Source organism: Schistocerca piceifrons, chromosome 3 (assembly GCF_021461385.2).
Source record: "Schistocerca piceifrons isolate TAMUIC-IGC-003096 chromosome 3, iqSchPice1.1, whole genome shotgun sequence".
In the NCBI taxonomy this organism is placed as follows: Eukaryota; Metazoa; Arthropoda; class Insecta; order Orthoptera; family Acrididae; genus Schistocerca; species Schistocerca piceifrons.
In genome coordinates, this window is record NC_060140.1 from 785,004,796 (window position 1) to 785,076,884 (window position 72,089).

The window sequence follows — 72,089 nt, forward strand, 5'->3', positions numbered from 1 at the left end:
TTTAGTATAAGGAAAGGTTAAAAAGGAAAATAGTAGCCTCTGCCACGCAATCGACCTAAATTGGCTCAACACCTGTGTTGTTTGTATATTACAGCGACTATCGCAAGCAGTCTTCACTGCTTTAATAAACGTTTCTGATTTCGGACAAGTGCAAACACTACCCTGACAGCAAACACGTGTAGCAGACATGCTGCTGAGGTTGCACCCAACAAATGAAAACAAAGGCCACGCTGTGCAGTACCGTGCTTATCAGCCGCTGCCGCCGCAGCGTAGCACAGTGCCAGCACGCGTCACCGCGACTGATTGCCGACTCGCGTGTGCTCCCTGCTCCTACCTGCTTCCCCCGCACCCCCCCGCACACAAGCGCCTGCCACGGTGGTGTTATCGCGCGCTCGCTCCGCCGCAAGAGCGCCGCGGCAGCCAATTTACCAAATCGCTGGCTCCCGCCGCCTGGCTTCATTCGAGCTCACCTCTGACCACTGGTACGTGAAATTTCATCAGCCGCCTTTGTTCGCCGACCGCGGCTACCACTGACGATAAAATGCAACCCGACTTCGTCCAGGAAGATTCCACGTAAATGAAATCTCCTAATACACGCAACCTTGGGTGAGGTATTTCATCTTTTCTTAAATCACTATGAGCGAAGCTGTGGATTATCCAGATTAATTTGTAAGTAGGCTGTTTAGGTTTTTATGTTGGTAACACCACGTGGCGCTCTGTATGAAAATCACTGACTGTGCTATGTGCAGTATGTGGCTGGTTAACATTGTTGGAATATTCGCTATTATGGTGTTGGGCAGTTGGATGTGAACAGCGCGTAACGTTTCGCAGTTGGAGGTGAGCCGCCAGCAGTGGTGGATGTGGGGAGAGAGATGGCGGAGATTTGAGAGCGAATGATCTGGACGTGTGTCCATCAGAGACAGTAAATTTGTAAGACTGGATGTCATGAACTGATATATATTTTCAAGACTATGAAGGTAAATACATTGTTTGTGCTCTATCAAAATCTTTCATTTGCTAACTATGCCTATCAGTAGTTAGTGCCTTCAGTAGTTAGAATCTTTTATTTAGCCGGCAGTATTGGAGCTCGCTGTATTGCAGTAGTTCGAGTAACGAAGATTTTTGTGAGGTAAGTGATTCGTGAAAGGTATAGGTCATTGTTAGTCATGGCCATTCCTTTGTAGTAATTATTAAAAGTCAGATTGCGTTGCGCTAAAAATATTGTGTGTCAGTTTAGTGTTGATCAGGATAAGTAAAGAGCGAAATGTCGGAGTACGTTCAGTTCTACTCAGCTGTTTGAAAATCTAATAACGTAAGGGGTATCCAAGCACAGTAATTCATAAATTTTTCTAAGGGGATGTTTCAAATTATTTACTTCTGTGGCTACATTTACATACACACTCAGCAAGCCACCACACGGTGCATCGCCGTTTCCTCTCTTTTTCTACTCACAAATGGAGCAAGGGACAAACGACCCTCTATATGTCTACATACGAGCCCTAATTTCTCTTGTCTCCATGGTTCGTATTCTAAATGTACGTTAGTGGTAGTAGAGTCGATCTACTGCCTGTCTCAACTGCCTATTTTCAAAATTATGTCAGCAATGCCTCACGAAAAGATCGTTATCTTACCTCCGAGGATTCCCATCTGATTTCACGAAGCATCTTCGTAATAAGTGCGTCGATGATCGACTTACCTGTTACAAATTTAGCAGCAAGCCATTCAATTTCTTCGATGTCTTCCTTCATCCTACCTTGCGGAGATCTCACACATTCTATCACTTCTCAACGATTTGTCGTTTTAGTGTTCTATACGCAGTATCCCTTTTAGATAAGCTACAATTTCCTACAATTCTGCCGCTGAACCGAAGTGACCATTCCCCACTACCATCCTTACGAGCTTGTTCCATTTCACGTTACTCTGTAAAGTTACTCATGGATAATTAATCGACGGGACTGTGTCAAGCGGCGCATTAATAACGCTCTATTCGAACAAAAAATGGTTCAAATGGCTCTGAGCACTATGGGACTCAACTGCTGTGGTCATAAGTCCCCTAGAACTTAGAACTACTGAAACCTAACTAACCTAAGGACATCACACACGTCCATGCCCGAGGCAGGATTCGAACCTGCGACCGTAGTGGTCGTGCGGTTCCAGACTGTAGCGCCTTTAACCGCTCGGCCACTCCGGCCGGCTCTGTTCGAACATTACGAGATTATTTTTCCTACTCGTTTTCTACATTTCGAGCAAATTGGTGTTCATCACACCAATAGGAAATTTTTCTAAGCCACCTTGTATCCTCCATCACTCACTCACCACTGCATCTTCAGCAAACACCAGAAGACTGCTGCTCACTCTGCCGTCAGATCATTTACGTGTACAGAAAATAAGAACGGTCTATCTCACTTCCTGGGGCACTGCCAACGACTCCCTTGTCTCTGATGAACATTGGACCATGAGGGCAGTGTACCGTGCTGTGGTACTTAAGAAGTATTCAAGTCAGTCACATACTTCGGAACCTAATCAGTATGCTTGTAAGGCTTACGGATTTTACGGAGCTTACATGAGCTTGATCCATAACGACAGGACAATACAGTATCAGATCGTCAGAAAATAATAATTACATTATATCAACAAAAGGCAAATGCAGTTAATCTCAAGTACAGAAAACTAACAAAACAATATCTACCAATATCTACCACTGACATAAACAAACAAGTTAAAGTGAAACGCATTTTGGAGACGAACCAAGCAGATGGTTAATGTTATCGTAAAACTCCAATTTAGCTACAGCGCAGAAAGGAATTAGGCCAGAACAGTATGTTATTCCTTTTGACGTAAATAAGGCCAGGATCGAGGGTAAGTGGCAGCACGTCATCAACAGGGCTAGGCTGCGACCAAGCAAGATAAATAAAAATGTTTATTCACCTCCAGCGAGATGGTGATTGACTGAAGTCATACTTGGCGACGCAGACACGACACGGTGGAAAGATCCCAATTACATAAAAGCATCTTAAGACCGAAGAATTGCCATCTCTCTCTCTCGTCTTGTGGCGGACTGGACAAGTGTGTGGAAAAGAGGAAGTTGACAGCTTTACTTTCTGCAAAGTGAGGACGATTACACTCTATGTATCGTGGTGACAGATACCAAAGCCATATTTAATTATTCCTCCGGGAATTTTTGCGGGTAAAGAAATTGTGCACGTCGCTCCATCTATAGCGAGTGTGCAATATTGTTTCGACTAGAGAAAGATTAACGTTCTACGGAACGCTGGAATGTTGTGACTGAGTGAATTCAGTGAAGGCCAGAGTAGGGAATTAGCATTTCAGATCCAGCGCAGAGACAACACGATTGCAGATGCCACTTGGTAAAGTACCATCACGCATTAGGCCACTGCAAATGTTGAGTCTAGATTTTGCTGCCTCCAACTTACGTACACTTTGGCCACTGAATATCAACAGCTCGGATACTAACCTATCCTTACATTGTGAACACGAGAGTTTTTTCATTGGTTCAAAAATCAAATTTATTCTCTACCAAATCAATGCATTGACCAGCTATGACAACGTATATTTAAATGAGCTGATGAGGATTTTTAATAATCATTCTTTCCTGTGATAAAAAATTTTCATGTATAGACAACAATTTTAATAATCATCATTTCAAAATGTGCAAGAATTAAATATTTTGTTATTTTCAGAACTAATTGAACATGATTGTTGTTTATCATTTGACCCTCAAAGCAGAAGTTGATAAAGTATATGCAGAATAAAAAAGGAAATGGCTGTGTGGTCTTCCTAGAATAGACCCCTAACTTTCACCATTATTAATTCATGCGTTCTAGGTACATGAAAGCAGCATTTCTAATGATTTTTGTTACGATCTGCAGCTGATATTACCTGCCTTACAGGGTCCGGGTCATATTTATTTAGAATGTCTGAAACTCTGGGCTTGAGAAGACAGTTAAGATCTTTTGTACATTTGCACGCTAAGTGGTAAGCTACGTTTGAACTTATTAATACACTCACTGTGCAGATACAAAGGTTGGACGTACAACATACTCATAACTTTATTAACTGCCCGTAGTGGAGTAACATGTCAACTGCTTTCCGGAAATCTTGGAATATGGGAGCTGCCAGATGCCCTTACACGCTGGCGTTTTTGTAATGGCAGTGTATGTGGTATAAGTGGGGTTCACACCCTATCCTGTCATTATGATTTATGTTTGTTTGGTTTCAAAAGACCGATGAAGGTGAATTCCACAATGATAACCTAGAATCTTCCCCGGCCTTCCAGAACTGTGCTCTGCCTGTAGAGACCTCATCATCAAGGGGGCATTTAGCCTTGAAATCGTTTTCTTTTGGTATCAACGTCGACCAGCTCTTAGATTGAATGCCTCAATCTTACTACGACATGCAACTCAACGGAGCTATATTCATCACGCATCATTGTATAAAACATTCTGGGTTTACTTGACATATCAAATCTGGGCACCGACTCCAGTTTTCGACGATATCCTTGACATCTGTGGCTTTAGAAGCCATAATATTCTAGGGCAAGTTTCATTTCATAGTTTTGCTCAGATGGATTAGCCGAGGTGTGACATAAGGAGTGAAAGACGGGCAAAGACTGTACTGTGTGTACCTGTGATGTAAGAAATTGCTCAAATAATCTGATTGATTGACACCACAAGAGCCAACGCGCCAAAAGTTCATTTATTGATAATTTCATAGAGCATTTCTCAGATTCAATTGTCTGTCATGCTAAGAACCCCCTCAATAGCAAGAGATCTTCCAATCACTTCAGATATTATTTTAATAATAAATTTCATTAACTTCAGAATAATGATCCACTAAGCACTTTGCTCCCATCAAAAGTGCATGCGAAGCTAAGTGAATCATGCTGAGACGCACGGTCCTGAGACGGACAGACAACTTTGTTTGTGACGGTGGGTGTGGGGGGTACACATGTACAGTTCGATTTATGGGCTGCACGATTAAGACGTAGTGGCCCAGCTTTTTGCATGATCTTATTTAATCGCGACTCGACATGGGAAGCAGAGAAGAACAGATTAGAAATGTTACATTCTTCTAACAATTTCCGGGTATGCAGCCGGATCCCGTCGACATTCTGCCACGATATTTCGGCCCAGAGACGTCCGGCCATCATCAGGTGAGTACACAACTACTGAAGAGCCCAGGTGCAGTCGCGGTATTTATGCCGAATCTCGCGCATGTGAAATGTACTGGCATCCTACAGCGCATGCGTCAGGTGTTGACATGCGCAGCATAGCCGAGTTGTACGTGCTGCCCTCGGTGGTGGAAATAAAGGTTCATCTAGTCATTGAGTATCGAATGACTAGATGAACTGCCCGCAGCTCGTGGTCGTGCGGTAGCGTTCTCGCTTCCCACGCCCGGGTTCCCGGGTTCGATTCCCGGCGGGGTCGGGATTTTCTCTGCCTCGTGATGGCTGGGTGTTGTGTGATGTCCTCAGGTTAGTTAGGTTTAAGTAGTTCTAAGTTCTAGGGGACTGATGACCATAGATGTTAAGTCCCATAGTGCTCAGAGCCATTTGAACCATTTTTTTTTTTGACTAGATGAACCTTTATTTCCACCACCGAGGGCAGCACGTACAACTCGGCTATGCTGCGCATGTCAACACCTGACGCATGCGCTGTAGGATGCCAGTACATTTCACATGCGCGAGATTCGGCATAAATACCGCGACTGCACCTGGGCTCTTCAGTAGTTGTGTACTCACCTGAAGATGGCCGGACGCCTCTGGGCCGAAATATCGTGGCAGAATGTCGACGGGATCCGGCTGCATACCCGGAAATTGTTAGAAGAAGAAATACGCCGGGAAAATTTCAGAAATGTAACTTTCGTTTTTGATTGTAATTTCTCCAATTTACTTGGCGGTAAAGACTTGTTAGTGGCTCTAACATTGATATGTGAGACTTTGTAGGCTTCTTTGTCTGTGATGTGATTTGTGTGATAAATAAAAAAGCGTCTACCATCCAGAATTGAAATTTGACAGATTAATTCGTAGCTTTGAGAGTCCTAGCCATCTCACTAGTATCTTAGGGCCTCCTCGAGTGCTAGATACGTGCCGAGACAGTTTTAGAAGATACCAAGCTGAAGGTCACTGCAGAATCTCAGTGTTCTGCTCTGATGCGGTAGAATACACATAGGTCCCTCGCTTGTCACGCATTTTCAGAACAAATGGGAACATTTAGTGTTACGTTTGGTAAGACATAGCAGGGAATGGGTGAACGAATGAGGAGGGCGTGTACTGCATTGGACACTGCATCCTTCACATTCTGCTGTTAGTTCAATTACAATCACTCTGAGCCCCGTGTTTAATTCTTTCTTTCTTTGTACCGCCGTATCTTCTATCGTCAACTGATTGCCGTGGCTGCTGTTGTGGTGGCTTTGGATTTATTGGCGTGCATCGTTTATAAGATCCCTTGTGAATGCGGAAGAAACTACATCTGTCATTCCAACTACGCTGTTACCGAATGCTAAGGCACATTAAAATCGAGAACTTGGAAGGTAATAAGTTCTTGAACCCAGTATCGTGAATCATTATCATCAGTGTAATGCCCAAAGGCAAGTTCTCTGTGGTAACTCTCCGTGCTCTCCTGTCTTCTGCCATCCCCTTCAGATCTGCGTAATTTCCGCTCCTTACCTTGTTTCTGTAAACAGGCACTTCCATCTCAAAAAATATTCAGTCTAGTTCTTCTTCCTTTCTCTAATAACTTGTAGCAGTCTTCTCTTCTCACAATTTCAAATGTTCAAATGGCTGTAAGCACTGTGTGACTTAACATCTGAGGTCATTAGTCCCCTAGACTTAGAACTACTTAAACGTAACTAACCTACGGACATCATACACATCCATGCCCGAGGCAGGATTCGAACCTGCGACCATAGCAGCAGCGCGGTCCCGTTCTGAAGCGCCTAGAACCGCTCGGTCACAGCGGCCGGCTCTCACATTTTCCACTACTCTTTCAATACGTACTCTTCCTATTCAGATGATCCTCTACATGGCCCGCGCAGTTAGCCGTGTGGTCTCACGCACTGCTTTCCGGGCGGAAAGGCGTGCCAGTCCCCGGCACTAATCCTCCCGGCAGATTAATGTCGAGGCCCGGTGTGCCGGGCAGTCTATGGATGGTTTTTAAGGTGGTTTTCCATCGGCCTCGGCTAATGATGTCCAGTTCCCTTTATTCCGCCTCAGTTACACTATGTCGGCGATTGCTGCTCAAACACTGTATCCAATTACGCGTACACACAATTCCTCTACCACGCAAACATTTGGGGTTACACTCGTCTGGCGAGAGACGTTCCCAGGGGGCCGAACCGCACAATAACCCTGGTTCGGTGTGGGGCGGCGGTGGGGTGAGTGGACTGCTGTAGCCTGTTGGAGGCTTGTGAACCACTGAGGGCTACGGTGGGGAGGAAGCCTGTCCGTCTTTTCTAGGTTCCCAGTTCACTACAATACAATACAATACAATACAATCTTCTCCATTCTTCTCCACATTTATATCTGAAATGCTTCTAGGCTTTTCTCATCCTCTAGCCTCAGTGCCATGTTCCTGCCCCATAGAATGCCTCACTCCAGACAAATCACTAGCCAAGTCTTTTCTCAAACCTTTATCTAGTTTGCTACCTAATAATCTTTCTATCGAATGCCTTCTTCGCTATAGCAGTGCGAGTTTTCACCTCCTGCTAGAATCTCTTGTGATCGTAATCGTACTACCAAGATATTTAAATTCTTTCTCTTGGCTGGTAACTTGTTCTGTCTTAATATGTGTGCCGGCCGTGGTGGTCTCGTGGTTCTAGGCGCGCAGTCCGGAACCGTGCGACTGCTACGGTCGCAGGTTCGGGCATGGATGTCCTTAGGTTAGTTAAGTTTAAGTAGTTCTAAGTTCTAGGGGACTGCTGACCACAGCAGTTGAGTCCCATAGTGCTCAGAGCCATTTGACCCATTTTTGTCTTAATATGTGTCAGTCTCCTCTCTTTGCTGACGACCTTTTTCTTTGCTTCTCCTGTATTGATTCTCATCTCATATTCCGCTCATGCAATGTTCAGATCTTTTAACATTTATTTACAGTTCGTTCACTTTCTGCCACTAATACCACGTCGTTAGTCAATCATATACATTACTTTTTTATTCTCTTTTTCAATCTAAGCCTTTCGCAACACTCTCTTTGAGGTATACGCTGATCAATAAATGGGAGATGCAACAACTTTGTCTAACGCCCCTTCCAATGCTACGTTCTCCAGATATGGCATCTGCAGTGCTTATTCCTACTTTCTGTTGTAAATATTGGTTCTGTACCAATCGTCTCTAGCTATAATCTACTCCTTTCCTCTTCAAAATATCCATCATCTTGTTCCATTGTACTCTCTCGAAAGCTTTTTCCAAACCAATAAAAAAAGCACGAATTTCTCTCTCTTTCTCAACGTAGCATTCCCCTAGGATTCTTAACAGGCAAGTAGCATCTATTGTTCCTTTTATTCTTCTAAATCCGAATGATGCCTCCCAAACAATATTTCAAACATGCCATATAGTCCTCCAATCAGCAGTCTGAGCAATACTTTAGAATGAGAAATAATACTGATACTACTCTTTGATAAAACTAAAATGGTATCGCACACCTCTACATTACTAAGCTGAGCATTTTGGCCTCGAGGAGTCAATAGGGACCGAACAACGACCGTGTCATCCTCTGCCAATGGCGTTACTTGGATGTGGTATGGAGAGGCACCGCCCTCTCAGCCGCTGTTGGTTTTCTAGATCTTGGAGTCGCTACTTCTCTCTCAGGTAGCTCCTCAGTTGGTATTACGAGTCGTAGTGCACTCCTGTGAGCTTGTATATCCTTGGGCGAAATCACACATTTTCGCGTGAAATAGTAGCTAGTCTGCCCTCTGGAGACAGTGGAATTTATGCATACGGACTTCCAAATCACATTAAATAGGCGATTTAACCGTGCAATACTACCACTCTTGTTTTTCGAACAGTGTTTGTTTCGCATATGACGTCACTGTACCAGCGTAGGCGTGTGCCTATGATCGTTACGTGAAAACGTCGTAAGCTGGAGAAATGACCCGGGCGTCTTTGTGAAGAGCTTACAGAGCACTACTGGGACCCAAAACAGAGTATAATCGTATTTTCTGTAACATGGTCGTTCTATACTTGTCACTTTTGCTATAACTCATTGATTCTGAGAATGTATAGTGACTCTAAAGTCCGTCAAAATCTATATTTCATAGGACTTACACAAAACTTTTTGTCTGTGAAATAACTCACGTGCGCTTTGACTATACTACTTTGATACCGAAATGGAATGCATATTTCGTTATAAAAATATGTACTTTTTAGATTGTTAGGATGAATATGGATGAAAATATTTTGATTAAAAGATCAAAAATTACGGCTTCACTCTGATTAAATACATGGTCCTCAACGAATTATACATGAAAAATGTTGTTCTTCTGTCAAAACCGAAGGCTAAGGCTAAGAACCTCAGACAGAAAAAAGTAATCATAACAATCGAGGAAAAATGTTGAATAGCAACAAACAGAAGCAGGAGAAAATTCTAAATTATTATTTCAAACTGTAGGAACAATGTTTAAATATCAATATTTCCCATCGCTCTCATCAATGCTACATGTGCGGAATCGCAGGAAATGATTGCTACGAATGAAAGTTTTGTAATAAGTACCTTCTAGGTCAGTATCGTGAAATTACAGGAGCGGGCGAGTGCCCACTCTCGCTAAATAAATAATGAAAGCTGTTGTGTGACATGAGTCGTAAACATGCTCGAAGTTACAGAAAGCGAAAGTCACAGGTGCTTCGAAAATAATCCAACGAACTTAAAAAGATTAGTGTTTAGCAAATACGTGAGCAAATACGCGTCACAAAGGAAATGAAGTAAAAGGCGCGAAGAGTATTAGGTCCATGGAGCATTTTTTTTTTTTTTTTTTTTTGGTCGTCAGTCTACTGACTGGTTTGATGCGGCCCGCCACGAATTCCTCTCCTGTGCCAACCTCTTCATCTCAGAGTAGCACTTGCAACCTACGTCGTCAATTATTTGCTTCACGTATTCCAATCTCTGTCTTCCTCTACAGTTTTTGCCTCCTACAGCTCCCTCTGGTACCATGGAAGTCATTCCCTCATGTCTTAGCAGATGACCTATCATCCTGTCCCTTCTCCTTATCAGTGAGTGTTTTCCATATTCCTTTCCTCTCCGATTCTGCGTAGAACCTCCTCATTCCTTACCTTATCAGTCCACCTAATTTTCAACATTCGTCTATAGCACCACATCTCAAATGCTTCGATTCTCTTCTGTTCCGGTTTTCCCACAGTCCATGTTTCACTACCATACAATGCTGTACTCTAGACGTACATCCTCCGAAATTTCTTCCTCAAATTAAGGCCGGTATTTGATATTAGTAGACTTCTCTTAGCCAGAAATGCCTATTTTGCCATAGCTAGTCTGCTTTTGATCTCCTACTTGCTCCGTCCGTCATTAGTTATTTTACTGCTTAGGTAGCAGAATTCCTGAACTTCATTGACTTCGTGACCATCAATCCTGATGTTAAGTTTCTCGCTGTTCTCGTTTCTACTACTTCTCATTACCTTCATCTTTCTCCGATTTACTCTCAAACCGTACTGTGTACTCATTAGACTGCTCATTCCGTTCAGCAGATCATTTAATTCTTCTTCACTTTCACTCAGGATAGCAATGTCATCAGCGAATCGTATCATTGATATCCTTTCACCTTGTATTTTAATTCCACTCCTGAACCTTTCTTTTATTTCCATCATTGCTTCCTCGATGTACTGATTGAAGAGTAGGGGCGAAAGGCTACACCCTTATCTTACACCCTTCTTAATACGAGCACTTCGTTCTTGAACGTCCACTCTTATTATTCCCTCTTGGTTGTTGTACATATTGCATATGACCCGTCTCTCCCTATAGCTTACCCCTACTTTTTTCCAGAATCTCGAACAGCTTGCACCATTTTATATTGTCGAACGCTTTTTCCAGGTCGACAAATCCTATGAAAGTGTCCTGATTTTTCTTTAGCCTTGCTTCCATTATTAGCCGTAACGTCAGAATTGCCTCTCCTGTCCCTTTACTTTTCCTAAAGCCAAACTGATCGTCACCTAGTGCATTCTCAATTTTCTTTTCCATTCTTCTGTATATTATTCTTGCAAGCAGCTTCGATGCATGAGCTGTTAAGTTGATTGTGCGATAATTCTCGCACTTGTCAGCTCTTGCCGTCTTCGGAATTGTGTGGATGATGCTTTTCCGAAAGTCAGATGGTATGTCGCCAGACTCATATATTCTACACACCAACGTGAATAGTCGTTTTGTTGCCACTTCCCCCAATGATTTTAGAAATTCTGATGGTATGTTATCTATCCCTTCTGCCTTATTTGACCGTAAGTCCTCCAAAGCTCTTTTAAATTCCGATTCTAATACTGGATCCCCTATCTCTTCTAAATCGACTCCTGTTTCTTCATCTATCACATCAGACAAATCTTCACCCTCATATAGGCTTTCAATGTATTCTTTCCACCTATCTGCTCTCTCCTCTGCATTTAACAGTGGAATTCCCGTTGCACTCTTAATGTTACCACCCTTGCTTTTAATGTCACTAAAGGTTGTTTTGACTTTCCTGTATGCTGAATCTGTCCTTCCAACAATGATATCTATTTCGATGTCTTCACATTTTTCCTGCAGCCATTTCGTCTTAGCTATCCCTGCACTTCCTATTTATTTCATTCCTCAGAGACCTGTATTTCTGTATTCCTGATTTTCCCGGAACACGTTTGTACTTCCTCCTTTCATCAATCAACTGAAGTATTTCTTCTGTTACCCATGGTTTCTTCGCAGCTACCTTCTTTGTACCTATGTTTTCCTTCCCAGCTTCTGTGATGGCCCTTTTTAGAGATGTCCATTTCTCTTCAACTGTACTGCCTACTGCGCTATTCCTTATTGCTGTATCTATAGCGTTAGGGAACTTCAAACGTATCTCGTCATTCGTTAGTACTTCCGTATCCAACTTCTTTGCGTATTGATTCTTCCTGACTAATGTCTTGACCTTCAGCCTACTCTTCATCACTACTATATTGTGATCTGAGTCTATATCTGCTCCTGGGTACGCCTTACAATCCAGTATCTGATTTCGGAATCTCTGTCTGACCATGATGTAATCTAATTGAAATCTTCCCGTATCTCCCGGCCTTTTCCAAGTATACCTCGTCTTCTTGTGATTCTTGAACAGGGTATTCGCTATTACTAGCTGAAACTTGTTACAGAACTCAATTAGTCTTTCTCCTCTTTCATTCCTTTTCCCAAGCCCATATTCTCCTGTAACGTTTTCTTCTACTCCTTCCCCTACAACTGCATTCCAGTCGCCCATGACTATTAAATTTTCGTCCCACTTTACATACTGCATTACCCTTTAAATATCCTCATACACTTTCTCTGTCTGTTAATCTTCATCTTGCGACGTCGGCATGTATACCTGAACTATCGTTGTCGGTGTTGGTCTGCTGTCGATTCTGATTAGAACAACCCGGTTACTGAACTGTACACAGTAACACACCTTCTGCCCTACCTTCCTATTCATAACGAATCCTAAACCTGTTATACCATTTTCTGCTGCTGTTGATATTACCCGATACTCATCTGACCAGAAATCCTTGTCTTCCTTCCACTTCACTTCACTGACCCCTACTATATCTAGATTGAGCCTTTGCATTTTCCTTTTCAGATTTTCTGGTTTCCCTACCACGTTCAAGCTTCTGACATTCCACGCCCCGACTAGTAGAACATTATCCTTTCGTTGATTATTCAATCTTTCTCTCATGGTGACCTCCCCCTTGGCAGTCCCCTCCCGGAGATCCGAATGGGGGACTATTCCGGAATCTTTTGCCAATGGAGGGATCATCATGACACTTCTTCAATTACAGGCCACATGTCATGTGGATGCACATTACGTGTCTTTAATGCAGTGGTTTCCATTGCCTTCTGCATCCTCATGTCGTTGATCATTGCTGATTCTTCCGCCTTTAGGGGCAATTTCCCACCCCTAGGACAAGAGAGTGCCGTGAACCTATATCCGCTCTTCCGCCCTCTTTGACAAGGCCGTTGGCAGAATGAGGCTGACTTCTTATGCCGGAAGTCTTCGGCCGCCAATGCCGATTACTTATCAAAATTTAGGCAGTGGCGGGGATCGAACCCGGGACTGAAGAGATTTTTGATTATGAATCAAAGACGCTACCGCTAGACACGGGTACAAACCTATGATTAATTTGTTATGTAACCGTTGCAATAGTGTAATTATTCAATTACAAGGCAATGATAATTGAATTACATGTTAGTAGGAGTCATTTGTCATGATTTTATCCCGACGTTTTCACGAAATATCTAGGCTGCGGACCCCAAACTGCCCGGAGGAGTGTTCTTTATTTTTTCTTTACCTCATTGATACGAGTCGGGACATCAACCTGCTTCTCTCTCGGGGCGCTGCAGCCTCTTTACTGTAACTCATCTCTCTGGTTCAGTCGCATACGTCAGAAATAATTGCCGTTGTCCTGTAACGGGGACGCCTCTGAATTACGATAGTAGCTGTCGGTCCCGAAAATCTGGAACCCGGAGAGCGTTCGACAGTCTAAGCGAGGAAATGTTTGCGGCTTTGCCATAAAAACAAACGACGCGCGCGTCGGCGAGCGAAAGTGGCCCGGGGCGTTGTGAGCGCGGAATGCCACACAGTGGCCGCTTTCAGCGCCCCCTCAGAAGGCGGGTAAACACTTTTACAGGAGACCGCATCGCCCCCCCCCCCCCCCCCCCGCCTGTTTCCGCGTCGCTCCTCTGCCGTAACTACAGCACACCGCAGCAGAGCAACGCGCTGCTGCGCCGGCCTACACGTCACAGCTCTCTGCAGACGGGACGTCGTTTTGTAAGACGGCCTTTACCTCGCCCGCCAGACGCGAGGGCGGTCTTATTTCTAGACGACCGCTGTTGCTCTCACCACCCTCTCTGCTCCGGCATTAGCAGCTTGTCTTCTTTCCAGCACTGCTTAGCAGCCGTCGCCTTTGTTTGCCAGCGGCTCTAAATGCGAAGAGGCTGCAAAAAAAGAGAGACACAGACAGAAAGACAGGCACAAAAAGAAAACGAAAAAAATTTTAACTTGAGGGGTGGGTGGGGGGGTGGGGGGGGGGAGGAGGGAAGGTGCCTGGGAACAAGGAAACACAATGGTGGAACGAGTTGCTGCTTGAGACACTTTGTTTCGCAAGTTCGGTGTCTGTGAAAGGACAGATACGCCCTTTTGACACATGCGCATTACCCATCAAGTTTGTAGCTGGCGTAAGTATATCTCCAACTGCACTGGTGAAAAAAAAAAAATCGCAAAACCAAAAAATTATTAATGTAGGCTAATGGAAATTCGGGAATAGATTTGTCCAGGTAAAATATTTAAATAAATGATGACTAAGTGACAACCTCAGCTGCCGACAGGTGTTGTTGTTATACCTCGATATGGACAGCTGAAAATGTGTGCCCCGACCGGGACTCGAACCCGGAATCTCCTACTTTAATGGCAGACGCTCTATCCATCTGGGCCACCGAGGACACAGATGAATAGCTTGACTGCAGGGACTTACCCCTTGCACGCTTCCCGTGAGACTCACATTCCCAACTGTCCACAATTCTACATATGTATTGTACCTTATGGACATTTGCCCACCCATTCATTACTCGCGCACAGGATGCCCAAACTCTTACGGGAATCGCCAAAGCGTGCGCGAGTAATGAGTGGGTGGGCAAACGTCCATAAGGTACAATATAGCCGGCCGAAGTGGCCGCGCGGTTCTGGCGCTGCAGTCCGGAACCGCGAGACCGCTACGGTCGCAGGTTCGAATCCTGCCTCGGGCATGGATGTGTGTGATGTCCTTAGGTTAGTTAGGTTTAACTACTTCTAAGTTCTAGGGGACTAATGACCTCAGCAGTTGAGTCCCATAGTGCTCAGAGCCATTTTTTTGGTACAAAATATATGTAGAATTGTGGACAGTTGGGAATGTGAGTCTCACGGGAAGCGTGCAAGGGATAAGTCCCTGCAGTCGCGCTATTCATCTGTGCCCTCGGTGGCTCAGATGGATAGAGCGTCTGCCATGTAAGCAGGAGATCCCGGGTTCGAGTCCCGGTCGGGGCACACATTTTCAGCTGTCCACATCGAGGTATAATAACAACACCTGTCGGCAGCTGAGGTTGTCACTTAGTTATCATTTATTCCAGGGAAAAGCTGCACAGTCATCAACAGTAACTGTTCTTTCGAGAACAAGTTACTGTCTTCATACGTACACATTTAAATGATGAACAGTGCAAGATCACAGGCTACGTAATTGCGAGGTTTCTAAAATAAGAAGAGATGAGTATGTCGGAAATCACTTCGTGCGTTGTCATGTTGTCGATGACAATGCCCCAGGAAGTGAACGCGCATGCATTGTGTTCTACAGGTGCCGGATGACAGTTTGTGGGATGGAGTTCGGTGCCTGTTGTACTTGGTCGGTCAATATGGGGACGGTTAATGCTGTTTGTGGATGGCGCTGGTGTTGTCGTCCGATGACGTCCCGTGTGTGCTCAACTGGAGACCAGTCTGGTGATGGAGCAAGCCAAGGTAACATGTCGACATTCTGTAGAGCATCTTGAGTTTCATCGCTGTCCTGTTGGAAAAGACTCCCTAGAATGCTGTTCGTGAATGGCAGCGCAACAGGTCGAATCATCAGGTGGACGTACAATTTTACAGTAAGGGTGTTGTGACATAACCACGAGAGACCCCTTGCGGCCATATGAAATAGTACCCCAGACGGTAACTCCAGCTGTAGGTACAGTGTGTCTAGCAAGCAGCCGCGCGTGGTAGCCGCGTGGTCTTGGGCGTCTTGTCACGGTTCGCGCGGCTCCCTCCGTCGGAGGTTCGAGTCCTCCCTCGGGCATGGGTGAGTGTGTTGTCCTTAGTGTAAGTTAGGTTAAGTTAGATTAATTAGTGTGCAGGCCTAGGGACGGATGACCTCTGCAATTTGGTCCCACAGTCCTTATCACAAATTCCCAAATTTCTAGCAAGCAGACAGGTTGGGTGGCAGTCCTCAACTGGCCTCTTCCTAACCAACACACGGACCTCATTGGTAACGAGGCAGAACTATCTTTCCCCAGAACACACAACAGACCTCCACTCCGCTCTCCCATGAGCTTCCGCTTGACGCTACTTAAGTCGCAGCTTGTGTAGTTCGGGGTCAGAGGAATGTACGTTACAGCGCTTCTGTCTCGGAGCTGTCCTTCAAGTACCCGATTTACATATCGCTGTGTTACTGTGCTGCCAGGTTGCTGCTGCAGATGCAGTACGGTGCTACAGAGCCATGCGCCAAACACTATGGTCTTCTTAAAAGACATCATAGACGCCGTTGACTGTATAAAATATTTATTGTTACTATTGCAATTTCGGCCTTATGGCCATTTTCAAGTAACTCTGCAAAGTTACATTCTGTCAGAGTATAAAACTATCTGACATGAGTACATGTCGTCGTCAAAATGCAGCCTTTTCACTGTGAGAGTCGCACAAGATCTGATCTTAGTTAATTATCTCAATTTTTACCACAGAGTGTAATAGATTTGGAAAATTCTAGAGTTTCATACACCTGTAAGTCATTGGCGACAATGTTCACTTTATGTTTCTGTTTCTATTAGAAAATTGGCAAATTGAATACCTAGGCAGAGCAGGCTTTGTCATTTAGTATTTTTATATAGTAATACCGGCTGGCTATAATTAAACTGTAGCTACTCACAGAGGTCCACCATAGGCTGCTGCTATCGTATGGCAGCGAAACTTGGTAGATGCTCTAACGCGTTAATGCGGAACCGATTTACGGTGGAGAACAATTAGTTCCCATTTTGGCCTCCAGGTGCAAATCTGGCTCTGTGATTGCAAGAAAGATGAATAGAAATGTTACCGCATGTAATGAATTAGGAATAGGACGTGGTCAGAAAAAGTCAAATAATTGATGAAAGCATAATGTTGATGTTGTATCCACGGACCCAACCAACCAACCAACTCGTGCACGCGCGCCCTGACCTTGACCTCGCTGGCCACAGCTCCCGTCGCGGCCGTCGGCATTTCAGGGCGTTACCGCCGACGGAAGAGGTCGCGCCATGGCTGAGCTCGGGTCCGCAGCGCCCTCTGCCTTTTGCATATAAGGAGGAGGGCTGGCCCCGAGACGGACAGTCTATTGTCGATTGTGTATTGCTAGCCTTTCGTGGAGTTTATAGCGGAGCCCTTGCAGTGTGATATTTGCTATTGTATTCGACTAGGCTCAGTACACGGATAACTCTTGGATATTACTTGGACTTGTATTGCTGGTGCACGTTTCGTCAGAAATAAAGATAAGTTATCTCTTCATTCTAGCTGGCGCAATTCTTGTCATTAATTATTTTTCGGCCAACAGACATTCAAAGGGAGTCTACGTTCTGTATCGCAATAGTACCCAGATAATGCTATATTAGTCGGAGGGGACTTAACCTACCTAGTATAGACTGGCATGTCTATGGATTCATTACAGGTGGTACAGACAAGCCGTCGTGTGAATTACTTTTGAACACATTATCCGAAAACTGTCTTGAGCAGATAAACCGACAGCCAACGCGCAATGGAAATATTTTAGATCTGGTAGCCACGAACAGACCAGACCTCATCGACGGTGTCGGTGTTGAGACAGGGGTTAGTGATCATGATGTTCTCATTACGACTATGGTTACGAAAGTAAAAAAGTCGGTCAAGAAGGCTAGGAGAGTATTCTTACTAGAAAGAGCAGATAAGCAGTTGATAGCATCCCACTTAGTAAATGAATCGACTTCATTTACTTCCGGTACGATGGACGTGGAAGAATTATGGTCAAATTTTAAACACATTGTAAATTACGAATTGGACAAGTATGTGCAGAAAAAGTGGGTTACGGGCGGAAAAGACCCAAATGGTTCAAATGCCTCTGAGCACTATGGGACTTAATTTCTGAGGTCATCAGTCCCCTAGAACGTAGAACTACTTAAGCCTAACTAACCTAAGGAAACCACACACTTCCATGCCCGAGGCAGGATTCGAACCTGCGACCGTAGCGGTCGCGCGGTTCCAAACTGTAGCGCCTAGAAACGCTCGGCCACTTCGGCCGGCGGAAAAGACCTACCGTGGTTTAACAGCGCAATTCGAAGAATGCTAAGGAAGCAAAGGCAGCTGTACTTGCGGTACAAGAAAGATCGGGAGAATGAGGACAGGCAAAAGTTAATAGAGATTCGTGCTGCTGTAAAAAGAGCAATGCGCGAAGCACTCAACCACTACCACCGTCATACCTTAGCAAAAGATCTTGCTGAAAACCCAAGGAAATTCTGGTCTTACGTAAAATCGGTAAGCGGGTCGAAGGATTCAATCTAGTCACTCAGTGATCAGTCTGGCCTGGCAACGGAAGACAGCAAAACGAAAGCTGGAATTTTAAATTTAACATTTGAGAAATCTTTCACGCAGGAGGATCGTACAAACATACCGCCGTTTGAGTCTCGTACAGATTCCCGTATGGAGGACATAGTGATAGACATCCGTGGGGTTGTGAAGCAGCTGAATGGGTTTAAAATAATTAAATCGCCAGGTCCTGATGGGATTCCAATTCGGTTTTAGAGAGAGTACTCTACTGCACTGGCCCCTTACTTAGCTTGCATTTATCGCGAATCTCTTGTACAACGTAAAGTCCCGAGCGACTGGAAAAAAGCGCAGGTGACGTCTGTATATAAGAAGGGTAGAAGGACGGATCCTCAAAATTACAGACCAGTATCCTTAACATCGGTTCGTTGCAGGATTCTCGAACATATTCTCAGTTCGACTATAATGAATTTCCTTGAGACAGAGAAGTTGCTGTCCACGAATCAGCACGGCTTTAGAAAGCATCGCTCCTGCTAGACGCATCTCGCCCTTTTTTCACATGATATCTTGCGAACCATGGATGCAGGGTATCAGATGGATGCCGTATTCCTTGACTTCCGGAAAGCGTTTGACTCGGTGCCCCACTGCAGACTCCTAACTAAGGTACGAGCATATGGGATTGGTTCCCAAGTATGTGAGTGGCTCGAAGACTTCTTAAGTAATAGAACCCAGTACGTTGTCCTCGATGGCGAGTCTTCATCGGAGGTGAGGGTATCATCTGGAGTGCCCCCGGGAAGTGTGGTAGGTCCGCTTTTGTTTTCTATCTACATAAATGATCTTTTGGATAGGGTGGATAGCAATGTGCGGCTGTGTGCTGATGATGCTGTGGTGTACGGGAAGGTGTCATCGTTGAGTGACTGTAGGAGGCTACAAGATGACCTGGACAGGATTTGTGATTGGTGTGAAGAATGGCAGCCAACTCTAAATATAGATAAATGTAAAATGATGCAGATGAATAGGAAAAAGAACCCTCTAATGTTTGAATACTCCATTATTAGTGTAGCGCTCGACACAGTCACCTCAATTAAATAGTTGGGCGTAACATTGCGGAGCGATATGAAGTGAGACAAGGATGTAATGGCAGTTGTGGGGAAGGCAGATAGTCGTCTTCGGTTAGTTGGTAGAATTTTGGGAAGATGTGGTTCATCTATAAAGGAGACCGCTTATAAAACACTAATACGGCCTATTCTTGAGTGCTGCTCGAGCGTTTGGGATCCCCATCAGGTCGGATTGAGGGAGGACATAGATGCAATTCAGAGGCGGGCTGCTAGATTTGTTAATGGTAGGTTTGATAATCACGCGAATGTTACGGAAATGCTTCAGGAACTCGGGTGGGAGTCTCTAGAGGAAAGGAGGCGTTCCTTTCGTGAATCGCTACTGAGGAAATTTAGAGAACCAGCATCTGAGGCTGACTGAAGTACAATTTTACTGCCGCCAACTTACATTTCGCGGAAAGACCACAAAGATAAGATAGATTAGGGCTCCACGCTTTATACAATTTGTGGTGGCTGCCCCAAAAGTACCGCCGAGGACCTTGGGTTTGGGAGCCGTCACAAAAGTTGATTTCATTGTTAACCACCGCTTACCCAATTTGTTCGGTATGGGCACCAGAGACTTCGACCACAAATTACGCTGTACAGCACCACATTTGCACTTGGCGGCCAAAATTGGAAATCATTTTTTTCCAACGTAAGTAGGTCCCCCATTAACGCTTTGGTGTATCTACCAAGTTTCGCAGCCATAAAATAATTATATTACGTGGAGGAGCTGTACCTTAATCATGATCACCAATTATATCCTAATTAATGTCGTTACTGTTTCTTATTACAAGGAGCGCTAGCTGGGGTCTCCGCAATCGCTCAGGGAGTTGATATGGAATGAAAGGAAACACTTTAAAGTATAAGAGCTAAAACTTTTATTGAAAACGCATTCTAACTATTTACAATTTTTTTGAAGTATAAGAGATAATTATTTTATTGAAAACATATTCTGACTATTTCCAATACTTGTTGATAAGCAACACTTATCATTTTGAAATCCGTTGTATTTATGTACAAATTTTTCGAATTTCGTACTCGAGAGCAAGGTATGTGTAGTTGACCGTTACAGGAGCAGGATTCTTTGCGGCTGATGTCGCAATATTTTATTGTCCTTGCGCTTTGTTAATTGTAAAACTATAGGCTAATTTGATTGGAAATTGCAGTCTTTTAAACTAGAGTGGCTGTCAGTAGAGATCAGTGGTATTCTGCGGATAAATAGTGTGTGTCCTTTGTGTTTTCCAGCCGTCATTTTGGTTTCAATGATGTACTTCGACAGCCATCGACAATCATCCTTCCATTACATAGTTTTGGTGAGTTGAGATTTCGGAGTAGTGTGATCGGGGGTTCAATTTCAAGTCAAAGATAGTGTAAAGGCTTTTCTAGTACTTGCAAAAGAGTGTCGAAATTCTGTAAGGAAAATCACACTTTTTTCAATGTTTACCATCGTGTGAATCAATTTGTGTACTCTCTCTTCACCGGGAATTTTCGTTTGAATGTTCGAACTAATATTGTCGACAATATTATTTTTAATTGGCAAAATTTCCCTTTCAAACAGCCAATCTATATTCTTGTATTTGTGAACAATGTTTGGATAAATTTGGTTGATGAGTTCGTTTTCTGCAATGGCTATGTTGCAGAAGTCACTGTCGAGTTTAGTGAGGCCGCTCGCCTGATCAGCAGGATATGTGCCTTCGCCTCTTTGTAAAAGTGTTTGAGCAAAATGTGCTGTTGTTTTGTCTTTCCGTAGTTCAACTCTCATATTTTTTGTTAGTCGCAGTATTTGCATATATGGGCAGAGATGTGATTTGTTAACGCTAAGCCGGCCGGTTCTAGGCGCTACAGTTTGGAACTGCGCGACCGCTGCGGTCGCAGGTTCGAATCCTGCCTCGCGCATGGATGTGTGTGATGTCCTTAGGTTAGTTAGGTTTAATTAGTTATATGTTCTAGATGACTGATGACCTTAGAAGTTAAGTCCCATAGTGCTCAGAGCCATTTGAACCATTTGTTAACGCTAGCATTAATCTCTTGAGCTGGTGGTGCCTTGAGGAAAACTGTAAGGGTTTGCCGAATATGTCTTGAGAGCATAACTATAGCTGCTCGCGTCACTTCAGAGTTTCTCGTAAGTCTTGTAATGTCATGTCCACGGCTTCGAGAGACTTTTTATGTGCCTCTGTGCATTCATCCCAGAAGTAATTTTAGCTGCTGATATTTTGCATGCTGGGAATTTTCTCCGGCTATATTGAACGGTAGTCGGAGGTCGGAATGGGCAGTTCGTCCTCCTTCCGTAACTGTGGCTGTAATGCCGGATGATTCCAGTGCACGTGCGATGTATTGTTTAGCACGTATTTCCGTCAGCAATAAATTTGAAACTTCCTGGCAGATTAAAACTGTGTGCCCGACCGAGACTCGAACTCGGGACCTTTGCCTTTCGCGGGCAAGTGGTTTATTGTTAGCAAAGTGCAGAAGTAGTTCGTTGATCTTGTAGCTTGTTTCCTTTGTAATTTGTAAGTTTGGCACACTGATAGCGTCTTTTCGTGGTGCTTGCATCCATGTTGTGCTAAGGTCTGGTTGTTTATAGCTAAAGATATATCTTCTATGGGAATGAGTGTTTCATTGAAGATATCGTCGCCGAATTCGATTGTCAGTTCAGGATGAGCTTGTCAGATTTGGTACAAAACATCATCACTCATATTCTCTTTGAAGGGGTCCCGTAGCCGTTTTGGATCTGATAGGTTACATGTTATTAGAATTATGGCTAATAAGTCTCTCCTTTGTTCAACTTAGACTGTGAGTGAGGTTTGTTCTAGTGTTACTTTCCTACTGCAATAAAGCAGAGGATGGGCCCTTGTTAGGCAGGAAGCTGATGAGACGACTGTGTGTTTCTGCGAATTTCTGTGGGACAGGTCAGTGGCGATCCGACGCCCAGACTCTGCTACAAAACGTTTTTGTGAAGGCACAAGGCTTTTAGCGAGTTTATGGCCGTTCTTTGGAAAGTTCAAAAAAATGGTTCTGAGCACTATGGGACTTAACCTCTGAGGTCATCAGTCCCCTAGAACTTAGAACTACTTAAACCTAACTAACCTAAAGACATTACACACATCCATGCACAAGGCAGGATTCGAACCTGCGATGGTAGCGGTTCCAGACTGTAGCGCCTAGAACTGCTCGGCCACACCGGCCGGCGTACGGGTTTGTAGGTTAATGTATCGTTTGTAGGTGAATATCGATGGTAGGTGTATCAAATCACCACCAGTAACATCCTATGTAAACACGCCTTGCACAAAAGTATCTCCATCACCACCATCACTGTTTCCTGGAGATCCTCACTGGTTCTCGATGGATTTGTGGCCGGGATTCGACATGTACGAAAATATATCGTTATTCATCAGTCCAGAAATTTTTTACCAAGCTTCGACCATCGTGTTGTGGTGGTCTTGCGCCCATTCAAATATCCGCTCCGTGCGGAGACCGATGGAGCATGCGTGAGACAGTGGCTTCTGTATCGCCTAGCGACGGTGTAGTTTTCTGTGACATGGCTGTTGCTGTTGTTCATTTTATAATCGTCAACTAATTTTGTGATCTGCGGCTCTTGCAGCTCAGCAGCAATCTGTTATTAATATTGGGCGCCCGAAAGAAATACAAGTACGCGGTCAGACGTTCGGCTAATTCGAAAATCAGGTACTTCCCTATGAGCCTCTGAAACCCCAGTGAATTCCAGTGTGTAGGTGGACCCGTTTGCTGGTCTGCCAAACCGTCTCCCTGTCACCACTAGGCGTGACGGAGTATGTCAAATGTTTAGACGGCCGACTCAACACAAATAAGTACACCCACACATCACTCGTTGTGTGCATGATTCTAGAAGCAGTACCTCTGACGCTTCAGATGGTGAATGGCACAGGCCCTAAGTGGCACACTAGCAAAGGGCACAAGTCTCACCATTTAGGTAAAGACGTACAGTTCCTTACCAGCAAAGTGCCAGTACGAGAGTCCGCTCATCTCTTTCTCTCAGCGTTCCTCGCCAGCTCGCTAACATAGCACATTTACATCTTAGACTACTCTCACGTTAGACCAAGCCAATCACGAGCTGGAACCCGGCACCCGAAGCTGGGAGATCGCCCCTTGCTGTACATACGCAGATTTGACCAATCAGCGACTTTAAAAGTTATTTGGGAGAAAAGGACAAAAGATTCAGCTTCGTGGCCTTTTCCCACACGTGTACGCCGTGTCTTTTGCTAAAATCATGACCTGGATGGAACCACAGCCCTCCATAAAGATATCATTATCTCCCCTGTTGTGTCCATTTCGATCTTTCCAAAGAACAGCCATAAACTCGCTAAAAGCCTTGTGCCTTCACAAATATGTTTTGTAGCAGAGTCTGGGCGTCGGAGCGCCACTGACCTGTCCCACAGAAATTCGCAGAAACACCCAGTCGTCTAATCAGCTTCCCACCTGACAAGGGCCCATCCTCTGCTTTATTGCCGGTCATCAATGCTCTGCCCATACCTGCAGCAACTCCTTGGCGCTAGTCAGCCTACCTGGACGTGACCGCCGACCGACCGGCGCCGTCCAAAGTGTCTGCACAATGAGACCAAGGGACTAGACAGTCCTCAAATGTTTCCACACAGGTTCCCCCGAAAAAACGCTCCCATCGGCCCTCAACCGCCGTACACTTTTCTGCAGTCGTTTAAATCGGCACCCTCTTCCTTTGAACGCAGGTAAAGCTTACCACTATTCCTTCAGTAGAGCACACAAGCAACAGCATTAACTACTGTCAATCATTTCATCATATGAATGAAGTCCGATCGTATCCAGGCTTAGCAACCAAGTAATAAAGACCAATTTCCCAGAGTACATTACGCACCATACCACCGTATGAGAAGTGAGAGTGCCCGGTAATCTCTCAAAGTACAAATCTCAAAGGGAACCTTGTACCATTCCTTCTGTAAAGCGATTGCACGTGCAGGTAACAATGGTAGTGTTGCATAGCCATGATTCACCTGTTTCTCCAAAGCAGAACACAAGGGCTCAAAATATTGAGACCTTCTGATTCTGGTGGCCAGGGAAAATGCGACATTTCATCCTCATTCTCACAACACGTGTGGCAAATTCAGGCCATTAGAACAGAGACTCTGTCTTCTTAGAACACAGCGTCACGATTAGAGGACGAATACTGCAATATGGGATAGAACTGATCAGCCAAAATGGTCACGTAATCGTTGACAGTAAAGTGACCTATCACAGTAACCATGGGGCTATGGAATGCGACCATAAGGCTGTCCACATTATCACCGAATCCCCACCCTATTTTACTATGGGTTTGCAAACTCAGCCAGACGTTGGAAACAATGTGAAACAGGACTGATCCTCCCGAATGACTTCCCTCCACTCCTCATACTCCATGTTTTATGGCCTCTGCGATACGGTTTGTTATTACGGCATTTTGGTATTCCTGCTCCCACTGCTATTTTCTGCTTATGGACTCCCTTCGCACTGTTTTTGTGCTGAGTGCGACATTCAGTTCCGAAGTGACTTTTGCAGCTGTCGTCCTGTAAGTTTTCGTCACAGTTCTCTTCAGCGACCTCCGTCACGATCACTCCATACACTTTTTAGTCCGCGATGTATACAGGGTGTTACAAAAAAAGGTACGGCAAAACATTCAGGAAACATCTCTCACACACAAAGAAAGAAAATATGTTATGTGGACATGTGTCCGGAAACGCTTACTTTCCATGTTAGAGCTCATTTTATTACTTCTCTTCAAATTACATTAATCATAGAATGGAAACACACAGCAACAGAACGTACCAGCATGACTTCAAACACTTTGTTACAGGAAATGTTCAAAATGTCCTCCGTTAGCGAGGATACATGCATCCACCCTCCGTCGCATGGAATCCCTGATGCGCTGATGCAGTCCTGGAGAATGGCGTATTGTATCACAGCCGTCCACTATACGAGCACGAAGAGTCTCTACATTTGGTACCGGGGTTGCGTAGACAAGAGCTTTCAAATGCCCCCATAAATGAAAGTCAAGAGGGTTGAGGTCACGAGACCGTGGAGGCCAATCCATCGGTCACCGAATCTGTTGTTGAGAAGCGTACGAACACTTCGACTGAAATGTGCAGGAGCTCCATCGTGCATGAACCACATGTTGTGTCGTACTTGTAAAGGCACATGTTCTAGCAGCACAGGTAGAGTATCCCGTATGATATCATGATAACGTGCTCCATTGAGCGTAGGTGGAAGAACATGGGGTCCAATCAAGACATCACCAACAATGCCTGCCCAAACGTTCACAAAAAATCTGGGTTGATGGCGTGATTGCACAATTGCGTGCCGATTCGCGTCAGCCCACACATGTTGATTGTGAAAATTTACAATTTGATCACGTTGGAATGAAGGCTCATCCGTAAAGAGAATATTTGCACTGAAATGAGGATTGACACATTGTTGGATGAACCATTCGCAGAAGTGTAACCGTGGAGGCCAATCAGCTGCTGATAGTGCCTGTACACGCTGTACATGGTACGGAAACAACAGGTTCTGCCGTAGCACTCTCCATACAGTGACGTGGTCAACGTTACCTTGTACAGCAGCAACTTCTCTGACGTTGACATTAGGGTTATCGTCAACTGCACGAAGAATTACCTCGTCCATTGCAGGTGTCCTCGTCGTTCTAGGTCTTCCCCAGTCGCGAGTCATAGGCTGGAATGTTCCGTGCTCCCTAAGACGCCGATCAACTGCTTCGACCGTCTTCCTGTCGGGACACCTTCGTTCTGGAAATCTGTCTCGATAGAAACGTACCGCGCCACGGCTATTGCTCCGTGCTAATCCATACATCAAATGGGCATCTGCCAACTCCGCATTTGTAAACATTGCACTGACTGCAAAACCACGTTCGTGATGAACACTAACCTGTTGATGCTACGTACTGATGTGCTTGATGCTAGTACTGTAGAGCAATGAGTCGCATGTCAACACAAGCACCGAAGTCAACATTACCTTCCTTCAATTGGGCCAACTGGCGGTGAATCGAGGAAGTACAGTACATATTGACGAAACTAAAATGAGCTCTAACATGGGAATTAAGCGTTTCCGGACACCTGTCCACATAACATCTTTTCTTTATTTGTGTCTGAGGAATGTTTCCTGAAAGTTTGGCCGTACCTCTTTGTAACACCCTGTATGAGAGGGTGGTATAATTTTTTCCATGAGCAGTATAAATCCTAATGTGGTGTCTCTTGAAACACTAAATACTTTGGCTACCCTGGTTACGGAAGTACGCACCATATGAGCATCAACAAGCTGCCCACGTTCGAATTCACTTAGCTCCAACATAATGTACTCACAACTGTACAGAATACTTTTGTGACCACAATAGACACTCTAAACGGATTGAGGGCATTGCACAGGTGCTGTTCGTGATCAGATACAATAGTGCCACGTACAGGCTTGGCTAGTACTTGCTTTTATGTTGACACATTCATTTCTCGTGATGTTTCCAAATTTTTGTCCAATCCCTGTTAAAGGAACACAGTTCGAAACGGAGTTGCAATGACGCGCCATACAACTGGTTTTCATATACACAAAATGCGAAGATCATATCAAGAAAGCGAAGGCCTGCTGCTGAAAAGTCCTTCATCCGTTTTAACGGACTTGCGTGAAACCATTGGAGTGGAAGGAGGACTACCTGAGTGCATTATTTATTTCAAAACAGGTGACAGGAATGGACTATATACTGTGATTGTGTCCGTTTAAAGAAGTTCACTTAGAATATCCAGGAAATTACGTGCTGTCGGGTACTTACTTTGATGTTCAGTAATTGCCCAGATTTCACATGTCAATAAAATTACTCAGAAGTTTCCGTCTATTTGACAACAAGTTATTGGAGAAGAATTTACACTAGATGACTCGAATTCCTGCAAGCAAAGCAATCTGAATGTTTGCGACGCTGTTACATCTATATCCAGTAAGTGAAGACAAATGTAAACGTACGCTTCTGCGGCAGTTGTCACAGTCAATAAAATTCTTCTGGGTTTGAGGCCGCATTGTCATCTATAACATTCCGACGAAAAAATGCCTCTGAGCACTGTGGGACTTATCATCTGAGGTCATCAGTCCTCTAGAACTTAGAACTACTTAAACCTAACTAACCTAAGGACATCACACACATCCATGCCCGAGGCAGGATTCGAACCTGCGATTGTAGCAGTCGCGCGGTTCCGGACTGAAGCACCTAGAACTACTCGGCCACCGCGGCCGGCAAAATTTCCGACGTTTCGGCGACTGTTGCAAAGCTCCTTCTTGAGGAAGAAGCTTTGCAACGGTCGCCGAAACGTCTGAATTTTATAGATAACAATGCGGCCTCAAACCCAGAAAAATTTTAGTGACCACTCAAGACAACATTCGGGATACAAGTGTGTTGAAGTTGTCCCCTTGAGTGATTGCCAGCCAGTACTGCAAATTGAATCCGTATAAGCAGCGAAGTGGCTGTTGTTAGTGTTGGTTTTTCTACACTACGCGTTGTGTAATGCTTACCTGAAAACTCGCAGATCAGTTGCCAACGAACGGTGTGGGAGAACTTTGTTCCGTACGGTACATTCCAGTGGAAGTTTGGTCATGAATTTTTCGTTGCTCTATGAGAGACCTCTGGAAACAGTGTAGCAGCTTTTAGTCCCAGGACAGAAAGAGGGAAGGAGAGAGAGAGAGAGAGTGAGAGAGAGAGAGAGAGAGGGAGAGAGAGCGAGGGAGAGAGAATTGGAGCGCTGCTGTAAAGGTTATACAAGAACAACCTCTGTCCAGGTCAACTATTCTATTCTGGTCTATTTGAAGCATTATAAAATTAGAACATTTGGAAGCAAAAGAAAACAGGAGCAGGTATCTAACTGAATGAGAGGGAAGGAGTGTTTATATTTCCAGAAGTAGTAATGCTAATCAAGTGACGATATAACGATTTGGACACTAGTTCTAATGCAAATTAGTGGTTTTATTTCTAGTGTGTAGAGAGCTCTTAAAAATTCTTTCACCCTTATAGGCTATCATGAGGGCGTGCTGAAAAGTAATGCCTCCAAAATTTTTGTGTGAAAACTCTTAAAGCTTTTTAAATAAACCAGATGTTAACGACAGCCTACATCTTTGTTCTTCACATGCACATTTTTGCAACCCTCTGCAGCTCAAGCGCACCGAATTGTAGCGTTTAGCTATAGTCTATAACTAAAAAGTAATCTTAGGATCAACTGTACGATCTTTCAGACAGTTCTTCACTAATAGACTCTGCTTCACGACGAAGGTTTGTGTAAATAATATACTACAGCTAAGCATGATATATGGAGCGGCCGTAGACACTTTAGTGCTACGCCTGCGAACCCGAGAGCCAAGTTTGTTAATACCGTCACTGAACAATGTCTGACATTGTTCATGGAGTCACAGCCTCACGTTTTACTGGGCCGCTTTTTCGCTGTCGAAATGGAGTCCTCAAAGGTGTTCGTTAAGGTTTGGAAACAGATGAAAGTCGGATAGGGCCAGGCCGGGACTTTGGAGGATGATCGATACCAGTGAACACTGCTAGATAATGTACACAATGAATGTACGAATGCGGGGTGAAGAGACTTGGTTAACGACGTACGGAAGTTTGGGTCTGGCCGTAGAGCATGCAACAGTAGTATTCGAACCGGTTTCCTCCGAGTCAAGGGCTAACACACATGCATGTATTAATGATCACCACTAACGACATGGGTCTCGCTATAGACAGACGTCGATAAACTAGAAAATTGTAAATTAACCGGCCATGAATTACGTCAATGTCTAGGAGGAAACGAGGCGAAGGGCTAGAGTTAATGTGGTAAGGCATAGCGGAGGTGGAGGGCAGGTTTAGTTAAAAATTTACAAGGCTTTCGTAGAAATATATTATACGCCTATATATCAGATATCAGCTTCACACTTCTTATAACAGAAAGAATATATTTCGGAATATTAAGCCGGTTAAACTGTGGCAGTGGTTTGTTATCTGCGAAAGAGTGCCACTAGCTTATTGAAAACTAATATTTGCAGTTCACATGTCAAGAATGTTTCTTTTCCTGCAGAATACACCCATTTCGATAAGTAAATTTTTTTCTGAATTACCGGTGTTTTAAGGAGCATGTACACCTGTACCATGCGAGCCGTGTTTAATTTAAAGTTGTTCAGATACAGTGCATCAGGTTTCTTGACTAATTCCTATGTAACCTGAAATTACCAAGTAAGTCAACTTTTAATTGGCTAAATGTTTAATGCTTAAGGTTTAAACTATCTCTCTTTAAAGTCAATTTTAGCGCCTTCATCCTTTTTTTTATTATTTTACAAGAAACAAGCTATTTTTGTCCACTATTTCTCAAAGAAATATTATTACAGGGAAATCGTATCTCGAAATATAACAGTACTGCATTCCCTGAAGCTTCCCGTTACAATTCTAAGCTCTGCTTTTCTCCTGAACAAACGTCGGTATATTCCCCGTAGGTATTTTTAAAGACATGTTAATTCATGCTATCATGCAGTCCTACTACAACATGGCAGTGCTCTATAATGCTATAGACCTAGAAAAACCCTCTACAGATATGGTTCCCTCACTGTATATATCACGTTAGGTATTGTTGCATACCTAAGATGTGTAAGGACGTTTCTGAGGAAAATCATTGACTCATATCTAGCGCGTAATTTCGAACACATGCAATCATAAGTCGGTAGTAGTCGTTGTCTGTGGGCTCTGGCTAATATTGCACTGCTGGTCAGGAAGTTGTAATCGTGTCGTTACTCTATCCTCCAAAATATGACGAAACGAGAGAAATTCTCAGTACAGAATGCAGATGTAACTTATAATAAAGTTATAGCAGGCTAGCGAACGTCAAACTGAGCAAAATTTGGCAAATACGTATTGATGGAATACACAGTCCGCATCTCGTGGTCTCGTGGTCGCGTTCTCCTTCCTGAGCACAGGGTCCCAGGTTCGATTCCCGGCGGGGTCATGGGTTTTCACCTGCATCGAGATGATTGGGTGTTTGTGTTGTAATCATTTCTTCATCAGTTATGAAAGTGGCGAGATTGGACTGAGGAAGGTTGGGAATTTGTACGGGCGCTGAAAACCGCGCAGTTAAGCGCCCCACGAACCAAACATCATCATCTACATCTACATCTACATCCATACTCCGCAAGCCACCTGTCGGTGTGGTGCATATCATCGGATATGCCTCGCTGTGAAGCTACGAAAATTCAGCACACTTCGCTGAAGTTAGCAGTTAAACTAGCTGTAAGTAACTAATATGAAAACCAAATTTAGAACAGCTTTAAACTGCTACCCACTGTCTGTTTTGTTAGACGAGCACTTCTGTGGCGATACTGGGAAAATCTTGATTGTATCAGTTACTGCACAAGCACCGTTATTCTATAAATCAGTTAAAATAGTAGGCTGCACTGTAGTAGTACCATGCTGTGCTGTAAGGTGCAGTGTTAGAGGTAACGAATATTCGGCTACATGTAATTGAGGTTTTAGTAACGTACAAGGAGCATGTGGTACGCACTACTGGCGTGAGGTTGTCTGGGAGTGGAAGGACCGGGCCAAATAAGGACTGAACATTGTTCGTATCAAGATATTTATTAACACTTTTTAGGAAAAATAACTGTACCAATTACGTCAACAGGACCTTGATTTGTTAACAAAAACTGTTGAATTACATAAAAGAAAATTGAGAACCATCACTGATAATCGATCAGCAATGTTATCAAATATTTCGGTGAGATCAAATAACAAAAGATGATAGTGTTGATTCAAATACTTGCTCTCAGCTCCCCAAACGCCATTCAAGGTAACATGGTGTATGAAAGTTTAAATTTACAAAAAATTTTATTGTCTTTCCGAAAGTGTATAAATCTTGTGTGCCATTGGTTACTATTGTTGAAAAATTTACTGCAAATTTCAGTAAAAGAAACAAGACAATATTTCAGCGATTGAAGTTACCGAAAAATCTCTTTAAAAATTCTAGGGGAACAATTTTCGAATAGGTGGGCCACGAAGCTATTTAGAATGTGTTTGGCTAAAATACAACATATAACCCACATTTACTTAAAAACTAGTTCCTTAAAATAAAACAAAAAACAATTAAACCTGCTTGATACAAACCAGCCATCCGTTGGATAGAGTCATCCGGACGAACGGACACGAAATTACTGACGGAAGTCCTGACACGCTGCTCACCACACTCCTCCTTTTTTAAAGAACAAGTGGGCACACGCCCCAAGGCAGAAATGTACAGTGACAGCCTGATAAACAGAGAAGTAATATTTAAGCGAAACGAGTAACTCATCAGATTGCAAGCTGACAGCGTAGACAAAACAAAACTGTGAAATGTCTCTACAAGATAATAAGTTAACTGGCAAAGGCAAGCGTCCCCACTTACGCCTGATATTAAAGAAGTTCAGCAGCCAACGGAGATTCTGCTTCAAATCGCGTTACGAGGCGGAAACGGTAAATACTTACCCATCGTGAGGGCTGGAAGACGTAGGTGGAAGCAAGGTGCGAACGGTTGGCTGATGAACCTCACCTATGTAAATACGATCTTGGGTTGGAATGTAACAGGCAAAAATACAATCAACAAGATCTACCTCGGGGAGGTGCATAAGTTTGCGGCTTCAAAACCACTAAAGAAAGCGACTTGGCGATTTAGTACAAAACTTACTGGGCATGAAAAATGTTTTGGACGTCATGATTAATGACACTGAACATAGAAGAAATTTACAAAACTCCAATAATTTAAAACAGACAATCAAATCAGAACTCTATGTTAATTACCAAACGTATGCTGTTATGTTCTGATACGAGCTATACGCTCTTCAGATCGCCTAGCCAGACACAGGAACAAGAAATAAAAACAATAAGAGGCTGCACCGAGTTCGACATTGAAGCAGCACGCCGGCCGGTGTGGCCGTGCGGCTCTAGGCGCTTCAGTTTGGAACCGCGTGACCGCTACGGTCGCAGGTTCGAATCCTGCCTCGGGCATGGATGTGTGTGATGTCCTTAAGTTAGTTAGGTTTAAGTAGTTCTAAGTTCTAGGGGACTAATGACCACAGATGTTAAGTCCCATAGTGCTCAGAGCCCAGAAGCAGCACGATACAAACACGCGCAGGAAGCGAACCAGTCACACTTATAACGCTCACAGCTGGGAGGAAGAACAGTCGTTGCGAATGTCGCGTCGTCTCGGCACCGAAGCGACTAACTAAAAGTGGCACACTGAGCAAAGGAAGCAGCTGTGCGATGCCAAACAGTGGAAAACTTAGAGCGCCAGGAAACAATTGGATGAGGACGACCCACCGCTCGCCTCTAGACCTGGTCGACGAAACGAATAATGTATGTATATAAAGATTAGGGAAAGGCAAACCTACGTTTGTAGCATTTGTAGACTTAGAGAAAGCTTTTGACAATGTTGACTGGAATACTCTCTTTCAAATTGTGAAGGTAGCAGGGGTAAAATACAGGGAGCGAAAGGCTATTTACAATTTGTATAGAAACCAAATTGCAGTTATAGGAGTTGAGGGGCATGAAAGGGAAACAGTGGTTGGGAAGGGAGTGAGAGAGGGTTGTAGCCTCTCCCCGATGTTATTCAATCTGTATATTGAGCAAGCAGTGAAGGAAAGTAAAGAAAAATTTGGAGTAGATATTAAAATCCATGGAGAAGAAATAAAAACTTTGAGGTTCGCCGATGACATTGTAATTCTGTCAGAGACAGCAAGGACTTGGAAGAGCAGTTGAACGGAATGGATAGTGTCTTGAAGGGAGGATATAAGATGACCATCAACAAAAGCAAAACGAGGATAATCGAATGTAGTCGAATTAAATCGGGTGATGTTGAGGGTATCAGATTAGCAAACGAGACACTTAATGTAGTAAAGGAGTTTTGCTATTTGGGGAGCAAAGTAACTGATGATGGTCGAAGTAGAGAGGATATAAAATGTAGACTGGCAATGGCAAGGAAAGCGTTTTTGAAGAAGAGAAATTTGTTAACATCGAGTATAGATATAAGTGTCAGGAAGTCGTTTCTGAAAGTATTTGTATGGAGGTAGCCAAGTATGGAAGTGAAACATGGACGATAAATGGTTTAGACAAGAAGATAATAGAAGCTTTCGAAATGTGGTGCTACAGAAGAATGCCGAAGATTAGATGGGTAGATCACATAAGTAATGAGGAGGTGTTGAATCGGATTGGGGAGAAGAGAAGTTTGTGGCACAACTTGACTGGAAGAAGGGATCGGTTGGTAGGACATGTTCTGAGGCAGCAAGGTATCACCAATTTGGTATTGGAGGGCAGCGTGGAGGGTAAAAATCGTAGAGGGAAAGCAAGAGATGAATACACCAAGCAGATTCAGAAGGATGTAGGTTGCAGTAGGTACTGGGAGATGAAGAAGCTTGCGCAGGATAGAGTAGCATGGAGGGGTGCATCAAACCAGTCTCAGGACTGAAGACCACAACAACAACAACGCATAAAGATGGTATCTGTTCTACCGGACATGTCCGAAAGAACAGACAATTGGTGATCTTGCAGCTCTCTAAGAATGAAATTGCAATGATAGCTGCTTACAGGCGTTGAGAAGTATCAACAGGGACAGTTGAAAATGTTGCCCCGACCGAGACTTCAACCTGGGATCTCCCGCTTACATGGCAGACGCTCTATCCGTCTGAGCCATCGAGGCCCCACTATACTCATTAGTCGCGACTGTCAATCTATGGATTCCCGTAAGAGTTCGGGCAATATGAGTGCACCCGCACTGAAGTAGATCATTGGCCGGTAAGCCTTATCTATGATATGCCCGAAAGAACAGATACCATCTTTATGTAGATAAAGCTTATCGGTCAATGATCGTCTTCAGTGCGGATGCACTCACATTAGCCGAACTCTTACGGGACTCGGGAGATGACTGCCGCGAGTAATGAGTAATGAGTATAGTGGGCAGGGGCACTACATAATATGTAGTGAGTGTACAGTAAGTTGGGAATGTGGGTCTCACGGGGAGCGTTACAGAGATAACTCCCTGCTGTCGCACTATCCTCTATGTCCTCGGTGACCCAGACGAATAGAGCGTCTGCCATGTAAGCACGAGATCCCGGTTTGACTCTCGGTTGGTGCACACATTTTCAACTGTTCCCGTTGATATTTATCAACACTTGCAAGCAGCTAAAGATGTGGATTTCATTCTAATTTCAAGAGAATAATGTGTCCAGTGTACGTCTCTCGTTCCTGGAACATGCCCAGCCAGACCAACATGGAAGTCACACGGACGGCAGAACGAACAGTCGTCTCGTTGGCCCACGGATCTGCGCTATCCATGCTGCTTCAAGGCCTGCCTCAACGGCACTCGCGGCAAACATGCCACGCTCCCTTCACGCCAGCGGGTTCTATGGGACTCCGACCTCTGAACAAACCCAAAAAGCCATTTATTAAAAAAATATTATCAAATTACGTTCGATACAGCAATACAGAATTAATTACAAACTACGGGGTTGTTATGTTTAAAGTTAAACTTTCAAATCGCGGTAGAAATAACACCATTGTTCAGAATGACGTCAAATTGCAACGAAATATTATCGGAGGAGGGGGTAAACGTATGGCAGAAGAAAAATAAATAGTTACAAAATGTAGCAATAGATGGCGCTGTAACCGTCATAATTTAATAACAGTGGTCGACTACAAATAACAAATGAATCATAAACAATGCGTAAGGTGTACGTTTGACGTTAAACAAACTGCACTACTCGGTGTGCATGGGTGCTTACGTAAGCCCATCCACCACGGCAAGGTCATATCAAATTGTTCAAATGGCTCTAGGCACTATGGGACTTAACATCTGAGGTCATCAGTCCCCTAGACATAGGGGACTGATGACCAACCTAAGGACATCACACACATCCATACCCGATGCAGAATTCGAACCTGCGACGGTAGCAGCCTCGTGAATCCTGACTTAAGTGCCCGCTCGGTCACAGCAGCCGGCAAGGTCATGTCACATCGGATGGGAAACATCGGTTTCTAATTTTCCTGAGGCCAAAAACCGCATAGAAAGCATCATTCACACCGGCTTTTAATTGACCTGAGGCCGAAAACCGCATAAAGCATCAGTCAAAACAATATTGGGGTATTAACTGGCGTGCGGCTGGCGCAAAACATGTTCAATATGCTGTCGACCGTTTCTGCAACAAGTTAAAATCGAGAAACAACATGATCCACAACTGATCGAAGTATTTCTGGGGTCACGTTCAGAATATGTTGGGAAATGCGTGCCTTCAATGCAGCTAAGTATCTTTCAGATAGCTCCAGAGCCAGAAGTCACACGGTTTAACATCAAGTGACAAGGCCGGCCAGGCTGTAGGGAAATGACAGCTGATAATTCTAGCATTTCCGAAATGGAGCTCCAGCAGCTGCTTAACTGGATTTGCCATGTGCGGAGATGCGCCATTTTGCATAAAAATGATCCCATCCACACATCCAAGCTGTTGGAGAGCTGAAATGACGTGGTTGCGCAAAAGACATTCGTAGCACTTACCAGTGACGGTATAGGAAACAGGACCGGAAGCACCTGTCTCTTCGAAAAAATATGGCACTTTGATAAATGATGCAGTAAACCCGCACCACAGAGTGACTATCTCAGGATGAAGTGGTACTGGTTGATTTGCGCGTGGATTTTCCATTGCCCATATTGGACAGTTCTGTGTACTGACATATCCTGTCACATGGAAGTGGGCTTCGTCTGTCTACTAAATCTTCAGTAGGTTTGTTTATAAATAACTCATCTGCTACCTGTCATGATTTTCTTTATTTTATTTTTCGCACGACACGTTTCGGGAAATGATTCCCATTTTCAAGTGCGTTTTTTGTGTTTGTTATGGCGTTTCTATGATGTGTTGTCGATGTGTGAGAGTCTGTTCCATTTCACTGACTTTACTGCAATATATAAGAAAGCACGTGATTTTTGGTTGGTTGTCGATCTTTTTGTGAAGTTTAGGCCCACTAACTTCACGAAAGATCGACAACCAACTAAAAATCCCAGAAGAAAAAAAAGTGTGAAAATTGATCAATAGATGGCGCTGTATCTGTAAGAATATGTAAATAAAAACACCAGTAATGCGCACGACCCGTTGAAGTTGGTTAGTGGCCACTAACTTCACAAAAAGGTAGATAACCAACAAAAAGCGCGTTTTTTTCTCATATATTGCAGTAAACGAAATGAAACAGACTCTCACACATCGACAAAATCACATAGAAATGGCATAACAAACACAAAAAACTCACTTGAAAATGGGAATCATTTCCCGAAAAGCGGCGTGCGAAAAATAAAATAACGTTAATCGTGACCGGTAGCAGAAGAGTTATAAACAAACGTATTGTTTTCAGAGTCGCAGGTTTTCAGAACCATTTATAATGGATCAAATCAGGTAACTAAATCTTCCATGGCCAATCATTGTCCACTTCCATGCGAGCAAGAAATTCAAAGCAAAGGTCTCTCTTGCTTGCAGGGCAACTCGTGTGCTTTGGTAATTTTGAATGGATGGCAAAAAAGGATGTCTCATAGGATTTTACGCACCGTGCTCACGGTTATGTCCAATGTTCGAGCAATTCTCCGCTCACTAAACCTTTGCACACCACCACTTGTCTCCTCCTGCATTGTTGTAACCACTGCTTTCACTGACGTTGAATCAATTCGTTTCCTCCCTCTACCCAGTTGCACACCAAATGAACCCTTCTTTTCGAATTTCTGAATCATTTTCTCCAGACCCAAGGCAGTCATCGGACCAACGCCTTTTTTCAAACCCTTCAGTGCCCGGAATTTCTACAGAGCGATACGTGCGCAGTCACCATTCTTGTAATACAGCTTTACAAGCAGAACGCGATCCTGCATTAGACAGTCACGGCGAACGTAGCAGACGCGAAAGAAAGAAAAGCCGTGTACTCGGAATGTTTATAAGGACTTCAGTGGGTCTTACGCATTACAGGTGTTTTCCTTTACATGTTCTGACACATACAGCGCCATCTATTGATCAATTTTCACACCTCTTTTGCTTCTCCCATACGTTTTTCCGTAGCAATTAGACGTCATTCTGACCAGTGGTATTATTTCTAGTGTGTTTTGAAAGTTTAATTATAATCAACCTGTACTAGCTGTGTTGCCTTGGTACTTACTTATTCCAATCTTCTGTTCGCCCATCTCTTTCTCCCTCCCATCTCCGTCGTCCTCCCCTCTCTCTCTGTACTTCCTCCTCCCTCTCCCAGTCCATGTCCTCCCCTCTTTCTAGTCATCTCCTACTCAGCCCTGTATCGATCCAACACGTCTCTGTCTATCTCCTCCTATCCTCCGTCTCTCTTCCTTCTCCCTCTCTCTCTGCCCATCTCTTTCTCATCATCTCTCACTTCATCTTCTCCTTTCCCATCTCCTCCAGTCCTTCTCCGTCCACGTCATCCTTCGCCTTCTCGGTCCGTCGCCCCATTATCACATCCACACCCACCCCAATGGGAGTTTGGTGGTTTTTAACCCCGTAATACTTCTTTCCAAGTAATAAGAAATATATACACCAAGTTTGGTTGAAATCGAGCCATCGGCATAGGACGAGATTTCGAACATATATGACTTACATTGGGCGTATATATCCCTAATTCTCTGCTGTTTTGAGCTCTACGAGTCTAGAAAAGATGTTTATTTTATGTGTAGTGTTAATTACTGCCTAGGTCAAGTGCAGTTTCTTTCGATTTGGTTGATACAATGAACAGCAAAAATAAGAGACAAATTGTATTTCATATTTGTGAAAGCCTTCCAAGTCAACTAAATACAGAAAATAAGTACCAAGAGGTCGTCTTCGATCTTTCGAACATTTTTACGTCTCCCCTTCTCATATACCATTAGTGGTAGCGGTGAATATTACTACCATGGAATTTTCATATTCTTCGGTTTCTCTGCTTCTCAGGGTGCTCTTCGTCTGTTTCGCTTTTTCGCCTGATTTCTGAGTTTTAGCGGCATGCACATTGTACACTTACCTTCCTAATATATACTGATTTATTATGATACTGTGACCGTCATTTTAGTGTATGAAAACAATGTAATAAAACTGAGTTATTCTAGGCTTACACTTTACACATCATTACCACGTTTTTGCAAATATATTTTATGCATTTGCTGCATACTTGATTAATTTTTGTGTCTAATCTACGTTTTGTCATGAGACATATTCTTTTTGACAATCTTCGTGTTTACAAATTTTCAGTTTTTAGCGAGTAACTCCACAGCGTGACATGATTTGTAGACAGTTGTGTTGAAGGCATAAGTTGTTCACTCTCTTTTTCCATATGAAGATATATAACTTCTTGCCTTAATTCCTTGGTTAAAAATCTCTTTTCATCACATCTGCCTTCCTGCTAGTTGGGATGATGCTGTGAAAATTTTGTGGATGTTAAATTCATTATAAAACTGGAAGACTGCGACTGGGGTGGTTCAAGGTTTCCACAAATAACGGCAACCAGTCGCCTGGTAGCAGTACTTCGTGGAAATCTTTCTGCAGCCATTATGTTTATCCTTAAGTCAAAAGCCTAACATCCTGATTCGCTCCTGCATTTCTACGTACATGCCTTCGGTCAACAGAATTATCTCCTGATGTAGTTTTATTGTTTAAAACTATCTAAGCTATGGCTCATTTATTCATAAAATAGAAGGTTGTCAGGTAAGAAAGGCCCCTGTTAAGTACCCAATGGTTAAAAATTTTTGCGATCAGCTCTTCTAGGTGTTGACTTCCGCGCTCCCGTCCATGACATAATACTGTTTAGGGTCACGCAGTCACAACGGTGCATTCCGATCTATCGTTATTTGGCAAATTCAACTCGATTAGATGTCAGCTACCATGTCCTGACACACACTGTGTATGCGTGTGTGGTAAACGTAAGTGTAAATGTAATAATCGAATGCGTAATGAAAAGATCAAAAAATATAACCCACATGAGACACCACTGATGAGTCTGTATGACAGTACAGCACATGATGATAATAATAAATATCACGTAGGTAATCAGAATTTCTTAGTAACGAGCACAGAGGGGAGCTTGCTGGACAAGAAATGAAACGTCATAGGTCAGATGAAAACTTCTTGCCGGACGGGACCCTAAAGCCCCGCTGCTTTTCTGCAGAGCTGTTTGATCTCCCCGGGCACGCCTCAGGGAGACTACGAGGCCGCAATGCCCCGCAGGCCCCCCAAACTCCGCAGCAAGGCCTTAGGTGCAGAAGTGTGTCCTGTGGGAGAAGAGGCGCGCTGTAGAGTGACTTAGCCACCGGCCCGGCTCAGCTCCGGGATAAAATACCTCATCGCACGGCGCAGTCCACATGAAATTGGAAAGTCGGAGGGAAGTAGTGGATGATGGAAGATCTTCGCCGCTAACTTGCAAATAACATATCCAGCATCAAGTTCTGCACTGATTCGGTTTTATTTTTGCTACCGTACACTACGCCAGAAGTTCAGTTAAGGCATACATTTGTCTGTGCTGTATTGTGTCTGTAGTGTGAGGCAAGATGTAGCGCACCGTTCACTTCCAACGTCCCTTGGTTGGAATCCGTTGGACGTTTGTTGGTGGGATGTTTGTATGCCTCTGTGCAAGCTGTTATTAAATACGCCAGAATTGCTAAATGCTATTCTTTCCAAAGACTTGGCCGTCTGGATCTCACCTTATGTCACTTCACTTGCGTTTCTGCGAATACCGTAAATTTCTTTCTCGGATATATTTTGGAGATGTGAGCAATAGTTGGTTAGTTTTATGGGGCAGAAGTTAGAAATTTGCAGCATCTCGACCAGAATATAGGAACAGGGACTGAAAACTACAGCGTTGAAGCTACTACCAAGAGGCTCTGCAACAATTTTAGAAGAGTTAAACAGAAAACAGCACAATAGCTGGTTCAAAATGAATTGAGAAACACGAAATACGCAACAGAAAAAGCAGTGTTGAATTTGACGATGCTAGAAAGAGCGTATTTGAATTTCTTGATGAAGTTCATGACGGTCTTTCCTCAATGCGATAAAACAGTGGAATAATGCTTCAGTTAGTGAATAGTTTTCTCTTTCGCTTTCATTTTGGGAATCACTAATTTCAGCAAACAATGAACATTATCGTGACGCATTCTCATGATACTCATGTAACAGTTAGTGTCTTCCTTTCTTACATTCTTTCAAAATTTGGTGTGTCCCGCCTCTTCTATGTTATGATGCAGCCTCCCTCTCCCTTCTGAATTACTTTTTATGTAAGTATATCACTGCAGCAGTAGCAATACGTTTTAACTGCCGAAGCGTACTGACTGTACAGAATATCGAGCCCTACTTCCGTTCACGATGATGTAGCTGTCATCTCTCAGTCGAAGGAGGCGTGTTTTTTTAAGTAAGTACCGTTTTCAAATTAAAAAAGAAGTGCTCCTAAGATATGTCAATAATTTTATTTTTACATGAAAGCCTGTACCTTAATCTACTTTTCGACGTAATGTCCGCCAATATTGAGGCACTTGTCATAACGTTGAACCAGTTTTTGAATACCCCCTCTTAGAAGTCTGCCGCCTGACTTGCTAACCACTGCATCACCACTATTTTGACTTCGTCATCGTTTTGAGGACGCTGACTTCCCAAGTAGTCACTGGGTGCAAGATCGTGGCTGTACGGAGGATGAACTAGAGCTTCCCATGTAAAATATGTGACGAGATCTTTGGTCTGATGCGCCACATGCGGACAGGCATTGTCTTGCAGCAAAACGATGCCCTTGCTCAGCTTCCATGGATTGTTGCTTTGATTCTGGTGTGACGTAGGCCACCCATGTTTCATTGTCCGTAACAATTTGGCTAAAGGATAGTCAATGCGCTGTCTAAACGTTTGGTTTTGTGCACATCCGTCAACATTTTCGGTACCCAACGTGCGCACAATTTTCGACATTTCAAGTGCTCGGTTACAATGCCACACAAAACACTACGAGAACCATTAGGAAAGTCATCCCGCAAGGAGGAAATCGTAAAGAGTCTGTTTTCTCTCACCTTTTTGTCCACTTACCGCACCAAACTTTCATTAACGACCGAAGGACGCCCATATCTTAGCACGTCTTTTTTTAATTTCAAAAAGGAACTTACTTAAAAAACACGCCTCGTAATTGCTCCGTGTAATTGACTTGCTGAACTTTCTCTAAGTCATGTCTACCGATACTCTAGTCAGAGGAAATTTCTCTATAGGGCGAAGGACTCTGTCTAAAAATGACAGCGTCTGGCTAGGTTTTACACTACAATAGATAGGCGCGTATACATAGTCACATGATTGACTCTAATTGCGACTTATTAATCCTGTAGTCCCTTTTGAAGCATAAGAACGCCTTTACGTTCCACGAAGTGCAATACTTTGCCTTTGTCTACATTAAGATCAAGCACCCCTCATTTACACCAGACGGAACTATTGGGGAGATGGAACTGGATGTCACTGCGTTTTTGCTGCAACAGAATTTTCTCTAAATGCTTTGCGTACAGCACTTTCGTTAACAAGGCTGATAAACTGGGGTGAAAATTTTCGGATACTTGGTGACAGATTGGATAAATGTTCAAATGTGTGTGAAATCCTATGGGACTTAACTGCTAAGGTAATCAGTCCCTAAGCTTACACACTACTTAACCTAAATTATCCTAAGGACAAACACACACACCCATGCCCGAGGGAGGGCTCGAACCTCCGCCGGGACCAGCAGCACAGTCCATGGCTGCAGCGCTTTAGACCGCTCGGCTAATCCCACGTGGCGACATATTGGATACTAATCGAAGGTCTTAGAAACATTTCAAAACATAGATACAGAGAGGATTACAGCAGTAGATCGATTTGCAAGGACAGCACTTCCTTTAACAGGTACAGTTCTAATACGTAACTGTAACATGCTAAATTAAGCCGATATACCTTCCGTTAAAAGTTATTATTGTCTATGAATATTATACCACACACATGAAAAAAAATTGTTTTGCATCACCTCGGTGCTGAGAGGTACGGAACATGTTCAGAAAGCTGGAAATAGATCAACATAAACATCATTTCCGCCATTTTATCATTCATATTCCAGTTCTATACATGGCCACACTACTCCAGGCAAATATCTTCAGAAAAGACCTCATAGCACTTAAATCTATATTCGAAGTCAACAAATTTCTCTCCTTCGGAAACGCTTATTCAGCCATTCCCAGTCTATGTTTTATATCATTCTTGCTCCGGCCACCGTCAGTTCCCAAACAGCAAAACCCATCTACTACTCTTATTGTCTCATTTCCAAAGGTAGTTTCCACATTATCACCTGTCTTAATTCGACTTCATTCCATTACTCTTGTTTTGCTTTTGTTAATGTTTATCTTATATCCTCCTTTCAAGACGCAGTACATAGCGCTGAACTGCACTTCCAAGTGCTATGCTGTCTCTGACAGAATTATATTGCCATCAGCAAACCGCAAAATCTTTATTTCTTCTCTCTGAACTTTAATTCCTTCTTCAAAGTTTTTTTGTGCTTCCTTTACTGCTTCCTCAGTGTAAAGATCGAATAACATCTGGAATAGGGTACAACCCTGTCCCATTTCCTTCTCAACCACTGCTTTTCATTCATGGCCTAACAACACCAAAAAGTGGGTGATAAGAGATGTAGTGGTAAGATGAAGTTTTCAGGTGATACGTGGTCTGTGTAGAACTGAAATGTGAAAAACCTGACTACAAACTCTAATTCTTTTTCACTTTGAGTCTATTCTTAATCTGTCAGAGCTGATCAAACCAACAACATCTCTTCTGAGGTTGAAACATAGTTTCTGGAATGTTTCATTAGAAAAGGCATCGACTTACTGCAATCATAGCGGAACAGGCGTTACGTCAACATCGAAGTACTTCATTTAATTCCCTTCTCTAGTCCACATAAAGGATATCTGTCGTCCTGTTGTTGCGCAAGCGAGCATAAATGCAAGAAACAAGCGTGATGTAAAAGAAAAATATTACCCTTGTAGGGTGTAATGCGGGCGGAAAAATGGTTATAAATTTAGCATGCTCGTTTGTGCTTCTTTTGAACGTAACCTACACAGAACTTTCAATTTCGTTTGCTCTGGTATTAATGTACCACTCACTTTTAATAAACTAAAACGGTTCTTTTCAAAACTTTATAAAATCAGTTAAAAGTAAATATTTGGACTGTACAGTGATTTCATTTAGCTGACTCCTATCACTAAATATTTGGACTATACAGTGTTTTCATTTAGCTGACTCCTATCACTATAATGATTAGGAAATATCGTAGTTTATCTGGATGTTCATGTTTGAATCTTTCACCTTTACGATCCTTACTGCATTTTCAGTGTTGATTCTTCGGTTGCATTACTGTCAGAAAATAGCACTTCCGTTTCTTCGAGCACTGCTGAAACGTATTCACAAAATAATGAATTGTTAGCTTGGTTTCATGGAAATAAAATGTGGAAAATGCCACTGCATCCTTACGTGAATAAGCGCACTTGCAGTCTACTGGCATAGAACACGACGATTCTACATTTTCTGCCACTTTATTAACTAATAACGTATTTGGTTTTCATGGCTTTCGGAATCGTTTTTTCCTTTAATTTAATGAGATAAATGGGTTCAAATGGCTCTGAGCACTATGGGACTTAACATCTGTGGTCATCAGTCCCCTAGAACTTAGAACTACTTAAACCTACCTAACCTAAGGACATCACACACATCCATGCCCGAGGCAGGATTCGAAGTTGCGACCGTAGCGGTCACGCGGTTCCAGACTGAAGCGTCTTTAGCTGCACGGCCACACGGGCCGGCCTTAATGAGATAAAACCACAGCCAGGAAGCTACTTTTGATAGTATGAAATGTAACATCTCTTGCACTGAACTCATACCACGTTAAACACCAGAACAGACAACAGCAGGCAGCAAAACACGAAACTCGAAACGTCATAGTCCTTCAGGTAACAGCTTTGCATCTTCTGGCGACTGCAGCCCCAAATGTATTCTAATTGACGTAATCTACATATACATCATACTCCGAAATCTACTCAATTGTGTGCGGCGGAGGGTACGTCTGGCACCAATAACTGATCCCCCTTCCACTTACGAAAAATTATTCTCAGTAAGCTTCTCACCGTGGTCATCGCGAGATGTGTGTGGGTGGAAATAATACGTTGTCTGACTCTTCCCGGAAAGCTCTCTCTAGAAATTTTTGTAGTAAACCTCTCAGTGATACGCAACGTCTCTCCTGTAACGTCTGCAACGCTCCCGTGGCGAAACGTAGCCGTTCTTCGTTGGATCCTCTCAATATACTGCATCAATTCTACCTAGTAAGGATTCCAGATAGTGAACAGTACTGATGAACCGTTCGAACAAACGCCTTGTAAGACATTTATTTCGTGGATTAGTTACATTTCCTTACGATTCTTCTTATGAGTATTAATTTAGCATCTTCTGTTTCTACTATTTGCTTTACGTGGTCATTCCATTTAAGGCCGCTCTGGATAGTTACGCCGAGATATTTTGCGGTAGGTACTGTTTTGCGCATTTCGTCACTAAGAGTGATTCCAAATATTAGCTAACAATATTCAGATACCGGCTCCAAACCGCTAACGGGACAAAGCGCCTGTCTTCCGTCGACTATCACAGCCTGAATGCTGTGTCACCAGTTATGACTGTCTTCGAAGCAGAAAGAAAGCCGTGATCAGAGTGATGAAACAACACCCAAACACAAAAAAATGGGACTTGTAGCGGCAGGTTTCTCTTATTGACTCTCGAGCAATTCCCGATTAACAATAGTATAAGAAGCAATTAGAATGATCGACGCGATTTGGATTTTCTTGTTTTCGGAATGCAGATACAATTTCACTGTCATAAATTTTCAAACAAAAGCTTGTGGCACGTCCTGCTTTATTACGATAAATAGGTCTTTACATTGAGAACTTATTGTTATTTAAAGAACTGTTAAAAGTAGTACTCCTGTTCAACTTTTTCCTTCAGCTTTGCTCTTCTCAGGCACGATTTTTCAGACAGTTCATGTTTGACTCGAATGTCGACAAAAGGCATTTAGCCATTTCGTCGTCAAATATCCGGTGTGAGAGCCCCATGGCTGCAACACAATGTGTTTGGGAATTCGACTGTGGAACAGACCCCATCTGTGCTCTCAAAGCCGCCTTTTTATTTCCGCGTAAAGGGCTTTCTGCGCCACATTTTGTGCAACATGCGCTCTTGTCGTTTACGAGTGGCTTTTTGTGTTCGCATCATGCACAATATTCTCACGGTTCATACGTTGTCATGCAACGTTAATGGATGCGTGAAACTGCCCGACACATTTGAAATAAATACATTCGGCCGTATAATGTTAGTTACGGTTTGGAAGTGAATTCCATGCAACTAAATAAAACAATATTTAATCGTGTCGATTGGCAGTGTTCAATCCGCAGCAGAATTTATACAACTCCGGGCAAAATAAATAAGGAATTTTATTAAATTACTTGTTACACAGTTACTGCACTGCCAGTCTTGTAGATTTCTAGCATAATATTGGGTATATTTTTTAGGATATTTGAAATATTGTGAGACAGATTACCAATCAATATCATTTCTTTTCTTATAAACATACAGTAGTACGAACTTAATTTAACAATGATAAAGTTGAAAAGCGTTATTATGAAAGAAAAAATTACGGTTTCATGTGGAATTCAGTATTCTTGTTTTATACCAGAACATATTTACATGTTCGTTATCAATTGGATGAAGAATCTATGTTGAAGTTCTGCGTTTAAGCCAACAATATTGGAGACCCAATAAAGATACCGGTATATAGCTCTCCGGTGATGGGTTTTCGGTTTCTGGCCGAACCGAGGATCAAATTTTCTGCATAATGTAGAGATGAATGAATTGCCCAACGGTCGGAGGAACCAAATGTGAAAAGATCAGCCTACATGAACCTGTCTGACTACAGCCTAGGCATTGAGAACAGGTAATGTCACTAACCGGCGCATCCAAGAAGGTGATTTCTTCAGTCGTCGAACCACAGAATGAAACGTGTAATCCATAATACAGGAAGGTAGCCGAAAACATAGCACCAATCAATCGCTCCAAAGGAGTCTTGGAAATAACATACAAATTGTTGAATGTCTATGAGTAAAGCTTACTTGTTGACTGTTTACAATAAATACTGGTACTGCCATAGTTCCTCTTCAGAATCTACAAAGGAAAAGAGAAAAATTAAACTTTAAAATCTTAATATAATCAAAATACGTTTCTCAATTCCATGTAGCAGTGACATTAATTAAAAATCGAATTACTTGTGTTTAATACCGATAGAACATAGGCGGCAAATGGGCAGCGAAGTGCCCTCAGTTTCCTTTTAATTTGAACAGAATTGTGAGAGACATTTATCTACGAATGGCGCAGATAATATTTTTATTTGTCTCTATTACAATTGCCTTCAGATGGTGATTCAGAGTCGCAATTACAGAATCAGGTAAAAATTTGTGCCTACGAGCTCCAAAAACCACTTAATAACTATTGTTGGACTGACTCGCGTTAATGCTGCTCACGGTTTTCAGTCAGGATGTAGTTCAGTAGTCCGTCAATTAAGATAGAAACAGTTTATGACAGTAATCCTACCCTCTACAGGTTCCTCGAACCAGTTCGCATGTCTTATACAAAGGAAACTCGAAGATCTGAACTTCAACCCATCTGCTAAGCAGACCGTACAGAGGTGATGCTGTACCCCTGGCAGAACTACCATACAAGTCCTCCCCACTCCCCACCCCTCCACGCCTCACCCCCAGCAAAAACTACATTTCTGCATTTTTTTGTAAATACTTACAGGAAATTTCGTAATTTGTAAGGTAGGTTTAATGAAGTCGAAGCGTTATACAAAAGTATTCCTTAAATGAGCCACATAGACGAAAAACATTACACATAACAAATGAAATGTATCTTTGTGGTCAATAAATTACAGACTAACAGATTTCCTAAAAGATCTGAAATAAAGCAAAATCTATGTCTAATCGTTTGTGACAGCTACTGTACATTGATTTTATCATGATGTACAATAAATAAAAGATTTTATCTGCTCCTCTTAAATTATGAGGAGTGTACGAATTCTTAACAGAAAATAAAAAAAACATCTTCAATTAAGCGTTAACAACACATTCTTATCAAGGAATTGTTTTCTTATTATAATTTTACTTTCCATTTCTTTTCTATGATGGTAACAAGCTTATTGATAATGCCACTGAACCATTTAGCAACTGCATCGCATTCTGTCGAATTTGAGAGAATAATTCACCTGTATTCGACTTTAAGTAGATTTTTATACTGTCGTTAATTTGCTAAAACTGCGGTGAAATTGTAAATATTCTCAAAGCTATTTCGATGTTTGGATAAACATCTTATAACCCGTATCTGGGAAAGAAATTCAAAATATCTAACTGGGAATCTGTGTCAGTGTTCTTCATGGTCTCTTTCTACTGCAATTTGAAACGAACTACTTCATTAACTAGCTCTGATACATCGATAGTTCTGTTATATCTGCACCAAACTCTGCTGCATATGTTACATAATAAGATACAGAGCTCTCATTTAACGCTTTTCTAACAGAAAATTAAAGTCAGATGAAATGGTGTGGTACATTTTATACGTGATATCTCTCTGCTATTTAACTTTTTATTCTATCAGATATTTTGAAGCAGTGTAGCTTAAACAGTTCCACTCCAGTCCTCACTTGGCAGAAATAGGGAAATATGGGAAGCCTTTGGTCACGGGAAGATTGTATGCCAGATTCGACGAAATCTGATATTTCTGCTTTCTATTCCATAATGTACTTTCGATTGACCTGATCATTTTGATACATCATACGCAAAAAATAGGCACATTTAAGACCTTCAAATAATATTCTTAAATTGGACATGTGACTGACAAGTTTCACCACATCCTATACACTACCAATATTGAACAACCCAGTCTAGAAGGCTGTGAATTGTCTTGTTTTGATGCCACTGTTAGGTCTCACGAACTTCGAATAAATAAATCAGTCCTTTGTTTCCGGCACTCGTTTGATAGAAAATGATCTGCGACCCCGCGATTTCTGTTGTGTACTTGCATATATTGTTCTTTTATAAGTACATGAAATGACTAAGTGTAAAAGAAATGCAAATCTATAGGTACCATATATATGAGATCAGAATTTACGTCTGTATTTGTGTAAACATTGAAGGAAGCGTAAATAACGTGAATTATGTTTCTGTAGTGAATAAGTCCCAAAGAGTTCGGTGTAAATATTGGGAGGCTGAGTTTTCTGGTAAGTTAGATGCATCTACACATAAACATTCTCTTCCATTAACAATAATGGTAACAATCAAACCTACATTCAAAGCTTTGGCAGATCCAGAGCCACTAACGAAATGTTTGCATGGAAGACTCCAAATGTGAATGTTTTCGTAAGTAATATTGTGTGGTGCCATACACATAAAAATGTTTTTTTGACCTAATGACTCTAAAAATTGGCTATATGTGATACCGTAATAACATTTAAAGGTGGCAACTATAGAATATTGAAGATTCTGGAGACGTTAGCGGTGAGAGTAGGGCAGAACACACCTGGAGGACTGTGAGAACTGGAAGCGCTTTGTGCAGATTTTACTGTTCAGTAAATAACGAAAGAAGCAGGACCGTAAAGAAGGCAAGCATTGGGTGACTGTGATGCTGATGAAGACACAGAATATAGAGCAGGCAAGAGAGCACGAAGGAATCAGAACGGTTAGTCTGTATAAATGTTTGTAATTAAAAGGACTTTCAACCTCACTATCTCAGAACTACTTTTCTTGTTCTAAACTTCCTGTGATCTCAAAAAGTACTGAATATAGAAACATAAAATGTTCACAATATGCCAAGAATAAAATTCAACACAAGTGAAACTGGAATAATAAAAATAACCTATGGTGTTTAGTTCTGTATATTCATTTACTTACATAATCCTCCCAGAAGGATTAAGTGTAAGGGAAAAATACCGAAACACGCTTCATAATACCTTTTTGCAATAATTTTTGTTCAGAATGTCTACAAATGTAAGTTAATAAATTAGATCATATCCCCACTTTGTGGCTGCGGCATTGGCGTTGCCAGTCTCGCCACGGCCTCGGTACGGCCATTCTGCCGTGCCTATACCAATATGTCCAGCAGTATTTCCACCCCCACACTATCCTCATCCTGTTTCAAGGAAGCTTCAACACACGTCCTTTTACTGAGTGAGAAATCCGTCCTGATGTCTAACCGTCTCACAGCTATGTCCCACAAACTCTTCCCATCTTCGTACCCATCTTCGTGCCCATCTTCGTACGGCCTTAATTTACACATTCTGCTTCGCAGCCCAACATGACCGCCCCGCTCCTTCCTAGACATCTCAGACGCAGTGACCCATTCACCTGTAGCATCCTGTACCCCACATCTCTCATGCCAGGGACTTCCCAGATGTGTCATCGTCTTCGTCACCGTCATCGTCTTAGTTTTATAATAAAAGCATAGTCTATATTTTGGTGTAATTCTGTAACTTTAATATCTTAAATGTCAAAAACCGTGTATGTGTTTTATGTAAACTAAAGGCGGGGGGGGGGGGGGGGGGGGAGGAATAGTAGCATCAGGACTTTTACGCGGAATCTGTGGCGACGAGTGAAAATGTGAGTTGGGCCAGGACTCGAACCAGGGAACTCCCGCTTACTAGGCAGTTGCATTACCCACTGGGCTATCGGACACAGTGTTTATCGCAACTGTGCAGGCTATCTCGGAAATCCTCTCGATCGACCCACTTTTCTGTCTGGTTCCACTAACCTGCTGTCCCTATCCCTGCACTCCACGCTCGCTACTTTAAGATTCCAGCAGGAGATCCGACGTACTTGTGCGTCCACACTGGCGGTGTTGGATTCATTACCCACCGAGACGAATCGATTACATGAATGGGTGGTTCTGTTCTTTTGGACAGGTCCAAAAGAACACACACCATGCGAAATATTAATATCTATCACAGCTGCGGCTTCCTCATGGTGTCCGAAAGAACACACATAACGCATTCATACACTAGTGGCCATTAAAATTGCTAGACCAAGAAGAAATGCAGATGATAGACGGGTATTTATTGCACAGATATATTATACTAGAACTGACATGTGATTACATTTTCACGCAGTTTGGGTGCATAGATCCTGAGAAGTCAGTACCCAGAACAACCACCTCTGGCCGTAATAACGGCCTTGATACTCCTGGGCATTGAGTCAAACAGAGCTTGGATGGCGTGTACAGGTACAGCTGCCCATGCAGCTTCAACATAATACCACAGTTCATCTAGAGTAGTGACTGGCGTATTGTGAAGAGCCAGTTGCTCGGCCACCATTGGCCATACGTTTCCAGTTGGTGAGAGATCTGGAGAATGTGCTGGCCAGGGCAGTAGTCGATCATTTCCTGTATCCAGAAAGGCCCGTACAGGACCTGCAACATGCGGTCGTGCATTATCCTGCTGAAATGTAGGATTTCTCAGGGACCGAATGACGGGTAGAGCCATGGGTCGTAACACATCTGAAATGTAAGGTCCACTGTTCAAAGTGCCGTTAATGCGAACAAGAGGTGACCAAGAGGTATAACTAATGGCATCCCATAGCATCACGCCGGGTGATACGCCAGTATGGCAATGACGAATACACGCTTCAAATGTGTCTTCACCGCTATGTCGACAAACACGGATACGACCATCATAATGCTGTAAACAGAAACTGGATTCATTCGAAAAAATGACATTTTGAGATTCGTGCACCCATGTTCGTCGTTGAGTACACCATTGCAGGCGCTCCTGTGCGTGATGCAGCGTCAAGGGTAACCGCAGGCATGGTCTCCGAGCTGATAGTCCATGCTGCTGCAAACGTCGTCGAACTGTTAGTGCAGATGGTTGTTGTCTTGCAAAAGTCCCCATATGTTGACTCAGGGATCGAGACGTGGCTGCACGATCCGTTACAGCCATGCGGATGAGATGCCTGTTATCTCGACTGATAGTGATTTCCATATTCTGCTAACAGTTGTTGGATCTCGACCAACGCGAGCAGCAATGTCGCGATACGATAAACCGCAATCGCGATAGGCTACAATCCGACCTTTATCATAGTCGGAAACGTGATGGTACGCATTTCTCCTCCTTACACGAGGCATCACAACAACGTTTCACCAGTCAACGCCGGTCAACTGCTGTTTGCGTATGAGAAATAGGTTGGAAACTTTCCTCATGTCAGCACGTTGTAGATGTCGCCACCGGCGCCAACCTTGTGTGAATGCAATTTTAATAGCCAGTAGTGTATAATTGATCCGTCTAGATGGACAATAAATCCACCGCCTTCAGTGCGGATACACAATTACGTCGACCCCTGCTGGAATGCTAGAGTCTGCAACTACCTAATGAGAGGGAGATTCGCGGTTCGAATCTCAGTATGCCACAATTTTTTTCTCGCCGCTGGTGATTCCGCAGGAAGCCCCGATGCAGCTGGCCCTTTCTTTTCTCCCCTGTCCACTTTCAGTTTACATAATCGATATCGCAGCTGTGGATTGGGCTTAGTGTCTGTCCTTTTGGACATGCCCAAAAGAACAGACCCCAGGCATTCATACTATATGTATATATTTTAAACATAATATGGCTGAGGAACAGCAATATGGGTACTGCCAGCGCGCCCCTCCCATATGGGGGAATAAAATCTCTTGATAACCGTAAAATAAGTTCATCTTTGCTCGTTCCATTAGAAGGAGGCTGAATGCACTTCTAATTTACGTGTACTCATTAAGAACTCGTTGATACTATCATTTGTTCGGTGTTCATATTAAAGAGCGAGTACTTTAAAAGTACCTGAAATAACGAATGGAGCTTCACCTGAAGAACATCTTAACATATTTATGAACTTTCTGCAGGATATTAGGGAATAAATATTGCATGAACTTTAATATTCCCCATTAATAAAATATTTTCTACTTCACCACCGCGATTTACATTTCAAAGGCTGAATCAAATGTAATCTTTCTCGTGAATCTTTAAGTAGCAGTTAATTTTATAGATATAACTTTTTCATCCTCTATCGGAGCTACAATAACTTGATAGGAACGCTACCTCAGGCTGCGTGATGAAGATACGGGAAATGATATTGCTAATCCCCTCACGGCGTTATTGTGATGTGGAAGCTGATACCGCTTATCAGTTAACGATTCTTGACATTTATATTCTGCATTGCGGTACGATATTCACTCGGCCAACCAATTATTTCAATCATATCGAATACATCATCATGACAAATAACACCAATACATTTACGATGGACAAAATTGCTGCAGGGGCCTTTAGCAAAACTATAGGAGACACGTCAAGTATCCGAGATCACCAATGAGCAATGTTGGATTGATGTTGAACTTGTAACTGTCTTCAGAGTGATCTCCGTCGACAAATTTCTACAAAATTTTGAAGAGTACTGGGTCAACATCCCTTCTGAAATTAATGAATGTAGTCATTCCTCTAATGGCTATTTAAAACATTTATTGCGCTTTCAGGTTCAAAATTTTGTCATTTTCAAGCTTGCCGAAAGCAAAAATTGTTACCATACGAAATCCTTTGTGGATATGCATCTGACAAACCACATAACCTCGAATCTTTGTACATCCAACCACACGCTCTCTGAGTCTTCAAACCCTTGCTTCATTTTACCGCTGTTGTAGTCTAGCCACGCTTTGACTGGATTAATGGTTAGTTTCTGTGTATACTACAGATCAAGTTTTATTTGTATACAAACGGTATTCTGTTTTTGTGCTTTCCACGTGGTTTGTTTTGACAGAGAGCATGGAAGTACTGGTATAATCACTTCTTTTGATCTGAACTTAATTTCTTTCTGATTTGCTTGAGTTAAATGAAAAATAAATTTAAAATTAGAACGCCGTTTAAAAATTGGATCAAGGAGTTGCCAGACTCGCAGTGCAGTTGCTACATGGAGTGCTGATCCGAGCAGTGGATAGTGTCGTCTTCACATTTTTTTTATTTTTTAGGATAAATCATTTTTTTAGTGATAGAGACAGCACCGTAGGCCACAGGAAAAGGTAGAAAAACAAATAAAACTACTATTAGTTTTTCAGTAACAGTTTAATAATTCATTATGGTCAAAAGAACCCATGGTTGGAGCCAGTGGCTGTTATGTGAAATAAATTTTTGATGGTGTACAGCAACCAGCAACGAACTGTCTTAGGCTACTTTTTTAAAAAAGGACAGTTACTGGTTTCGAATTTATTCAAGTCGCCGCCAGACGGCTTTCGTGTTTTCGTCAAAACATATGATGCGTTGTTTCCATGTAACTCACCAGTAAAGCAACGCAACATTTCTTTAGACGAAAGCATGAGAGCCGTCTGGCGATGAACTGTATAAAATTGAAACCAGTAACGGTATTTTTTGAATAAGGTAACTTGAAACCAGTTGGTATCTGGTTGCTGTAAACAATCAACAATTTGATCAAATGAGGCTACGTGGTTCCAAAGTCATTTTCAAGTCTCTTGCAGCTGTGCAAAGCGACTGTGCTGGGATGGCGTAGTGGGTAGCATGTCTGCCTAGTGAGCAGGAGACCCGTGTTCGAATCACGGTCTTGGTACAAATTTTCATTCGTTGCTACAGTCTGCAAATGTTCATCAACGATTTACTTTAATAATTGACGTTTTCATGATTATTGTGGAGTTATGTTTAGGAAACTGACATAAGCCACATGCCATACTATCTTTATTTGATAGTTGTGGATGCTTTCTATGAACCAATTCCCTATTAAATACGAGGAAAAGTCTCAAGTACGCAGGATATATAAAAGTGTCACATATTTGTACAGTAGGTAATATTTGCGAATAAAAGTTCCTGTAATGATACTTTCTGAGCCCAATACCGATTAAGAGCCAATCTATCCTCTCATTCCCATTTGTTACCTAAGAGCACACATTAGAGGCAGTGGTGCATGTGGTTACCACGCTTTGTCACCCTTCAGCCCTTCTTTGCAGTGAACCATGTCCTCTTACGGATATACCTGACTCCATTCAGATTGCATCACGTCCATTGGTTACACTCTCTTGTAACGGCTGCATATGTGGATGGATTGAGCACACACTAACGCATTTAAAAGTCCCCACCGTTAGAAATATAACGGCTTTGGAACTGGGAGGCTATGCTACCAGATCACCTCGACGAATCCCTCGCCCATGAAACGATCAGTAGAAAATGGCATGGTGCCCAAATCATGCTTAAACGACAGTCGTCTTTTTGTATGGGTAATGTTTCCCTCAATCTCTGGTAATTTATGGTGCAGAAATCAGCTGTTAATCTACTAAAGTGAGTGGCCCTGCGGCATGAATGTGTCACAGACACTTCTCGCCCGCACATTGACACTGAAGCGATCACAGTGACTCACTTTCATGATTGCTCCAAGATTTGCATCTGTCCACAAGTGCTTACTGTGATAATTTGCAATGCAGTCTTCTGTGAATCCTGCCTCTTTTGCAAATAAAATGCAGTCTGTGAACTATGTATCTTCAACGCTTCAAATCTCAACAGCTCTTGACTTCTGTATATACCATTGTAGTGAACTCTACTTCTTGTTTTGACCAATACTACCTCCTGTATCAATATGTTACAGGTTCCTTAAACAGCCTGTATAGTCAATACTTTTCCTTTGAGGCATATTTCTCACACCAAAACATCAAGAAGTCGGAAAATCTTTAGTTTTTCCCTGTATCTTTGACGTTTACGTTCAGATTGTTTCAAGATGATAGCCAAGAGCTAAAGTGTGATACTAACAATAATTTAAATCGGTATCCAACACAAGTCTGCTTACTGATACGAACGTTGTTACTTCGATGGTGATGTGGTGTTGTTCAGACACGTTTAGATTTGACATTTGTTTACATTAGTTGGATAGTTATGACATACGAAGTAAGTGCTCCGTTTAGACAAGGATACTTTTTTCGTGGTCAGACACATATAATTGTTACGTTTGGCCAGGTGAACGAGAATGAACGTACGAAAAAACGGGTAAAAACACGCTTCCTATCGGATTAAAACTGTATGCTGCACCGGAATGCCAACAAAGCAATTCACCGAAAACTGTCACAAACATTTCCCTTTGTTTCGCGATAGTAATGACATAATACTATGGAATTTGCCCTCATCGAATCAAGGACTGTTGCACACTTTCAGCACTGCCGCACTGTATCGAATATTTTCGCAGGCCTTCATTGATCTTTAGTGAAGTTTCCGTCCATTACAAATGTCTGCCGCATAAATAACTTTAGGCGACCCATAGATAATAGTGCAAAGAGTTAGATTCGTGGGCCGTGAAGACTGTGGAGCTTATCAACCGCTGCCTACTCAACCGTTATGGTGGCTTTCGTGTAATTCATCTCAATGTGACACAAATGTGCTCTAGCACCATCATGTATTAACCCCATTCTTCCATTGTTTGCAGGCCTAGAGCCATTGTTTAAAGTTTGGAGATCTTTCCGGCTTACGTTTAGACGGCATTTCGAAAGATAAGAACTTACGCCCCTATTATGTAATCACCTGGTATTCCACAGCGTTATTCTCCAAGTGTGCTCCTACTTGGCTCGTCTTTTGACGCTCCTGAACACTTTTATGTACAGGTCCAACAATAAAGATGTCGCTCTCTTGCCTTACTACTTGACTGACTGCTATGGGCGTCGTAATCTTTATCGAAATACTCAGCATTTTGACCATGTAGGAATTTGGAAGCTCCTGATTAAATTAAATTTTCTTTTATCATCGGGAGTGAATTTTCACTTTGCAGCGGATGGTGCGAGTGTTTTCTTTAGCTTCCTGGGGGGTTGTGTGCTGCTGTAAGTCGCTCCTGGGTTGTAATTCACCGGTGCCAGTGCTATTACTATTTGGGCTATCCAGCCGTGACTCACGATCGACCCTCACACCTTCAGTTCTTCCAATACCTCTCACCCAGTTGTCAGAGCTGACAGATATCTTCTTTCCTGTCTTGATGGTCTAGCACTCTTTGAAGAGATGACTGTGGAGAAACGAATTAGCCACAGTCTTTGGTCTGAAGATTGCACTCCAGAGTTTCTAAGTGTATTCCTGGTCCACCTTGTACCTATAGGCTACTAGGACCCGAGGAGAAATCGGTTGGAGCAAAAAATGAAGTACGATGAAGTTTCATGTAAGGTATACCTTTCTATAAAGCAATAGGGTCCCTACTTTTATTGGCCACGCGAAAGGGGTGACCCGAAGTGAATGCAAGCGGAGAAGGCAGACCGCGACAGCAGCTCGGGTCTTGAGCAGTCGGCTGCGGCAGCCGTCACGCCCCGAGGATCGCCTTACGGGAGGACATCCTCCCCACTGCGCAGGCGCAAATCTGCTCTCATTTCTGACCGCTTGTGTATCTTATGCTGGGAACTGATATTGAGGGTCATCGTCTCTGGAAGAACACGTATAAATGTCTTAAACGGTTCATGCGTTTACTTGTAATACTTCAAATGGTTCAAATGGCTCTGAGCACTACGGGACTTAACATCTGACGTCATCAGTTCCCTATAACTTAAAACTACTTAAACCTAACTAACCTAAGGACATCACACACATCCATGCCCGAGGCAGGATTCGAACCTGCGACCGTAGCGATCGCGCGGTTTCAGACAGAAGCGCCTAGAACCTCTCGCCCACACCGGCCAGCTGTAATACTTCTCGCGGTAGCGTTCTCGCTTCCGACGCCCGGCTTCCCGGGTTCCATTCCCGGCTGGGTCAGGGATTTTCTCTGCCTCGTGATGACTGGGTGTTGTGTGCTCTCCTTAGGTTAGTTAGGTTTAAGTAGTTCTAAGTTCTAGGGGACTGATGACAATAGATGTTAAGTCCCATAGTGCTCACAGCCATTTTTGTAATACTTCTCAAGAAACCGAACACTTACCCTGATAGAAAAATCAAATACCTCTCGAAGACAGCACTCACAGGTAATATACAGTGTAATGTAGTAATGTTGTATAATTAACAAACCGGAGTAATTTAATACAACGTTCTCATAGTGTATGAAAGCATTATCTTGATGTAATTTTACTAACGAAATCTTCTTCTCTGGTTTCCAGCCATGTCAAGTGTCTGCAGTAGCTGGGCACCAATCATCTCCGTATATCTATAATACATTCATAGTATTATACAGGGTGTTCGGGAACTCCCGTTACAAGCTTCTAGGACTTGTATAGGGGGTCAGTACACAACCTTTTGAACAAGAACCCATAGCACATTTGTTTGTATTAACACTTAATCATTAGGGGTGCTTACATTATTCCAAAACAAAGAAGAACCCAGCATACCGTACGTACAGAACATAGCTGATACAGCACAACAGCGGCTCGCTGTGGCGATCAGCAACGATGTTACAGGCATTGTACCAACGAAGCATGTTCTGGTACACATTCTCCATCCCACCTGGTGTCTATCTTCAGGCCAGAAGTCGTGCCAGCACATCTTCCTCTATCTCTACAGGAGTCTCGTAACTTAAACTTTGCGCACACTTCACGTGACATCCGGTGACCGTCTCACGTAGTAAACGTCACACTTGCAGACTAGGACAAGCAACTGTTTTCATTCCCTTAGTGGACGTGGACGCGTTACACATCTGAATTGTAACCGCGTTTTCCGGACATCGGTTCCTATTTTTATTACTACTTACTCACTTCCTGGATGTTTGTAACGGCTGTTTCCGTACACCATGTATAAAGACAAGTCGTTGTTATCAAAAACCTCGAAAACTGCTTGACCGACTTAGTTTACGTTTCCAAACATCTCGAAAAGATCTTAACCATTGTACTTAAAGCTTTAACAGATAATCTGATAGCTCTTGACCTATTTACTTGTCGAAAATTTTCGCCACATTGTTTTTACACGCCTATTTAGAGGTTTTCTGTTCCATATACCAATGGTCCCAGCAAATTTAACATTCATTTTAAGCTACTTCACTTCCAAGTCAGAGTTTCGTCTACAACAACACTAAACAATGCTAAAACTCAGAGAGATGGGTATGAGTACAGAGAGGGGGGATGGAGGAAATGAACATAGAGAGGGGAGAGAAGGAGACAGAGACAGGTGATACACAGAGAGGGGGGGGGGGGGGTTCGGAGGAGAAAGAAATGGAGAAAGAGAAGTGGTAGGACTCCGCGCGACCGCTACGGTCGCAGGTTCGAATCCTCCCTCGGGCATGGATGTTTTTGATGTCCTTATTTTAGTTAGTTGTAGGGGACTGATGACCACAGATATTAAGTCCCACAGTGCCTAGAGCCATTTGAACCATTGGAACCTTAACACCTGCGAAGCGTTGCCGGATTTGCTGATAACACTAAGGTGACAAAAGTCTGAGATACCTTGTAATATCATGATGGACCTCCTTTTGGGACCGTAGTGCAGCAAGGATTCAACAAGTCATTGGAAATAACCTGCGCAAGTAATAAGTCACGCTGCCTCTGTAGCCGTCCGTAATTGCGAAAGTGTTGCCGGTGCAGGATTTTGCGCATGTACTGAACTCTCGATTAAGTTCTGTACATTTTCGATGGGATTCATATTGGGTGATTTAGGTGTCCAAATCAGCCTCTCAAACGGTGCAGTATGTCATCAACTGTGGCCCGGTGAAAGGGCACATTGTCATCGATAAAAATTCCACTTGAAGATGATGAATGGTTTGCAAGTGGTCTCAAATAGCCGAACATAGCCATTTATAGGCGATGATCGGTTTACCTCAACCAGAGAACCCAGTCCATTCCATGTAAACACAGCCTGCACTATTATGGAGCCACCACCAGCTTGCGCAGTGTCCTGTGTCACACTTGAATCCCACCATCAGCTCTTACCAACTGAAATCTGGACTCATCGGACCCAGCCACAGATTTCCAATCGTCTAGGATCCAACCGATATGGCCACGAGCGCAAGCTATGCAGTGTTGTTAGCAAAGACACTTGCGTCGGTCGTCTGCCCTATCCCGTTAACGCCAAATTTTGCCGCACTTTGTGAACGGACACGTTCGTCGTGCGTCCCACATTGATTTCGGCTGCTTGTCTGTTATCACTGACAACTCTACGTAAACGCCGCTGCTCTCGGTCGTTAAGTGAAGGCCATGGTGAGAGGTAATGCCTTTATATTTGGATTATCGGCACACTCTTGACACGGTGAATCGTAGAATATTGAATTCACTAACGATTTCCGATAAGGAATGACCCATACGTCTAGCTCCAACTACCATTCCGCGTTCAAATTCTGTTAGCACCCGTCGTGCGGCCACAATCACGTCAGAAACCCATCCACATGAATCACATGAGTACAAATGAGGGCTCGGCCATTGCACCTGCCCTTTTATATCTTGTGTACGGGATACTACCGCCATCCATACTACATGCATGTGTCGATGTCATTTCAGCTTATAATTAATACATTGATACCACAGTGTGGTGCTAACAGTTGCACGAAAGGGTCAAACCGTCACAGGAGCAGGTACAGCGGCCTCCTGACTATATTACAGGAGGAGGCTGTCAATACGAAGTGTTGAATGATGCTGTGCGACGGGGGTGTTTTGGCTCGACGAAAACTCCGCAGCTCATACGGCACAGACACAAAACGTATTCATACTTATTGCTCCGTTGCACTATATTGTTCCCCCTTCCTCCTACCCGATTCGTCTACCATGGCACTCAGAGTTCTTCTTGCTTCGAATGAGGAAATCATTTTGTGGCAGCACTTATAGCGTTTCGAGAAGGTGAATTTGGAGGCGTAACGTTTCCTGAATGCTACGTTCTACGACCTAGGTAACCGCCAATAGATCTTCCGTTGGGAAATATGTGCCGCATTCAAGGGTCAATACAAATAAGTTAACATGAAGTTTCAGAGGATGGGAGCCTGATTTCTCGTTAGATAATAATTAACATTTTATATCTATCTCTCATACATCCTTAATCATTCGCTGTAGCGTTCCTCGGCCATGTGAAATGGTACAGTACTGCCGTGTGTTTTTTTTTATGCTTGCATTCTCTCTGGCTATTAAGATGCTTTCTGCTAATCAATACGCGAACTGTTAGTGAGGCAGAGCGACTCCACATAGGGAATACGTGGGAGTGCATATCCCGTTGTGTAACTTGCCCTACAACGGAGAGAAACTACGTGAAAATGTTGGTCAGGTTCAGGGGATAGCAAAAGTTGTTTATTTAATTCGCGGACAGTGCTTCCCAGACTTAAAATGTAAAGAGGTAGAGTATGCGTAAGTGCACATTTTCACAGAGTATGCAGAGCCAAGTCTACGACTTTTTCGACATGTGCAGTGTACCAATGTCACTACTCGTCATGGGCGACACCATGACCTGCGGTGATCGTACCGTGTCCCTCCCTTATATATAAGTCGTACTGATTGTGCCGTCACTCGTGCTCAGTCGGAGCCAAAGAAATATAAGGCCCTTGTGGCGTACGCCACAGTAGTGTCCTAGCGGTCTTGCGAGTTGCAGCGACCGTCTCTGTTACTATTTGAGGCCACTTTAATACTTCGTAGCTCCACGTTTAAATAGACTCACGCGGTTGATAACATATGATAATGTTAAATAATTTATTGGGTACTTTTTCATTGACATACTGGTATCGCGCCTGCCCCGGGCACAGCCGAGCGTTCGTGACGTGTCGGGGAAAGCAACTACTGTGACGTCATAAGATCGTTCTGCAGGCCGTGCTTCCCTTGGGTTCCGAGCTCATTCGAAGCCAATACAAGGGAATGTTTTCGGACCCACATCTGCCGTGACCCCTTTAACTGCGAAATAAATGTACATGTCGTGTGACTAGGGCCTCCCGTCGGGTAGACCGTTCGCCGGGTGCAAGTCTTTTGATTTGACGCCACTTCGGCAACTTGCTTGGCGATGGGGATGTAATGGTTCAAATGGCTCTGAGCACTATGGGACTTAACATCGGAGGTCATCAGTCCCCTAGAACTTAAAACTACTTAAACCTAACTAACCTAAGGACATCACAAACGTCCATGCCCGAGGCAGGATTCGAACCTGCGACCGTAGAGGTCGCGCGGTTCCACACTGAAGCGCCTAGAACCGCTCGGTCACAAGGCCGGCACATGATGGGGATGCAATGTTGATGATTAGGACAACACAACACCCAACTCTCTGAGTGAAGAAAATCTCTGACCCATCCGGGAATCGAACCCGGTCCCTTTTGATTGACATTCTATCGCTCTGAAGCAGCTACTGGGGACAGACAACCACGCGATAGCCCTAAGCCCTGTTATTCTCAGCTTCATGCCGTCGTCTTTGCTATGTTATTAGATATTTTGATCTCTATAGTTCGATTTATTACACTCTCCAAGAAACAGGTAGCACTCGCGATGAAAGAAGCGGCGCCGATGGCAAGTTTATGTCTATTTTTCAAAGCAGTTTCACATATGCCGATATCTCTGGATAATGTAGTCGCAGAAATCTTTCATATTCGAGCCTGTATGGTTCTAAAAAGCGCACGGTTTGCCCAGAGGAATATTTTCTGCGCCCATACAGTATTTTGTAACAAGCCCACATTACCTTCCACAGACCTCACCAGTGGTGTTGTAGCTGGATTCCTGCAGGTGCTTTGTAAACTTGACATAAAATTACGTTCGACGACTGGTGTATCATCATGATGGCTAACAGTTTCTGGGACAGAGTATTGAAAGCTTTAGAGATAAAAATATTTTACAAAATCCTCTATGATGACGATGGACTAATCACCAGTGACATCACTGCCTGTACTACGGGTGTACAGAGTTCTAAAACTTTTTGTCAGTTATCACTTAACACTGGCCTGGAAGCAGTTAGTGAAATGAGAGTGCATAGGCTTTTCCTGACGTAATAATTCTTGCTAGCTTCCTCGAGTTTGCTGCCGCATACTGAAAGCAACATGACTGGGATCGGGAGCAAATACTAAGCGACTATCTCGTGATGTGTAACCACCTGACGTTCTGGAAACCCGAGAAGACTATACACAGGGATCAGATATGGCAGCTATAGATGCGAGACAGCAAATAACTTACAGACATAAAATGAAGCAGTAGCGCAACGAGGACAGAGAATCGCATGTGCTTTCCCTGTACGTTGTTAACACTGTTTTGTAATAGAGTTTAAAGAGAGATACACTTTACAGCTATACTTTATTTAGAACACTTTAAGACCAACGAATTTTGATGAGAATTTTATATTAAAGAGAAAAAAGACTAGCAGATATTTTGAAAATTTTCTGTACGAAGATAACTAGTAGAAATTCTCACCATGTGCGGGAGGGCAGTATCTTGCTGAACTGTAAGTCCAAGATGGCTTGCCATGAAGGGCAAAAAAACAAGGCATAGAACGCCATAGACCCATCGGTGTGCTAAAATGGTCCGCGCATGACAATCAAAGTGGTCCTACTATGAAATGAAATGTCACTCCAAATCATCACTCCCAACCGTATTGCGGCAATAGTCAGGTTGGTATCCCACCGCAGTCCCCGGGGTCTACAGACATCTAGCGGACCATCGGGGCTCAGTTAGAAGCAGGACACATCACCGAAAACAGCTTTATTCCAGTCAGTGAAATTCCTGGATGAAAGCAAGCCTGGAGCTCAATAATATTGTGCTCAGTAATACTGTGATCTGGTGACTGTGGTGAGCAGCGGAGATGCGACGATTCATTCTCGTGTTCACAAAACAGGCCCTGGACAATGAGAACTGTGTAACAAGGGCCCTGTCGTCTCGAACCACGGCATCACCATTGGAGAACAAACACTGTACCTCGGAATGGATCTGATCCGTCAAAATTGTCATTTAATGCTAAGCAGTAATGCGGCCCTGCAGAGTAACCATAAGGTCCCTGGGAACTCAAATCATCATCGAAGCCCCGCTCGTGAGACTTAAACTTGGCAGAAGCTGTAAACAGCGACCAAATTACCTTTTTCCATTGCTCTAAAGGTTTGGATTTATGATTTCGGCACCACGATTTCCTGTTGTGGGCATTTGCATAATTTGGGTGTAGGTTTGGAATTTCAGCTTGCCCTTCACTTCTGTGCTTATTGGGCTCCGTCGTGTTGATTTGGTGCTGACAGAGTTTACGAATGCGACCTTCAGTTCTGCAGCGAGTTTCGCAGTTGTCGTCTTCTTATTTTACGTCACAGTCCTGATTCAACCCACACTCTCCTTCGCGTTGTGACTTTTCGAATGATGTTTTTCTGCTTTCCCTGTATGCGGTATAAATCTTCGACACGGTGCCTCTCGAAACATCAAGCACTCCGGTTACCTCGCTTTTGCAAGCAACAACCACATCGTGCACGAACAATTTTGCGGCGTTGGAATTCACTTAGCTCCGCAGGAGGAGATTAGAGTTGGTAGTCCCGTCGACAGCGGGGTCATTGGAGACGGAGCAGAAGCTCATATTACGGAAGGTTGCGGAAAGAAATTGAGCGTGCTCTTTTCAAAGGTTCCATCCAGGCATTTGCCTGGAGTGATACAGGGAAATAACGGTAAAACTACACTACTGGTCATTACAATTGCTACACCACGAAGATGACGTGTTACAGACGCAATATTTTACCGACAGGAAGAAGATGCTGTAATATGCAAATGATTAGCTTTTCAGAGCATTCACACAAGGTTGGCGCCGGTGGCGACACCTACAACATGCTGACATGAAGAAAATTTCCAACCGATTTCTCATACACAAACAGCAGTTGACCGGCGTTGCCTGGTGAAACGTTGTTGTGATGCCTCGTGTAAGGAGGAGAAATGCGTACCATCACGTTTCCGACTTTGATAAAGGTCGGATTGTAGCCTATCGCGATTGCGGTTTATCGTATCGCGACATTGCTGCTCGCGTTGGTCGAGATCCAATGACTGTTAGCAGAATATGGAATCGGTGGGTTGAGGAGCGTAATACGGAACGACGTGCTGGATCCCAACGTCCTCGTATCACTAGCAGTCGATGACAGGCATCTTATCCGCATGGCTGTAACGGATCGTGCAGCCACGTCTCGATCCCTGAGTCAACAGATGGGGACTCTTGCAAGACAACAACCACCTGCACGAACAGTTCGACGACGTTTGCAGCAGCATACACTATCAGCTCGGAGCCAATGCCTGCGGTTAACCTTAACGCTGCATCACGGACAGTAGCGCCTGCGATGGTGTACTCAACGACGAACCTGGGTGCACGAATAGCAAAACGTCATTTTTTCGGATGAATCCAGGTTCTGTTTACAGCATCATGATGGTCGCATCCGTGGTTGTCGACATCGCGGTGAACGCACATTGGAAGGGTGTATTCGTCATCGCCATACTGGAGTATCACCTGGCGTGATGGTATGGGATGCCTTTGGTTACACGTCTCGGTCACCTCTTGTTCGCATTGACGGCACTTTGAACAGTGGACGTTACATTTCAGATGTGTTACGACCCCTGGCTCTACTCTTCATTCGATCCCTGAGAAACCCTACATTTCAACAGGATAATGCACGACCGCATGTTGCAGGTCCTGTACGGGCCTTTCTGTATACAGAAAATGTTCGACTGCTGCCCTGGCCAGCACATTGTCCAGATCTCTCACTTATTGAAAACGTCTGGTCAATGGTGGCCGAGCAACTGGCTCGTCACAATACGCCAGTCACTACTCTTGAAGAACTGTGGTATCGTGTTGAAGCTGCATGGGCAGCTGTACCTGTACTCGCCATCCAAGCTCTGTTTCACTCAATGCCCAGGCGTATCAAGGCCGTTATTACGGCCAGATAAAAAAATGGTTCAAATGGCCCTGAGCACTATGGGACTTAACTGCTGATGTCATCAGTCCCCAAGAACTTAGAACTACTTATACCTAACTGACCTAAGGACATCACACACATCCATGCCCGAGGCAGGATTCGAACCTGTGAGCGTAGCGGCCCGGCGGTTCTATACTATAGCGCCTAGAACTGCTCGGCCATTCTGGCCGGCTACGGCCAGAGGTGTTCTGGGTACTGATTTCTCAGGATCTATGCACCCAAACTGTGTGAAAATGTAATCACATGTCACTTCTAGTATAATATATTTGTCCAATTAACACCCGTTTATCGTGTGCATTTGTTCTTGGTGTAGCAATTTTAATGGCCAGTAGTGTAAATATCGATGGCCGGATGGAGATTTGAACCGTCATTCTCACGAATGCGAATCCAGTGTGCTACGCACCACGCCACCTCGCTCGGTCATTTAGGTCCGACATAATACATTCACAACTACACACAACTCCGGTTGACCACGACTGACACTTGCAGCGTAGTGAGGATATTGCAAAGATTCCGTTCCTGAGCAAATACAACAGTGCATCCTGCAGGCTTGCCTAGCTATTGCATTAGGTTCAAGCATGCATTTCTAGCGGTGTTCTCATATTTCCATCAACCCTTGTATGTAAGAGGAAGAGAGGTGACAGGAATTTTCTAGCGCCGGACGTTGTGGTCGAGCGGTTCTAGGCGCTACGGTCGCAGGTTCAAATCCTGCCTCGGGCTTGGATGTGTGTGACGTCCTTAGGTTAGTTAGGTTTAAGTAGTTCTAACTTCTAGGTGACTGATGACCTCAGATCTTAAGTTCCATAGTGCTCAGAGCCATTTGAACCATCTTGAATTTTCTACCGACGATACAGACCGCTAATATTGAAATTCAATTAGATCAACGACTTTGTAAAAGGATATAGCATTATAGTACGGCGTCAGGAAATGAGTATTTCGGAAATGGCGAGGGCGGTTAGCTGTTCGAGTGATACTATGGTGAGCATCTATGGGAAGTGATTGAAGAACGGCGAAACCATAAGTACACTTCAGGATGCTGAACATGCAGGCGCCGACAAGGATGGGGAGGCTTGCCCACTCGGTAAAGGTAGACAGGCGACGATCTGTGGTAGATGTGACGAAAGTGCTGGTGCGGATACAGGTGTTTCGCAACATACCGTTCAGCGCACATTCTTGAACATGGGGCTGCGTAACAGAGAACGGCTTCCCAAGGTGATCCAACGACATCCATGACTGTGATGGGCACGGTGCCATCGAGAACAGATTTTGAATAAACAAAACTTGTCGCCTGGTCGGGTGAGCAACATCTCACATTACACTCGGTTTCTATTCATGTGCTGCTCAAGGGCTCATCGTAACATGCTCGGTGCCGTGTATGTAGGCCTAGGGGGCCAGTATTATGTTATGGACGACTTCCACCTGGAATTCCATGGGAACTGTGATAGCAATCGAAAACATAATGTCAGAAGTGGACCAAATGAACATTATGGAGGACCACCTGAATCCCTTCATACTTGATGTCTTCTCCGTTAACGAGGGCATCTGCCAGTGGAGTGACTGCACAAGGCCGGAGTGGGGCTACAGTGGTTCAAGGAACATAACAGTGAACTCACGTTATTTATTTGGCCACAAATCAAATGTGCATGAACTGAACACGATGCAACACATCTGTGACATTATTGGGCAGCAGCTTCGCAATAGCAAACCACTGGCTCGTAATTTAGAGGAACTTCGTCACCTCTGCGTAGACATCTGTTACCATGTTCATCCAAAAACCTTAATGTATGCCAAGCAGAATCACTGCTATAATGCGTTCCAAAGGTGGACCAACATGCTAATAATCTGGCAGTCACATTGTTTGCGCTCATCAGTGTATTCCACGTCCGGCAGTTGAAACCAGTCACTGCGCGAATGAAAACTTCAACAAAAATAATGCTAATATTGTCTTCGTGTTCATCTCGTCTTCTGTTATCTCATAGGCAGGCATCATGGGTCTATGCATTAACTCTTCAAAGGTGTGGGTTCCTGAAGATGATCTCTACTTACGTCCTCTCAAATTAATATTCTTTCTAGGATCTTACCCTTTATTTTTGAAAATGTGACAAAGCATCAACGTCTTCTCCATGCACCTGTTCTCTGCTGACCCACCGAGCGAGGTGGCGCAGTGGTTAGCACACTGGACTCGCATTCGGAAGGATGACGGTTCAATCCCGCGTCCGGCCATCCTGATTTAGGCTTTCCGTGATTTCCCTAAATCGCTCCAGGCAAATGCCGGAATGGTTCCTTTCGAAGGGCACGGCCGACTTCCTTCCCTAATCCCATGAGACCGATGACCTCGCTGTCTGGTCTCCTTCCCCCCAAAAACAACCAACAACATCTGCTGACCGCTACTTACATATTACCGTATACCGGAAGTTACGATTTTTGTTGCAGCTGTAAGACAGATATAAATAGAGAGGTGTGGGAAGGGACAGCGCATAAGGCGCGAGGACAGAAATATCAGGGAGTAAAAAGCTTACGTTAGTACTACGACAGTAGTGTTTACAGTAAGGACACCATTATGAGTAAATTTTCATATTGTCTTATTTATATCTTTTGATATTAAGTTCAACTACGAAAGAGCATATCAAAGTAAAATGATTAATATGCACACAAAGATTATGTGCAGTCTACTGTTAAAATCCTATCGCTCGTAATTACAGTAAGCTAATATGAATCTCTGGCTTGTTACTAAGTATGTAAAAGCTGCAGGCATTACCTTGTCAGTGAAAAGGTTTCCTATTTACATTACCATAGTTTAAATAGAGTAAATCCTCTTTTCAAATGTTAATGAGTGAACATTATGAAGCCGACCAGTGTGGACGAGCGGTTCTAGGCGCTTCAAATGGCTCTGAGCACTGTGGGACTTAACATCTGAGGTCATCAGTCCACTAGAACTTAGAACTACTTAAACCTAACTAACCTAAGGACATCACACACATCCATGCCCGAGGCAGGATTCGAACCTGCGACCGTAGCGGTCGCGCGGTTCCAGACTGAAGCGCCTCTAACCCCGTGGGCACACTGGAACCCCGCGACCGCAACGGTCGCAGGTTCAAATCCTGTCTCGGGCATGGATGTGTGTGATGTCCTTAGGTTAGTTAGGTTTAAGTAGTTCTAAGTTCTATGGGATGATGTTAAGTTCCATAGTACTCAGAGCCATTTGAACATTACGAAAAGCAAATAATTACTGAATAAATACTTCCTTGGTCACGGAAACACAGCATTACTCTAGCGATGTTATTCCTGCCCTGTCAGAGATAGCTCACGTCAATTTCTGATTATTTTCTAACAAGATGCTTTTATAAACGCAATGAAAACAATTTAACTGCCACTAATAGTTACCAATTTCAGTAACGTATCTCATCAATTTCTAACGTTGGGGTTTATTTAACAATATCCCAAGTAATTTGTTGCACACACACACACACACACACACACACACACACACACACACACAGGCACACGCACGCGCACAGGGTAACAATAACATATCTTAGTGGATAAGGACTTTTGAATTATACTTGAGCTCTCAGATAACGTCCTGTTGTGTAAATATTTTCAACTCATGTGGACGGAGTGACTTTTTATGTAGGGAAGGGAAGTAGAAATATTAGCCTGAGTATGATGTTTATTACCTCAAATATTTAATCGAAAAAGATCAGCCAATGTGCTGACTAACTCAGAAACTGGAGCAACGCATCTGATATTTGATCGGTCTAACAAAACCGGTTTAGCCCCTGCTTAACATGTGAACAGGTCAGCGATAAACAGTTTCCGAATTTCGACTTTCGCATCTGGAAGTTGTGACGCATGTAAACGTAGTTATTCTGAACTGGAACCCAAACTGTAGAGAGACAGAGGATGAGCGTTTTTAAGGTTTTTAATAATAGTAATATTGTAGGTAATGGCCATCTGTGGTTTATCAGGTGGCGAGCTACGACGCCGATGGCGTCTTAACATCTATGGAGAGGGCGCACAACTTGGTTTCGTTCCCTCCATGTCTGCAATTCCAAAATTTCTCCAACCCTCGATTTCTTTACAACACCACCATACAATTTTACTTATTAAATAACAATAGATAAACAAGGTAACAATTCGGGGTAAGCGATAGGAACAAAATCAGTTATTATTCCATTTAAAGGATATCTGCATCTCACTGGTAAGTACTGGTAAGTACTCTGTCAAAGCCGTATACTCAATTGTGGCCTGTCGCAAGCCTCACTAGGAAACTGATAATATTGTTGAATCGAGTGATGACGGTAGTGAGCGTATTCATTAAGATGCTGACGGTGAGGAGACTATGTTTCATTATGACACTGCGTAAACGGAACGCCCCGCACGAATGCGATATATAGGTTGCTTTTGTGATGATTTTACAAATTTTAGGGAATGATGGAAAAGGGTGAATGTATCAATTTGAGGTGAGGGACTCAGGTCCCGAAACGACGGAGTCGAAAGTTATACGCGAAAACCGTTTTGATACCTCTGACAGTGAACTTCTTCTAGTGCAAGCTCTCTGTTTTCCATATTTTGGGAAGAGGTACCATGGACCAAAATAAGAAAAAAATGACCAGTAAACATGGAGTCTAATGTGCATACTTTAAAGATATATCAGAACTTGTTCATCTTTGCTACTGTGAAACACGTCTCTTCCACTGTAAAAGCTCTCAGGAGCAGCTTACTTCATACTGATACTTACTCTTCTCCATCGTGTCTGAAAATTTGCAATATAATTACGGATCACCCTGCATATGAGGTGCATAGGAAGCTATCACACTTGCCCAATAATTCAAGTAGCTGGAGAAAATTAGTGCAATGGTATAGAAATAGAAGGATTTCCTTGTATCACTTTTTAATTCATTAATTTCATACTTTTTGATTATATAATCGCTTTTGTGAAACTTTATCGCAGGAGTAAGTAAACAGTTAACGGTATTCGCAGTTACTGCATGGATATGCCTATTACACGTCTCTATTTAGTCAACGCTGCAAAGAACGCTACCACTCACGTATAATCAGTCCCAGTCAGAGTCGGTGCCACTTTGGCCCTCAGGGGCTTTAGCGGCAGCGCGGTCGGCGCTTAGCACCCGCTGCGTGGCTACCAATTGGTGTCGCCGCGTCGCCGAGATATGGGCCGTGACGCGCCGCCAGCTGCTGAAGGGCCCCTCATTGACGTCAGGTGCGTTATCTGCGTGCGGCGAGCTGCGCGCTTCGCGTCATACTGCGCTGGTATGCGGCGGATCCGATACGTTCACCTTTATGGTGTTGGAGCGTGACGCGTGGCGGGAAGACTATGCCGTGAAAATCCGTAAATGTGCCACCCAATACGCGCCACACGAGAAAAAAAAAAGTGAGGCACGGAGAAGGGGAGGACGAAAGGGAATGAAACTTCACGAGCTCAGAGGGTATGTTACATTTCTTCAGTGGTTGTGAAATCGAGTCCAATTAATAGGGATCTTGGCAGTATGAGCAAACTGTCGATATGACGCTGTATCTCCTCTGACCTGGATGCGTGATCCTGAAGCAAAATTGTCCACAAATGTTGTAACTGTGTGAGGTGTCAGGCAAATCCAACACCTTCCATGAAAACCCTGACATGATAGCAAATCCGGCAGTATGTCACATAGCTCCGAATAAATCATGACATTAAATTAACCAAAGTAATATGATCAACGAGTAAGCAAATGGAATGCCACAGACTAACACAAGAACGCCTAAATGCATGTTATACCTTCCCACTGTGAAACAGACGCAGTTCCGAGGGGAGAAACGAGAACAGAAGCCAAGAGCAGAGCCGTGTAGCCTAGAAGGCCCTACGATAATGGAGGGACGGACACCCACATCGCTGGCCGATCGTCAAGAGCAGCCCCCACCCATGTTAAAAGATAGAGCCCTCCAGAAGAACAGTATAGATCTTACGATAACACTAAAAGGGCCACACCAGCTGCAAGTTTTAGCGTGAGAATATACGCGTCTCTGTTACGTTGCAAACGTTAAAAACATTGCGCCACCTCGAAAAGAATAACGTTTCTCATTGGATAGACAGAATTTTTGTAGGTGGAGCTTAAGGTTAACATTGAGACGCTGATTGGTCAGCTGAAAAAACAGCCAGATAGCTTTTCTTAAACCAAATTATAGTAAGGAGAAGTTAGAGAGAGTTGCTTCCGAGATGGCGAGGTGTGTGGAGCTGTGCTGCATGCCGCCCCCTGACGCTGCCTAAACACCGACAAGGTAATTAAGGCACGTGATGCCGCCCGCATAAGAGCGCATAAGGCTTCACTCAGAACTGCAGAAGTCTCATCTGTAACACCCCCTTTTTGCGTAATACTAGTGTAGATCGTCAATTAAAGCTCATGGTATTCACATTTGCTACTAGAAGTTAAAAATCTGAAACGCGATGATTTTTCTGTTATATAATTATTGAGAAGCCACATCAGTCACTGTAATTTACGACAAGTTACATAAGTAATAAAAGATAATTGAGGGTCACTGTAGACCATTTTTGATAGTTTTCTCTTTTATGAAACTTACTTTAAACCTAGATTATAGATGTGATATGGCACAGGTCATCCTTCGA

The 72,089-nt window shown here is 43.4% G+C and overlaps 2 non-coding genes across 2 annotated transcripts; both read left to right on the forward strand.

Annotated features, from left to right (window-relative positions):
* Nucleotides 1-15,153: 15,153 nt before the first annotated feature.
* Nucleotides 15,154-15,228, forward strand: Trnat-ugu. The gene has a single exon. It is a non-coding gene; the product is annotated as a tRNA-Thr (tRNA).
* Nucleotides 15,229-54,205: 38,977 nt separating this feature from the next.
* On the forward strand, nucleotides 54,206-54,277 carry Trnat-agu. Its single transcript has one exon. It is a non-coding gene; the product is annotated as a tRNA-Thr (tRNA).
* Nucleotides 54,278-72,089: the final 17,812 nt, after the last annotated feature.